Source organism: Brachypodium distachyon, chromosome 3 (assembly GCF_000005505.3).
Source record: "Brachypodium distachyon strain Bd21 chromosome 3, Brachypodium_distachyon_v3.0, whole genome shotgun sequence".
Classification (NCBI taxonomy): domain Eukaryota; kingdom Viridiplantae; phylum Streptophyta; class Magnoliopsida; order Poales; family Poaceae; genus Brachypodium; species Brachypodium distachyon.
The window spans coordinates 16101732-16154801 of record NC_016133.3 but is presented as its reverse complement, the minus strand read 5'-3'; the positions used below and the strand labels follow the sequence as shown (position 1 = coordinate 16154801).

General features: G+C 43.4%; 7 protein-coding genes across 12 annotated transcripts; 3 read left to right on the top strand and 4 right to left on the bottom strand.

The window, feature by feature from the left end:
• Positions 1 to 12659: 12659 nt before the first annotated feature.
• LOC106866366 lies at positions 12660 to 15459 on the bottom strand. Its single transcript, XM_024461374.1, has 8 exons — positions 15447 to 15459; positions 14970 to 15365; positions 14718 to 14788; positions 14601 to 14641; positions 14345 to 14447; positions 13712 to 13939; positions 13072 to 13201; positions 12660 to 12984 (listed from the first exon to the last, which is right to left on the bottom strand). The coding sequence occupies exons 1-8, from the start codon at positions 15457 to 15459 to the stop codon at positions 12875 to 12877; spliced, it is 1092 nt and encodes a 363-aa protein (XP_024317142.1). The 3' UTR covers positions 12660 to 12874.
• A 2355-nt stretch (positions 15460 to 17814) lies between these two features.
• LOC100832058 (queuine tRNA-ribosyltransferase accessory subunit 2) lies at positions 17815 to 22552 on the top strand. 5 transcript variants are annotated; one of them, XM_010236149.3, is made up of 12 exons: positions 17816 to 18047; positions 18422 to 18513; positions 18885 to 19224; positions 19372 to 19546; positions 19628 to 19786; positions 20163 to 20259; positions 20409 to 20479; positions 20860 to 20911; positions 21362 to 21410; positions 21500 to 21637; positions 21981 to 22100; positions 22189 to 22552. In XM_010236149.3, the coding sequence occupies exons 3-12, from the start codon at positions 19025 to 19027 to the stop codon at positions 22316 to 22318; spliced, it is 1191 nt and encodes a 396-aa protein (XP_010234451.1). In that variant the 5' UTR covers positions 17816 to 18047; positions 18422 to 18513; positions 18885 to 19024; the 3' UTR covers positions 22319 to 22552. The 5 variants fall into 5 exon arrangements, with proteins under 5 accessions (XP_010234452.1, XP_010234451.1, XP_003573536.1 ...); XM_010236150.3 differs by lacking the exon at positions 18422 to 18513 and having other exon boundaries at positions 17815 to 18047; positions 18986 to 19224; XM_003573488.4 differs by lacking the exon at positions 18422 to 18513.
• Positions 22553 to 24789: 2237 nt separating this feature from the next.
• On the top strand, positions 24790 to 31088 carry LOC100831754 (probable gamma-aminobutyrate transaminase 3, mitochondrial). Of its 2 annotated transcripts, none has more exons than XM_003573487.4 (19): positions 24790 to 24944; positions 25840 to 25970; positions 26099 to 26183; positions 26307 to 26379; positions 27129 to 27226; positions 27404 to 27496; positions 27851 to 27924; positions 28306 to 28344; positions 28499 to 28587; positions 28666 to 28742; positions 28833 to 28907; positions 29067 to 29114; positions 29189 to 29272; positions 29386 to 29473; positions 29553 to 29631; positions 29711 to 29801; positions 29900 to 29978; positions 30678 to 30793; positions 30890 to 31088. In XM_003573487.4, the coding sequence occupies exons 1-19, from the start codon at positions 24891 to 24893 to the stop codon at positions 30962 to 30964; spliced, it is 1548 nt and encodes a 515-aa protein (XP_003573535.1). In that variant the 5' UTR covers positions 24790 to 24890; the 3' UTR covers positions 30965 to 31088. The 2 variants fall into 2 exon arrangements, with proteins under 2 accessions (XP_003573535.1, XP_010234450.1); XM_010236148.3 differs by having other exon boundaries at positions 24830 to 24956.
• A 1770-nt stretch (positions 31089 to 32858) lies between these two features.
• Positions 32859 to 42048, top strand: LOC100824916 (probable LRR receptor-like serine/threonine-protein kinase At1g56130). Its single transcript, XM_024460684.1, has 23 exons — positions 32859 to 33079; positions 33154 to 33349; positions 33858 to 33863; positions 34420 to 34491; positions 34605 to 34676; positions 34936 to 35007; positions 35097 to 35168; positions 35255 to 35326; positions 35583 to 35654; positions 35868 to 35942; positions 36073 to 36144; positions 36217 to 36297; positions 36510 to 36575; positions 36715 to 36759; positions 36862 to 36926; positions 37014 to 37393; positions 37555 to 37756; positions 37841 to 38005; positions 38094 to 38212; positions 38505 to 38715; positions 38795 to 39026; positions 39114 to 39264; positions 41495 to 42048. Exons 1-23 carry the CDS (start codon positions 32956 to 32958, stop codon positions 41891 to 41893), a joined length of 3021 nt encoding a protein of 1006 aa, XP_024316452.1. The 5' UTR covers positions 32859 to 32955; the 3' UTR covers positions 41894 to 42048.
• A 1879-nt stretch (positions 42049 to 43927) lies between these two features.
• LOC100831453 (cysteine-rich and transmembrane domain-containing protein WIH2) lies at positions 43928 to 44850 on the bottom strand. The gene is made up of 2 exons (XM_003573486.4): positions 44486 to 44850; positions 43928 to 44391 (listed from the first exon to the last, which is right to left on the bottom strand). The coding sequence occupies exons 1-2, from the start codon at positions 44710 to 44712 to the stop codon at positions 44346 to 44348; spliced, it is 273 nt and encodes a 90-aa protein (XP_003573534.1). The 5' UTR covers positions 44713 to 44850; the 3' UTR covers positions 43928 to 44345.
• A 1723-nt stretch (positions 44851 to 46573) lies between these two features.
• On the bottom strand, positions 46574 to 47544 carry LOC100831149 (cysteine-rich and transmembrane domain-containing protein WIH2). Its single transcript, XM_003573485.4, has 3 exons — positions 47366 to 47544; positions 47049 to 47268; positions 46574 to 46946 (listed from the first exon to the last, which is right to left on the bottom strand). The coding sequence occupies exons 1-3, from the start codon at positions 47379 to 47381 to the stop codon at positions 46901 to 46903; spliced, it is 282 nt and encodes a 93-aa protein (XP_003573533.1). The 5' UTR covers positions 47382 to 47544; the 3' UTR covers positions 46574 to 46900.
• A 2802-nt stretch (positions 47545 to 50346) lies between these two features.
• Positions 50347 to 51621, bottom strand: LOC100824298 (UPF0481 protein At3g47200). The gene has a single exon (XM_003571472.2). It carries the CDS (start codon positions 51619 to 51621, stop codon positions 50347 to 50349), a length of 1275 nt encoding a protein of 424 aa, XP_003571520.1.
• Positions 51622 to 53070: the final 1449 nt, after the last annotated feature.

Below are 53070 nucleotides of genomic sequence, written 5' to 3'. Positions count from 1 at the left end.
AAGCGCGCGAACGAATTAAAAAAAATTACTCTTTGCTGGCGGCCACGAGAATAGGCCGCCGGCAAATCCCAAAGTATTTTTTTTTCGCGTCTCCCGTCCGAATTTAACCGAAGAAAATAAAAAAAGGTAATTACTCATTGCCGGCGGCTACGCGGAAAGACCGCCGGAAAAGCCCAATTTTTTTTTCTCAAAATTCCCCCGTCCGAATTGAACCGAACGAAAAAAAAGAATTTCTCTTTGCCGGCGGCCCCGATAAATAGCAGCCGGCAAAGCTTGTTATTTTTTCCTTTTTTTGTTTGGTTGTGATGTAAATCAACCATATTGTAAACACATAGAGCAATATATATTGTTGTTTAGATTGAACCCAATTTGCACTCATAAAATTTAGTTTCCCAAATCATAAATTTGCATGGCCGTGAGTTAATTGGTTACGATCGGTTCACCGACGCATGAAATGACGAAACAAATGGTTTCCCGGCTCTCCCCTTGTGCATGGTGTGCCATGTATATGTAAATGAAGGGTGTGTTAATGGTAAAATCAAATCCATAGCCCGCATGTGACACTTTCTTTGCAAACTATACTAGCGAATGGGCATGAATGTTCCACACTTGAGGGGAAAGGTCTCAAATTTAGACCGACAGAACATAATTTAGTCGTTCCATGGGGTAGATGTTTGCTTTTTCATGTTGACATGTACTAATACAACACTATGATAGAGTAAAGTAACATGAAAACCCAAGTTTTGGTGAAAAGCTTGTAACAAAACACTAAGGAACATTAAAACCCAATCCCTAGTGAGGAAAACACGCAATTCGGACCGAGGAAGAAGAATTCTGTGAGGGCTTGGGGTAGATTTTTTGTTTTACATGTACCCATGTGGTAGTAGAACACTAAGTAAGATCAAAACATCAGGAAAACCAATGTTTTGGTGAAAAGCTACCCCGTAGACGCCACGAGGCCCGCAGGAGGGGGCGATGCCTCAAATCACACGACGAGTGGTCCAGAGAACTTGAAATCTTGGATGATGTCATCAAATGGGTACATAAAAATGGTGTTAAGAGGAAAACTCAATCCAAGTATCTGAGGTTGCACTTCCTTCACAAACTAGACTAACCCGCACGGAAGTTCCGGACTTAGGGGGGAAAAGTCGCAATTCGAACGGACGAAGCAAAATTCTTTGAGGACATGAGTAGCGTTTTAGTTTTTCATGTCCCCATGTGATAGTAGAATAGAAACGTAGAGTAAAGTGACTTGAGAACACAAGTTTTCGTGAAAAGATACCCCGCAGACGCCACGAGGCCCGCAGGAGAGGGCAATGCTTCAAATCACACGACGAATGGTCCAGAGAACTTGAAATATTGGATGATGTCATAAAATGGGTATATAAATATTGTGTTAAGAGGAAAACACAATCCAAGTATCTGGGATTGCACTTCCTTCACAAACTGGACTAACCCGCACGAACGTTCTGGAATTAGAGGGGGGAAAGTCGCAATTCGGACGGACGGAGCAGAATCCTTTGAGGACATTGGTAGCTTTTTGGTTTTACATGTTGACATGTCCTAATAAAACTCTATGATAGAGTAAAGTGACATGGAAACCCAAATTTTGGTGAAAAGCTTGTAACAAAACACTAAGGAACATTAAAACCCAAGCCCTATGGAGGAAAACTTGCAATTCGGACCGAGGGAGAAGAATTCTGTGAGGGCTTGGGGTAGATTTTTGTTTTACATGTACCCATGTGGTAATAGAACACTAAGTAAGAGCAAAACATCAGGAAAACCAATGTTTTGGTGAAAAGCTACCCCGTAGACGCCACGAGGCCCGCAGGAGGGGGCGATGCCTCAAATCACACGACGAATGGTCCAGAGAACTTGAACTCTTGTATGATGTCATAAAATGGGTATATAAAGATGTTGTTAACAGGAAAACACAATCCAAGTATCTGAGGTTGCACTTCCTTCACAAAACTGGACTAACCCGCACGAATGTTCCGGACTTAGGGGGGGAAAGTCACAACTCACACGTATGGAGAAGATATCTTTGAGGACATGGGTAGCTTTTTGGTTTTTCATGTTAAAATATCCTAATAGAAAAAAAAAGAAGTCTAAATTGACATGAGAACACAAGGTTTGGTGAAAAGCTACCCCGTAGACGCCACGAGGCCCGCAGGAGGGGACGATGCCTCAAATCACATGACGAATGGTCCAGAGAACTTGAAATCTTGGATGGTGTTATAAAATGGGTATATAAAGATGGTGTTAAGATGAAATCACAATACAAGTATCTGGGGTTGCACTTCCTTCACAAACTGGACTAACCCGCACGAACGTTCTGGAATTAGAGGGGGAAACTCACAATTCACACGTATCTAGAAGATTTATGAGACGACTTGTGGTAGCCTTTTGGTTTTACATGTTCATATGTCCTAATACAACACTATGATAGAGTAAAGTGACAAGAAAACCCAAGTTTTGGTGAAAAGCTAGTAACAAAACACTAAGGAACATTGAAACCCAAGTCCTAACGAGAAAAACACGCAATTCGGACCGAGGGAGAAGAATTTTGTGAGGGCTTAGGGTAGATTTTTTATTTTACATGTACCCATGTTGTAATAGAACACTAAGTAAGAGTAAAATGTCAGGAAAACTAATGTTTTGGTGAAAAGCTACCCCGTAGACGCCACGAGGCTCGCAGGAGGAGGCGATGCCTCAAATCACACGACGAATGGTCTAGAGAACTTGAAATCTTGGACGATGTCATAAAATGGGTATATAAATATGGTGTTAAGAGTAAAACACAATCCAAGTTTCTGAGGTTGCACTTCCTTCACAAACTGGACTAACCCGCACGAACGTTTCGGACTTAGGGGGGAAAAGTCGCAAAACTCACACGTATGGAGAAGATTTCTTTGAGGACATGGGTAGCCTTTTGGTTTTTCATGTTCAAATGTCCTAATAGAACAAAAAGGAAGTCTAAAGTGACAGGGAAAAAAAACCCTGTTTTTAGTGAATAATTGAAATAAAGACAGAAAAAAGGAAGAAACGGCTTTGCCGACGGCTTTTTATTAGGGCGCTGGCAAAGATTCATGAAAAAAAATTAAAACCTCCCCCTAAACCTATCTCTCTTTCTCTCTCTCTCCCTCACTCACTCCTTCCCTCGTCTCGTGCCCGACCGCCGCCGCCCCTCCCCCACCCTGGCCGCCGTCCACCTTTCCCCCTCCTCTCCTCCCCTCCCCCACCCCCGCCGCCGGCCACCTCCCTCTCCCCTCCCCCACCCCGGCCACCTCTCCTCCCCGCTGCCCCCCTCTCCTCTCCACCCCCACAGCCGCCCCCTCCTCCCTCCTCCCCGGCCCTCCTCCCTCTTCCCCGGCCTCCTCCCCGCCGGCCCCCTCTCCTAGATCTCCTCCTCCACCGCCAGCTCCCCCTTCCCCAATTGGTGAGCATTTTTTTTCTGTATTTTTTGTGAAATTTTTGTGATGCATATCCCGAGCTTGGTAGCTTGTATGCTTGTACTAGGTTGATAAATTTGCTTGGTAGATTGGTAGCTTGAATGCATATCCCGAGCTTGGTAGCTTGGTAGCTTGTATGCTTGTACTAGGTTGATAAATTTTTTGTGAATGTGCATGTATGCTTGTACTAGGTTGATAAATTTGCTAGCTTGTATGCTTGTAAGATAAATCTTGAGCATTTATAGTTTGTAGTTATGATAGTGAGTATTTGGATATACTAGCTTTTAGTTAGGTAAATGTTGGTGATTGTTTAATTGTTGTTTAACTATATGCTTATAAAATGTTCATGCTCATGTAGGTGACATCGACCTCGACCTCGACTACTTCGTCTCCGGTTTAGCTAGGTGAGCATATCCCTCTATCTCGCCTTCCCCTTTTGCTCTGTCCCGACCATCGAGCCGACGACACTTGTAGTTTAAATGTCAAAGTCACGTAACCCTATGCGTCTCCCGTCCTAAAGGGTTACGTATATAATTATGCAAGTCTTTGCATATCTATAAGCGTAACTCTTTCGGATTGTCCACGTTTTCAGCCCGAGGGTGTGTAGATTGGGTTCGTTTCCGTGCTCTAGTCCGGTCCGAGACGGGATTTCGGCAGCATCTCCTCGTTGTTCTCCGGATGCACATTCTCTTGGCTTGTTGCCGAGACGTGTATTTGGAGAACAGCGGGGAGGTGCTGCCGAAATTTTGTCTCGGGCCGGACTGGAGCACGGAAACGGCTCAATCTACACACCGTCGGGTGGGATTAGGACCTATCCTTACCTATTAGTGGAATAGTTCAGCACATGCCCTTTTCAGTGAACAAATAAAATATGTGACGTAATTAATTTGACGAAACTAATTACTTGTGTTGCTAGTCGCATTATTAAATCGTGTATCCCTTTGGTGTCCTGTGGTATCCCAAAATAGCAGAGAATGGCTGATCGTCGGTGGATGTACAGTGGCCGCCGTAGTCGGACAGACCGGGATGATGATTGGATGAAAAACATGACAGATTTCTTGGAGGTTGCATTTGCTACAGGAGAAGAGCATGCTTGGTGCACTTGAAGTCGTTGCAATAACAAGACACGACACACAAAGGCTGACATGGGCAATCACTTGCTGCTGTACGGGTACACGCCAAACTATACCCAATGGGGCTACCATGGTGAGCAAGAGGAGAGAGGAAGAGAGGAGGTCGTGCGAAGGCGCACGGACGACTATGATATGGGGTTTCAGGACATGGTAGATGACTTGGAGCAAGCACGCGTTCCAACGGAGGAAAACCGGAGGCAACCTCTAAGGCCTAACTTGATATGCTGGTGGAGGCAAGCACAGATCTTCATGCTCACACAAAGGTCAATAAGCTGGATGCCGTTGCACGAATAATGGCTGTGAAGACCCGGTTCAACTTGAGCAGAGAATGGTTTGATGTGATGATGGCAGTTATCGGTAGTCTCCTCCCGGATGGCCACCTTTGCCTCTAAAAGCATGCACGAGGTGAACAAAATGCTTAGTGTACTTAAGTTGCCGGCTCAGTGCCTACATTCATGTAAAAATGGATGCACGGTGTTTGACAGAGAATACGCGGATGCCAAGCATTGTCCCAAGTGCAATTTCTCTAGGTATGTCGAGGTAGACCACGGGAAGGGTCCAGTGCAGTCGAAAATACCCCGTAAAGTTCTTAGGATGCTTCCATTCTCAGAAAGAATTGGTCGGATGATGCTATCCAACGTGCCTGGCAAAGTTGTGATGCATCACAAACTGGGGAAGAAATACAAAAACGACAAGGAGCATAGGCCGATATTGATACATCCGTCGAATGGCGAAGCATGGAAGGATTTTGATCGGAAGTATCCGGAGAAAGCCGCAGAGCCTCGAAATGTTCAAGTTGCCATCGCAACTAATGGGTTCAATCCATTTGGCATGACGAGTGCCCCATACAGCTGCTGGCCAATGTTTGTTATTCCGCTCAATCTCCCTCCCGGAATAATAATGCAACGGAAGTACATGTTCTTGGCGCTGATAATTCCAGGACCAGAATATCCAGGGAAGAACATTAATGTGTATATGCGGCCCCTGATGGAGGAGTTGAAAAGAGGTTGGGAGGAAGGGATCATGGTGTACGACAAAGCTACCAAGACAAACTTCAGGATGCATATCTGGTTCCAGTTCTCCATTCATGACCACCCGGGGGATCTATACTCTCCGGCAAAGGCTTGCAGGGGAAGTTCATGTGCCCACATTGCGGGACTGATCTGGAGTTCTATCGGCTCACTCATGGTCGCAAGTATTGTTGCTTCGATCTGCACAGGCGATTCCTCCCGCCTAACCATCCGTTCAAACAAGACAAGAAGAACTTCAGGAAAGGTGTGGTCGTCGAAGAGGGGCCACCCCGTTATCGCACCGGTTTTGAGCTTCTTGCTGAGCTGGACGCTCTTGTGCCCGACCCGACACAACCTGACAAGTTCCTGGGATATGGTGATACACACAACTGGACTCACAAGTCATGCTTCTGGGAGCTCCCCTACTTCAAAGACATTCTTCTAGCTTCCACATTGTACTGATGTGATGCACACCAAAAAGAATGTCGCTAAAGCCCTTTTCAACACAATTCTCAACATTATTGACAAGACGAAAGATAACCCGAAGGCTAGAAAAGATCAAGAAAAACTTTGCGATAGACCACAACTAAACATTAAAAAGGTGCCAAGCAGGTCAGACATCAGGCCAAATGCCCCGTTCACAGGGACCAAAAGATGGAAGTACTCCTGTGGTTCAAAGAGTTGAAGTTTCCTGATGGATATGCAGCGAATCTAAAGAGGGGAGTGAATCTTGGCACCATGGAATCAACGGCCTCAAGAGTCATGACTATCACATATGCCTTGAGCGTTTGCTGCCGGTGATGGTTCGAGGCTATGTGTTGGAGGATATTTGGTGGGTGTTGGCAGAGTTGAGCAATTTTTTCTGCCGGCTTTGTGCTAAAGAACTACCCCCCACCTTGCTAGAAGAAATGAAAAAACAAGCCCCCGTGTTGCTCTACAAGCTAGAGAGGATCTTTCCGCCGGGCATGTTCGTGACAAGATATGTATGAACACTTGTAATATGTTGCTACCATGTGATGAACATTTGTAATACTTTTGTCGTGAGATATGTGATGTTCTCGGACTTTCATGAGATGTTTATATGCTTGTGATGTGAATGCTATATGTGTATGCGTGTATGATTTTGTGTAGTTGTATTGCTGTGATGTGCCTGAATATATATCTATATATATGTGCTGTCAAAATATTTTTAATTGCTGCGAAAAAAAAACAAAAAAAAAGATCCCTTGCCGACGGCCACAGTCCTGGCCGCCGGCAAAGGCTAAGCGTGGGCAGCCCCAGATCCTGCTACGTGTCAAGCCTTTGCCGGCGGTATTTCTGCCGGCCGCCGGCAAAGGCCGACATGTGGGCCACCGCGCGCCACGCGTGGCCGGCTCGTGGCGTGCCACGTGCCAGCCCTTTGTCGGCGGCATTTTCGTCGGGCCGCCGGCAAAGGCCTGACATGTGGGCCACCGCGCGGACGCGTGGACGGCCCGGCAGTCGCCACGTGCTCAGCCTTTGCCGGCAGCATTTTTCCGGGCCGCCGGCAAAGGCCCGACATGTGGGCCCATAGTGGAATCGCCGTTAACGCCACCGCCGGCCGTGATCCACTTTTCTTTGCCGGAGGCCATAATTTTTGCCGCCGGCAAAGGCTTCGCCGACGGCCCCGTGCGAAAGCCGCCGGCAAAGAATCCTTTGCCGGTAGAGCTCCGTGCCGGCGGCCCTGACGGAAAGCCGGGGGCAAAGCCGGTTTCTCCCGTAGTGAGGAAACCTAATATCCCCTCTCTTCTGCTGCAACGAGTTCAACTATAACCAAGCTAGGAAATATGTATGTCACACTCCGCCTCCCAGAAAACCTAATATCCCCTCTCCTCTGCTGCAACGAGTTCAACTGTAACCAAGCTAGTACACATATTTGAACACGCCCGCTTAGAAAAATGTATGTCACACCGCCTCCCAGACTCATACACATATTCCAATACAACAACTTAGAAAATGTACTTCAAACATGTTAAGAAAATTGGATAGGTGCATTTTGAACCATAAACAATGTACTTCCTTCACAAAATACACCATTTTTGCACTTAAAAGGTGGAAAATCATTTTTCTGAGAAAGAGCATGTGATAAGTGTTCTGATCGTTCTCTAGTCGCGCTACTCCATTGGAGGTTCTCAGCGTAGGAGTGAATCAAAGTACGTCACTGTGTCAGTCGGAGACGTATGATTATAGTCATCCAATGGGCATTGTATAGCCTGATGTAAAACATGGAGAATATTGGAACCACATCTTCGACTTGTGCCGCCACAGTAGTCCATGGCAGGCACCTCTTCACGATTGCTGACTACAGTTTGCACAAGGGGTTAGGTCCAGTACCTTCAATGTTGATGGGTATCCCAGGGAAATAAGGTACTACCCTACAATGTTGGAAGCAAAAGGTACATCTCAGTTTATGTTGAGCTCAAGAGCAAAAATGCAGAGGTGAGGGCCAGGCACGGTTTTTCTTCTGATTGAATGCCCCTAGAAGCTCATCCTAGAGTTGGGTCAGTGTTCAAAAAGTATCCAGTTCTGAGGCACAGGGAAAACGCATAGCAGGCTGCGAGAAGTTCATGGAAAAATATATTCTTGAAACATCGATCAGAATATCTGAAGTCCACCTAATATCTGAAGAGCAGCTATCGCTTGATTTTAGTGGCGTCAAAGGAAAGGGCTTATGTCACCTTCTCTGTCCAAGGTGAAGCATTTCCTGCACGTAGGGTTGTGCTCGCAACACGTTCCTCAGTTGTATGGCTCAATGATGGATAAAGAAGAATCATGCATACCGGTGGAAGATACGTTGCCTGATGTTTTTAGGACTCTCATATATTTTATCAACACTGAGAAATTACCTCTTGTTTGTAAACTTGTGACGGTACTGTTTACCCCGGCCTTTCCCTGTGCCTGGCCCTTCTGACATGATTGGTCAACCAGTTCGACTGATGCGACAAGTGGTTGAATGCCAAATTAGAAGCATATGTTCCCCAGAGTTTTCTTCCTTAGGTTAACCTGCCCTGCTTAACTTCACCCCTCGATACGCCTGCTATGTCATTCCTCTGCTCACACACACACACACACATGTATATTTCACAATTTGCTCAAGAAGAAGAAGAAGGGAAACTGATTTTACATGGTATATATTGGCGCCACCCCATGGATCCATGAATCCATGCATATATGCGCGCATGAATTTCTTGGCGCATAAGCCAATTAGGCGTCTAGATCGAAACTAGTGCACGCGCCAAGTTGGATTCGATTTTTCCTTCTCGATCCATATATAGTCCATACTATCTATCTAGGGCCGGGAGAAGAGATCGAAACGAAAACAGGGGCGTCCTGCTGTGCTGATGCCTGATGCTCTACTTTCTTCTTCTTCCTCTTCTTCTTCTTCTTCTTCTTCTTCTTCTTCCTCTTCTTCTCGGCCTCCTCCTCACGCTCGTGCTCCTGGAATCCATGGGGATCCCTCGCCCGGAAGTCGCCTTCTTGCCGGGGCGCTGCTCCGGGTGCTGCTCCGTCGGAACAAGAAGTGGACTACGGCGGCGGGGCTTGCGGACGTCGGAGGCAGGAACCCTTGCGACGCGGCTGGGAAGAAGGCTGCCGGCGCCGGCGGGGTAACGGACGAGGTAGGAGGCGGCGCCGGTGGAGAGCACCGTGGCGCGGGCGTAGATCACCGGGGTCTTGGTCTTGGCGCCGGAGCCGGAGGAGATGATGGCCGCCTGCGTGAACCGGCTGCGCACCTCGACCTCCGCCCCAGGAGCGAACTCGAACAGGGGCGCGCCCGCGGCCATGGCGATCCAAGCTAAGCTGTTTCCGATCGAGGGTTTGGTGAGGGGAAGAAGAAGAAGTAGGAGCAGTGGAAATGAGTAGTGCCTCCGCCTGGATCGGTGGCCATGGCGCCGGCCTATAAATGGATTCATTTCACGGGATCGAGTTCCGACTCCGACCGAGACAGCGGCGGCGGCTCGCAGGCGGGGGAATCTCCGGTTTCCTAAATTTCGTTAATTTGTTTCGCGCGCGCACGCGCGCGCTATATATGATCTCCGACGAATCGGAAGAGGGGTTGCGTTCTGGGCTTCGATCGGGCGCAAGCCCAGCGAGTTCCCGAGCATTGGGCCGTCCGGCTGGTGCAGGACGGTCTTTATTTTCTTTGCTTTGTGGTGACATTTCTTATTTCGTCCACCGTCTATATATTGGGCTCATCTATAAATAAAGAAATAAATACTGCCTACACTGCGGGTTTTCGCACCGCACCACTGGGGATACTAGGAAGTACAATAATTTTGTACTTTCCAGAACGAGCTGAGTTTGCCAAAAGAGAACCCGTGACACTAGACGGTGGGTATTTGTCATGTTAAGGTCCTGAAGTATCAGAACACTAGAGCAACAATCATCGTCAAAGATGAGAATCATACATTGGAAGAGCCAGACCTGTAACCACGTGAACAAATATGAATGCCGACACAAACCCAAGGGAGTCACCGGAAACTCGAAAAGCCAGTCGGATCCCAAGGTATTCGACAGACACACAGCTCCAGGCGCCCTCCGCCGGCGCTAGGCGCACCGCCGGAGCGAGGACAGGACAGGGAGTATGATACAACTGGACTTTTACTTTAATTACTCTGACTGCAAAATGCCCCTGCCACTTCACCATCTTGAAAAAGACACTAAAAATATATGTAAAATAAGAAATGGAAGAACCTTCCGCCAGCAAACGACTGGGATCCGCCGCACCTCCAAGGCCAGGAGGGCCATCGGAGGCGGGGCGGCCGGTGGAGGACGTGGAAACTTAACCCTAGCCGTCGCTGGAACCTGAAGTCGCCTATGTCTCCGCCTCCGCGCAACGCTTCGGGGAAAAGATCTATTCTTGCCAAATGATTCCATGTGTCTCCAGAGATGATAATGGCGTTCGCATCTTCTGTTTTTCCAGGGTTTCAAGCTACCGGCTGGTTGCCAAAGATTGCAAAGCAAGCTCTTGGCTTGAGTTTTCCTTATGCTGTAACCCCTAGGTTTGCTGTTGACGCTCTGCAATCAGGTTGTGTGGCGAGGACGGCAGCTTTTGGCTCGTTCCGGTAATTGTAGTCGTCGCAAGATGATCCATCCTACCGTTCAATAACCTATTTGTAATTCAAATTACTTTTAGTGCTCTTTGTACTGTTGATGATGATTATTAATACCTTTTCGCAAAATGCATGTAAAAAAAACATTACCCTGTATCATGTATATGCATACCATGTTGAGCTTTTTTACGGTACCTTTATACTGTCCAGGGAGAGGGAAGAGTATAATCAAATCTGGCCGTTGAATTAGGAGGGTAATATTGACATTTTTGTCCAGAAATTTTGGCTTATCGCCCCTTCGCTCTCCCGTAGATCGTGGCTAATATGCCGCTGTTTCAGTTCATATCGGAGTGGCTTTTCCGCCGCTGCCGCTCAGTCGTCGTCCTCCCGGTTTCGGCGCTCGGTCACAGCGTGCGCCGCTCGGCCGGCGTCCTTGGTCTCCTCCACTGCCGTTCTACAACTGTTGTCCCGCCGTCCGGCGACGCTCAGGCTCGGTTGTCGCCGCCATTCGCCAATGCCGCTCAATTTGACCAAGACGTATGTAGTCCAACACCAACAGAAATCAGCACGAACGAAATTTATCATCCGTAGTGTTCCAAGCTTTCATGAAGGACCATGACCATTGATGTCGCCGAATTAAGAATTTCTTGGACTGCTAGCCCATAGCAATCATCTTTCTAGAATTTCTTCTAGTCAGGTTTTAGTTTCAGCTATGTACTGCTGGGAGATGGTTTGCTGTTTAGTTTTTGTATGAGGCTCGTAGGTTTGCTGCAGTACCCAGTAGCAAAGGTATCGTATTCGCGTGCGCTCGTCGAGATCCAGGAGTTGTCGCCGCAGCTTGGCGAACAACGTCCAGGCGCGTGGAAGATCGGATGTGCGACGCCGCGATGGATCGATCCGCGCAGCACCCACACATGCTACCTCCTACCCCATCTCCATATCCCTTATTCACATTCCTCCGAGCGGTAATTTCTGACAAAGCGTCAGGTCTCCGGCGAGAACGCCGAGGAGAACGAATCACGTAGAGGTCTATCTAGTTCATGTTTTTTTTATTTTGCCTCTCAAACGCATATACCGCCCTGGGCGCAAAAACAGTATGCATCAATTTGCGTTAGATCTATTCGTATGGACGGTTCATATTTATTAAAAGGTACCGTAAAAGAGCTCCCCCATTTTCATCCATTTGTTTCAGATTCATCACACTAAAAGCTGAGAATCCAAACCACATTCCCCCCGCACAAATATCATGATTAATCCCACACAACTCTCTTGAACGGTGGCCTATATAAATAAGCAACTCTTGGATAGGAGACCAAATCAACCATGTTCGTCTATAGGCAAGACATGACACCGTCTCTTATATTGTACTCGCTTCTTGTAAGATGTTATAGAAAATTTACTCGCTTCTTGTAAGATGTTAGAGAAAACTGAGTGTAGACTAATTTCATGCAGAGATCCGTGGAATAGAAGTCCAGTCGTATCTTGTTTCCTTCGAGAGGTAGATATTTACTCCAGTTGTATCTTCTTTCGTTCGAGGCGTGGATACTGATTTCCTTCGAGGCTTGGATACGGAAGACTGCAACTTAAGAGTGCAAAATACGTGGAGTAAGAGTCCAGTACGATACAGAAGCATGTGCAAAAACACGTGAAGTAAAAGTCCAGTTGTATCATACTGTACTAAATTTACTCAGTTCGGAGCGAGGGATAGACTTCACTATTGGTGCTCTTCGTTCCTATGGAAAATAAGCAATAATGCATATGGTTTCAGTTCAATCAGAAATAATGCATATGCTTTCAATTCAAATATCCAATGATCCTACTACGTCACTGGGTGTCATTCGTATAAGTGTCATTAGAATGATCCGGAAATCTAACCGGGGCGTATGCCTCATGAAGTCATGGAGTATTAGCATTAGTTGCTACATCCAAAAATTCAAAATCACTTCTTTCAAAAAATTACCAATTAACCATCAGTATCATGCTGAGTGAAGTTCATCTCAACCAGAGCTCCAAAACAATATATAAATTTTTATGATGTTTTCATGATATATATAATTTTTACACCGCCACTTACAATATTACATTATATAAGGGCTATCACATAAATAGGGAGTCATCCTTTTTTTTCTCTCTAGAATACACCTCTGTATCATATATTGAAGAAGAGCGCGATGCGGGTACATGTTCGTAGGCCAGTTACACCAGATTACTCACTTTACAATCCACGACAAGGCCACCAAACCAAAACTACAGTAACCACTACCCTTGAAGAGACCTGCACTGCTCCACGCCGCCCCTTCTAGGAGACTAGGCCAATCACCTGCAGGATGCAATTTGCATTCCGAGCCACAAGATCAAAGACTGCTGCATTCCTATGCTTCCAAATGCTCCAACACACAAGAGTAACCTCTGTATCCAAGTTCCGGCGCTGTTCCTTCTTGGTACCGACGACAAGAGCCGTCCACCAGTTCGCCAGTCTCCTGTGCCGCCAGCAACCACAACGGCTTACCCCAATGTCCCAAAACGACAGCCCAAACCTGCATCGCCACCACAAAACCAAGCAATAGGTGCGAGATGCGCTATTGCTTGGACCTCAACGCAGGGCCTCAACACAGTAATAGTGAGAACCATATTCTTTATGCATAAAATTGTTAGTGCTAGGATTGTGCTACGACCTACTTTGTATGGCCTACAACCTACTGGGCACCACATCTTTGGAAATACGCTACTCCAGGCCTTACCACAATTTTCTCCAACATTATAATTTGCTCATTTCGATAAACTTCCTCCTCTTTAAAAAAAACTGTGCTCACATTTCAGCAAAATGGTTACGTTTATGTTTCGAGGATATTACCTTACATAGTCTTGACACTATGTAAACCTCTTTAAATTTCAGTTTGAAACTCACAAGGCTTTTGCATATGTAACGAGCGCAGAAATACTAGAAACAACAACTATCTTGAACAAGTAATCTTAATCAGAGGTTCGCTCCATGATCGACTACTGCCTGAAAGAGGACCATGTCAGGTTTTCAACAACTTTTTTACCTCACGAGTTGTTGGCTGAAGCTGCACCGGAACCTGGAGGAGGTGGATGCTGCCAGGACGCACCAATAATAGGCAGCTCCAGAGTAGGGGGAAGCTGCCGCCACTGCTGTTGGTAGTTGACATAGCCTGTGTGTGCGCCATAGGCAAATGAGTTAGGGGCAGAAAGTTGTTGTGGATAACATGGAAGCTGGCCGGCCCATTGAAATTGTTGAAGGATGCCTGGGGTGCCTGAAATCATAGGCAACAGCTTATAGTAAGATGATGGGAAAACGGATGCCTAGGCAACATGTCAAAAGTAGTACATCACAGCATAGCAGAAATAGACAATTTCATCCTTATTACTTAGTATTATATTAGAATGACCTCAAATAATGAATTTATCATAACAGTTTAGTTGCATTTAGACATATTTTACAACTACATGCCGATAGCCTCTTTTACTTTCAAAACGCACAATGCAACAATGCACAGAACATGTCAAAGTTGGGTCCATCGGCCATGACAGCACTTGCGAGAGAACTACTACTAAGGATATATGTATATTGTGATTAACAAGTGGAGATGGTCCGTTCCAGAGCTACAGGTCATGATTGGAAAATGAATTGGAAGCAGGGCATATGGAATTCATCATACCAGATTGATTTCGATAGGACGGACCTGGGAAATACGATGATTTTGTGTAATATTCCCAGGAGAATTTTGTGCACGCTTGGTTCTCCCAGCCAGTTCCAATAGCCTGAGGAACAGAAAGTCAATTAAACAAAAGATCCCAATATGGCAATATCAGTTAAAACTAATTAGCGAATACTATCAAATTATAGAATGAACTGATCCAAATAGGACCATATAGCAGAAGAGAGTTTCCATGGAGAGAGAATAAGAAACTTGCCTTCGGATTTTGGCCCTTCGTTCGCAGGAACTCACACGGGTCTATGTACAGAAGAGAGGGCAAGTTAGTTGGTAGCAATTCCATTCTTTGAAATAAAAAGTGATGTGAAATACTAACTGAGGTTCTGCTTGGACGATTTGCAGATCTTTCAGCCTCTGTCTGCTTGCGACATGCCGAGACTTGATTGCCTACAGAAACCGCTAGATTCATAAGCAACTCCAATATATCCCGATTTTTCTAGGGAACCGGCAAATATGCAGGCGCCATCAAACACAAACAAACAAGGCAGTCACAAGAAAAAGACAAGTCATAAGAAGATAAGGATTGTAAGAAGCATTGCATAGGCGCGCAAACAATAAGAGTAGGTACCTGGAGTCATATCCAAATGGCGGGACAATGTAGAAGCACGAAAAGGATGCTCAGGGTCATAGCTCCATCTGTAATAAAAATCATCCGAAAGATAATAGTTACCAATTGCTTTCAGTGCCTTGTTTCCTATGTCAACAGCAGCCACCCATCCATCCTGATGACTGGGTTCCACCAGAGATCTGAGATAAAGAATATCGTCACCATCCTCCACGCTCAGGATGGGGAAAGCTGAGTAGAGGTCCCTGAATGTCAACTCTTGGCCCTTTATGTCAGCAACTTGAGCAGCGCATGTCTGGCGCCAATAGTTAGACGACGACGAAACTTTCCGACTCCATGTCACAGCCCTCCAGGCATCCCTAAAGGAGGACAGCTGTTCCGTGGAATTCACATCCACGGCTTTGCGACATGATCAAGTCTGAATCGTAGATTCTATTGTCCTTGTCTTCAGGAGGAGCGGGATTCTCCATCTCAACAAACTTGAGCACGCCATTGACGCAAGCGAGATCCCGAAACCAGCCCGCTGAGCGGTAGTCCCGCACTAGGTTATGTTCCGTCTTATAATGGACCATGGGATATTTTAGTTTGTACTTGTTTCCAGGCAACAGCTCGGGCAAGGGGATGAAGCTTACAGCACCAGGAGCACCAGGAACAGGGGGATCTTGATCTTGAAGAAGAAGAGGCAAGTCGCACACCAACAGGCCGTGTAACAAATCAACCCAGCCTAGTAATCCATCTTGTCCAAGCGAGATCACCTTGTCGGGCATAAAAACCTTGTCGACCCCAGGACATGGATTGCGCAGCGTCCTTGCTCCATGATTTCGTCTCGGACGAGTAGATCCGGAGCCGGTAGTCGTCCGACGATGGCGCGTCGAAGAGAGCGGCCAGGAGATAGTGGTCGCCGCCCCTGTGGCGGCCGAGGATGGCCAGGAGTAGGTCGTGAATCTGGGCTTGAGGAAAGAATTACGGGTTTGACAATAGGAATCGGATGCGGCACTGGGCAGGCAAAATCGAGGGGGGTGGAACCGTGCAAGGGCTCGAGGAAAAAATCGATTTTTATTTGGGAATTATGGTTAGAGCTTCTCTCACGAGTCACGATCCCTCTCTCTCCGGAGGGATTCTACTGGAAACACATGGAAAAGGTTCCTTTGTTAAAATGATAGCAGTACTAGTACTTCTCTTATTTTATCTTCATCTTTGCTACTCCGTATCTCTTAATTTAGAGTTTGCGTCTGCGCATTGTAAGTCGTCCGGTCACACCCCTTTTGTTGAATTCATGTGGAATTGCTGGTAAGAATTTTTGTGAACTTATTCTTTAAAAAATGCCTTCGGTGTCAATTGATTTTGGATCAAACTACTTAAGATTCATATATATGCTAGCTTTAGTATATCCTTATTTGTTTTTTCTCAACAAGGCTACTCCCTCCAACTCATTTTATTTGTCTCAAATTTGTCCAAATATAAATGTATCTATGTTTAAAAAGCGTCAAGATACATAATATTTCGACAAGTAATTCCGACTAGAGGGAGTAAGATTTTTCTTACGGTTCATTTCATCCATGTTGTTTCACATATCATCACGCACTAAACGCATCACTCTGAGAATCGAAACCACATTTCGATGCACAAATACCATGACCAATACCACACAACTCTCATGAACAGGGGGCTATAAATGAGCAATTCTTTGATAGGAGGCTGAATCAACCATGTTCTATAACCAATGACATTGTTCTTATATTATACTCATTTTCATAAGATGTTAGAGAAAACTGAACATGAACTTGTTCCATATGGATATAGATCCATCAGGGGCCTACTGGATGCGCCGCGCACGCCTGACCTATGCCCGAGACCTTGGTTCTTGTTTGCCTGTTCTGTAACCGATGTCTAAGTACATGTTTTTGTCTCATTCCGAGTGTTTCTCTTGCGGTCGTTGATCAGCAAGTTTTCCTGTCTACTTATATATTTAAGCCTTTTCCCTCTGCATTATATGCTTGTAGCTGGTACTCTCCGTTGTGCTTTGCATAATGGAAAGGGGAGAATCCTGGTTTAAAAAAAAAACTTTCATGCAGCAGCAGATATATAAATACTAAATCTACGGTGCGTATAGCACATTGCTCATTCTTTTTGAAAAGGTAATGGTGCTCTTTGAAACCTATGTAGTATGGAAAATGGATGGAAAATACGTAAGCAATTAATAAAGCATATGTTTTCAGTCCAAATATCCTGATGATTCTACCACTAGGTACTGTGAGGGGTTCATTCTATGTGTCATTAGAATGATTGTTGGGCTTTGCTTACAAAAGAAACACCAGAGGCGATTACTATGCCTGTGTTTAGCGGACCTGGATTCAGTGACGTAGCTTCACCTTACTTTGGGTGGCTGACATGTGGGTCCCACGACCCAACTTCACTGAATCCTTCTCCGTTTAGCAAGGTACAACAAGGATGGGAGAACGCATCGGGTACCCCCAGGCTTAGAGTACTCCCTGTGCACCCATTCAATTTGGCCTATTTAAAAGTTTTTTTGGGGGAACACATTTAAATACAAGTTGTTAAAATAAGGAGAGAGAGAAATTGACAACACTATTAGAACATGCATCTATTATGTTACTCCAAACTTAACTTGTAGCATGAGAAACAAAACAGAAAGAAAAAAAAATCCAGCACTAATACTGTCTTTTTAGAGGAGCACTAATACTGTTTCTTTAGTTGAGTACTGTTATTGGGCCAAATCCACAGCCCATAATCCCATATTGATTAAGGCCTGGAGCGGCCGATAGGTTACCCAGCCAGCCCACTGCTTACCAAAAGAAAGCCCAGACCATTTAGCAAAACTTAACCCCGCCCAGCCCACGCCTCCTCTCCTCCCCAGCCAGGACAGACAACGCCACCGCCGCCTCCCTCGCCGGCCAGAGCTCGCTCGCTCCCATCCTCCCCCAACGCGTCCTCCTCGTACCTTTCCTACCTCCCCTCGTTCCGCGATGAGATTCATCTCGGGCGTAGCGTGGGTACCCTAATCCTCGACCTCCAGAGCGAGCACGGCAGGCGGCGGGCAGCAGCTGGCGGACACAGAAGGTGAGATGAGGGAGGGAACCCTCTCCTTGCGGCAGTTGGCGGATGGGGATCGATTAGGGAAGCTATAAGTATGGGGAACTGCTTTGGAGCCCCTTTTTTTGTTTTTGGTGTATTGGCCAAATTTCGTGATAGGGAAGCATCTGGGGCACGGGTTGGAGTTGCTCTAACTAAACCCCCCATTCCCAACATTAGTTCTTCCCCTGCAATTGTGCACGTCCGCATGCGCAAATTTGGCCAAATGCCAAGTTGATTATTGGTTTTAGCTGCGATTTTTTTTGTAAACTGTATCTTATTGCAAAGATGATGCACTTTGCTAGTAGAAAAAACGATTTTAACTCTTGTGTACCCTGAAGCTTAGTGTATAATTTATGTAGATATCTGCTTCGAAACTCTGCCTTGTACACCATGCTTCTTGTGCCAGCCCTTGGATTTAACTAGCCACAAGCGGATGGAACCTACCAGAACTGTAAGACATCATGTAGCATGTTGGATATTAGAGGAGAACTAGACACTTTTGTTGATAGTCTGAATGAAATTTGTAAGGCAAGAAGCTGCCTGTTTGATGATAGCACTTGTGTTAAGTGATATGTATAAATAAACACCAGTAAAGGCTTGTTTGGTACAGGTGGATTTCGCGGGATTTTTAGGGTTTGTAGTTCATTTTTGAATTAGAGTCCCCAGAATCCCTCAAAATCCTGTTAACTCCACCTGTTCCAAACAAGCCATAAGTGAGAACATTTCTCTTACGCATTAGAATGTGTGCCTTCATTATTGTCACTTGCTATCCTAGAGTGGTGTTAGTGTTTCGTATTAAGTGCAGAATTTATACATGTACAGATCAATTGTCATCATCACTTCATCAGCAAAGTCTGAACAGTAGCAGAGATCAAGGAGAGTACACTTTTCCAGTTAGAACATAACTGGGCAAGGTTCTGCAGGTTGTGCAGACAGCAAAGTGAGGTGAAGGCTCTGACACGATGCGGTTTGCAGTGACAAAAGTATGCGCCGGTGGGGCAAAGGCTCGCGCTGGCATGCTCCAGATTGGAAGCACCAGTGTTGAGACGCCAGCTCTGCTTTTGTCCACACGCAAGGGGCTGCCGGCGTTTATGTCATGTGACCTCCTTTCTTCCCTCCCCCTTCCTGACTCCCTACTCCTCAATGTCTGCCCAACCCACTTGTAAGCCCCCTTTCCCAGTCATTTCTTTCCTGCGCTGGCCATGAATTCTTTTTGACAACTTGCCATCGGAAAGCTAGAACCTCTCCTGTGGCAGGATGGTTTCTTTCTTCTGAATGAGTTTGATCACCTTACTCTTTATTTTGCCAGTATAGAAGGCCCTCCAACAAAAACAATATCTAATATTGGAGGGTTGCATCGTATGCTAGGCCTGCCTGATCATATCCTTGTAGCGGCAGCTGGCGATTCAATTGAGAGTTTACCGTCAAGTGAAGCCAGCAATAAATTCGGTGCCTCCTTTGAAACACCAGCGGGACGTAAACTGGTTGGTAGCTTTCATCCTTCATTTTCCCAAGCATAAATATTTTGATATGTCATCTCAATTGAATTTCCTTTGACATTTTAGGTCAAACCATCAGATTACATGGAGTTGATTTCCTGCATGAGACCTAATTTGTGGGCAAGCTTGGCGGATGAGGTACCAGCCTGGGTTAATGAGAAACGGAATAAAACATCTGTTGAGCGAACATTACGCTGGCTTGATGCATGCCTTGCTTTGGACGTGGTATGATGTTAAGGTTTTTCCATCTAAACCTTTTTCTGAATTTTGTGTATATGTTTTCTTTTACTGTTTGAAGGTTTGCAGTTTCTCTTTGATGTTTAGCAGAGCCAAAAAAAGGGCTTGACTAAGTGACATTCCCAAATTATTTTTCAAGCTCTCTGTGTTCCAATGCTGCCTTAGTACTTGACCCATGTGATATTGTGATACTTGAAAGCACTGCTAGTTTAGAGGCCTATGTTGCAAGGCCGCCTTAGTAACTGAATCTCTTTCTGTACCTCTTTGTGTTGCTTGTTACTTTCTATTGATGGAAATCTTTCTATAGATCTTATGCAGCTTTTGTGTGCTTATTGATTTCATTTTGTGTGTCTCACGATTTCAGGCTGCTGGACAAAACACTTTAGGTGTAGTTGTGGGGGGATCCAGTATAGAAGAACGGAAACGGTGTGCCACTGAAGTATCAAAGAGGAATGTATCAGGTTGTTTTCATTATCACTTCATACTGCTAAGTAACTTTCAGTCGTTTTACTGCCTATTTGCTCATTCCCTGGAGCAAGGATAGTGCCTAAATTTTGCTCAGGTTTGCATGTTCCTTCTACTGATTTTATGATCGTGAAGTTTGATACAGGCTTTTGGATCGGAGGGTTTGGCCTGGGAGAGAATGTTGAAGAACGTTGCAATTTGCTCAATGCAGTAACAGTGAGAACCATATTCTTCATGCATAATTTGATAATGCAAGGATGGTACTATAGTGCCCTTTATGGCACTGCTTACTTGTCGAATCACATTGCTTAGAGTTGTTTAAGGGGTATGTTTAAAGTATTGCCCATCATGTGCTTTCTGAAATAAGTCTGACAACTTGTATAGTGTTGAATAGTTACATTAACCAGATCTGTGTTATCGCACCAAGACTTGAAGCAAGAATTTGCATTGGTCTAAGATTACCCCTATGTCGCTATGCTCTCTAGCCTCTAGTTGTGGTTACTATTCATACTTTCAAGAAGTATTCTTCAAATTTTGTTGAGAAGTGTTCTCTGTTTTTTGTCCATGCAACTTCAGTTATCTGGTTTTTATTTCAGGATTGCTTGCCTTCGGATAAACCTCGGCTTGTCTCTAGGCTTGGTCTTCCAGGTGCATGTGATGTATCTTTTATCTTTTCATTTCTGAGATGGCTTGTCATATATGTTGGATGCTTTAATTTATTGAAGTTTATATTCTATGGCTTTCACCCATCGGTCATTCGTTGTTTGTTGGCTTTTATGTCCAACTGAACCATGCCTGAAAGTTTTTGCTTCCTTCACTCATAGGTTTACACTTAGCCTTATCATCTCAGTTCACAAGCTAGATGCTAGAGCTGATAAAATTACCCAAATGTATAACTTATGTTTTTGGCTTTTGTTGTATTCTGCGTAACATGGTGAGTAAATAATGGTGGTTATTTATTATTAGATTGGCTCATCTTTCTCTTCGCCATGATAAGCTTTGCCTAGCCATTTCCAAATTCCTTTGTATTGGCGAACTATTGCTACATTTATTGTTTATAAGAAGTTTGACCGTTTCAGTACTTTGCATGTCTTCCAGAGGAGGTCTTGGAGGGTATAGCTTCTGGTATCGACCTTTTCGACTCCACGTATGATATTCATCATGTCCTCTAGCATTTGTGGCTCCATTAGCTTGTTGATCAAATTGTTTCTAATTCTATTACTTCGGAAACGACAGGTACATTCACCAACTTACTATGGGTGGTTTTGCACTGATCTTCCCTGTTGACATGGTTGAAAGAGAGATGCAGAATGGTATATTCAATGATAGTGCTGGAGATCTTACAAAGATTAACCTGCGTACAACGACATATCGGTAGGTGACCTGTTGTATGGAGATAGCACCTTTATGCCATTAATTATGTTTTGTGCATCTTTACTTGCTTATTGAAGTAATATTTTCAATTAATGACATTTTGAAGTATCAATGTTGACTGCTTTACCCTGTTTATAAATTACATTGAAGTATGCAAACTACTCCCTCCGTCCCGAAATAAGTGACGTGGATTAATCTATACAAGTCCACGTCACTTATTTCGGGATGGAGGGAGTATTATCAATGGCCCTGAGGTGAAGCAGAGTAGTTTGAATTGTCTTTACATCTAAATACTGAATCTGTTGATCTTTGTTAACACATATTTTTGGGTAAATTCTTTCAGGAAAGACACGTCAAGAATAGTTGATAGCTGTAGCTGCTTCACGTGCCAGAATCACACTCGTGCTTACCTCAATCATTTGCTCAATGTCCATGAGATGTTGGCTCAGATCCTACTGGAGATGTAAGCCAATTCAGAAATTCAGTTATGTGTTTCAACAGAGTGGTAATATATCCCGAGTGAATTGACATCCGTTTTACCAACTTTGCAGACATAATACCCATCATTATCTTCACTTTTTCCGGTCAATACGGGAAGCAATCAAGATAGGGGAATTTGATCTCTTCTGGAAGCAGTTTGTTGAAAATAGACGCTCCCAGATTGCTGCTGCTGTGATGTAGCTCTTATTCGTGCATTACCTTTCGAACTGTGATCTACTGGTTTTATTTGCTGTTGCAACGGAAAATTGCCCAGATGAGATCTGTTGTGAAAAGTTACATATGCCCCTGTTGTCTTGTTGAACTGCTAAACAGTTCGTTTTGTCCTCTAACAGGAAAAGACATATATGTGTATTAAACAGTTGGATCATCTTTGAGGCAAATTTCTAGAAATTGAAAATCGGATTTTGATAGGCACATTTTCTTGATTTGTATGAACTGACAGATGCATGGAATTTATCCATACATGAGATGCTTCATGGCATTTGCTGATAAACTACTTCCCAACAAATTATTTTTTGTATCTCCCCAATTCAAATTCTCATGTTAACTTAAAAAAACCCTACACACTTGCACTTCTAAAAAAAATTAAGCAGCCGTAGAAAAAAGCAAGTATTTCTGCCTTTATAACCACCAATTACATGCTGCGATGATCAGCATGGTTGGTGGGTTGAGCAGACAGCAATCTCTTCTCCGAGACAAAATTTATTTGGCAGATTCCCTCGTTGGAATCTGAAATGGCAGAAAAGCAGATGCAACTTGCATCAGTGTCTAGCCACTACTGACTCATTAGCAGGAGTCCCTATCATCTTATTTTCTGTATCAAGCTTTCGCATTCCTTAATGACCACTTTCAGATATAATTGGGTAGTATTTTTTCAGGAAGGGTGATAAATTATTGTACTCCACTGTCTTCCTTTTCTACTGATGGAGGCAATTAGTGAGCTTGAAAAGGATTAATTAATTTCCTCTTTGATAGGTTAAAAAAAAGCAAATGTTAATGTTCTTTATTCATGGTGATTTCATATACCCACGGTGTCTCAGTACGTTGTATGCTTGGACAAACTGACATGGACTTGTTGTTGCGGGGTGGATGATAAATGGTTAGCGCACACATAAGTTGTACCAATTAAAGCAGAGACAATACAGCCCATGTGACTCCCCTTGTATTGCAGTGACCTTGGAATATATCTTTTGTGCACTAATCCTAAGACATTGAGATGTCTTAAGAAATCATAACCTCGAATGTACCGTGCATGAATCGCAAATTTACAACCGATAGTTTAACATGGTAGATTGAGGTACCACCCACCAAACTTGGACTGCCCATAATACGAGTTCGCATATATGAGTTCGCATATCTTTCTCCGACATCCATTGGGGAGAGTTGTGCGTGTGATTCCACAATTGCCACACCGCAGGCGCATGTCCGTCGTGGAGCAGGGCGCTTGCACCACCGTCAATTTAGCTCCATGGCCTCTAATTTTTATATATAACTTTTTCATTTTATTATAAATTTTGGATGTCCACTCACTTTCTGAAAGTTGGTCTACACTTTATGGAAGTTCATCAATTTTTTCTAAAGGCTCGCCATGAATTTTAGAAGTATACATAAAGTTTGTTTACAATTCTGAAAGTTTGCGTACATTTTCTTGAAGTTGGTGTCGTTCATCAAAAACTCAGGAAGCAATTTTCTTTACCCAAAATCTTGTTGAAGTTGTAAAATGTAGTTGGAACTTGTTCCATCTTTGTTGGAAGTTTGGGGTTTTCCAAAATGGGAAGAGGAGAGGACAATTCTAGCCGGAAATTAATGGAGAAGTTGGGTTCTAGGAACTGACAAGAGTACTACTACCTAAAGGGTGTCATGCTTAATACAGTTTGGATATCCTTAAATAATGTCGCCGGGAATTGAAATACCAAAAGTTAAACATTTTTTGGCAACTCAAAAGTTAAACATTTAACTAGTCATATAGAAGACATATGAATGTAAATGCAACATCACCACAGTTAGAGCAACATGAACTAAATGGATGAAAGACACGTGAACACTGCACATGAAAAGACATCTTTTTTAACAATAGTGGCAACATGAAAGTCCGTCGGACTATGTTGCACACAAACTTTAGTCTAGAAATTAAACATTTAGGTATGTTTTGAGCTTCTGTTGTTGGCATCGAGTACAAATTCTTGCAACTCATAACACCCAAGGGGCTATGCACCATATTCACCTAACGCAAAGTTGCCACTATAGTTATATAGTGCCATAATTCGTACGTCCACATGCATTCTAAAAAACGCTAGTCTAAATTTTTTTTGACAATATTATTTGACTCAAATGTTCAGCTTCTCAAACGTTATTCCTTCCAATCCAAATTAATTGTCACAGATTTGTCTAAATGTGCATATATGTAGACGTGTTTTAGTGAGTAGATACATGTGTATGTTGACAAAATTGTACTACGGAGTAACAATTAATTTAAATCGAAGGAAGTGAGTAATAAATTACTGATCAAATTGATTTGATCTCGTCAAGACCTTCCAACCATGGCGATCTAGGATTAAAAGCCGCCGGAGAGGGTGCATTTCGTGGGTGGATGTATCAAAATGCCGCGCGTCCGTTTCCCGTTCCACCGGGCCGGGCTGCCTTTCCGTTTCCGCTATAAATCCCGTCACACACCCTGCCATCATTTTCCCACTCTTGTCGCTTCCTTCCAATATCCCGTCGAGCGAGTGAAGGTGGACGGAATCCCGGCGAGATGATGGCTGCCCGAGGCATCCTCCTCAGATCCAGCTCCAGCGCCGCCTCCAAGGTGACCACCGTGGTACCTCTTCCATCTACTAGCAATTCCTTATCGCCGGCTGTAGATACGGGAACAGAGAGAGGCGTTCGCTCTTGTTCTTATCACCCAGAAAATGCGGGAAGTGGAGTGGTTCTTGGTTGTTCCTTGTTCGTGATTCCAGTGGAGCGGCGGATTAAGTTCGATTTAAGTTGTTTTCGTTTTGTTTGATCGGTTCCGGACTTCCGGGACAACAGCAACAGTAGTACCGTACAGTTTACTTGAGCTCTGTTTTTATTTTCTTTCCTCTCCCTCACAATATTCAGGTTTTTATGGGATTTGGTCGATGTGTGATCGGCAGTAGTCTTTCAGGTTTTTTTGTCAAAATATTCTCTGAGTGAACATGTGGGCTACGTCAGCGTGTTATGGTGTCTGCTCTGAAGATCAGAAATTTTTCATTTGGTTTAAGATGTCAGGGGAATGGGGCAGTTTTGACAATATAAAAAGTGCAGAACTGAGCAGAGGATGCCGCGAGACATTCCATTCACCTGGGCTGAGCTCAAATCTGTGATGCCTCAGTTCTTCGAAAAGTGAATCGTGCATGCCTGATGCTTAAAAAAAGAGACAAGAAAGTATGTAATAGTCCTCTGGTTCATGAAAAAAGACAATGAAACATATCTAATCCTCTTCCTAGTTCATAGGGCATGTCATTTTGAATATTGTCATGGTCCAAAAAATGCAACTTTGACTAGTCAATTTTATCTTAAAATATATTTATAATACATGTTAAAATAAATTAAATATATCGAAAGTACATTTTCGTTCTAAAAAATCGCATCTATCATTTGCTTGTTTTGTCAACCGGAGGCAGTAATTTTGTGCGTACATAAAAGTTAATATGCCTGATTTTTTTTCTGCTGTCATGCAGGCTGAGAGTTTAGTAAAATATGCAGCAAGTACTGGTCCAAGCTTGCATGGGCTGCATAGTTTTTCAGAGGCACCAGCCAGGTATTTCAGCTCTGAACCGTCTCTTCAGCCTGACTCGACAGAAGAAATCGGGTAAGTAAAATCTCCATGTGCAGAAATATTAGTCTGTTACTCTGTTGCGCACTAGGATGCTTACAAGCTTCACATGGATTGTTATTGTTGTATATTTCTTATCACTCATGCTGCAAAAAAATTGCCAGGTTCAAGGGGCATAGTATGCTAGCTCCATTCACAGCTGGATGGCAGAGCACCGATGTGCATCCGCTGGTTATTGATAGATCTGAGGTTTTGACCTTGGCTTGTTTTAGTTTTCCTAGTGGTTTTTTTTTGGAAAATAATGCAAAGAATGTTGACTTTGTCAGGATATGATTGTATGTTTTACCTTACATTGTGCAACACACATTACAGGGTGCTTATGCTTATGATATCAATGGGAAAAAGTATATAGATGCTCTCGCGGGACTGTGGTGTACAGCTCTAGGTATGTCCACTGTGCAATCTATAGAGACAGATTTTATGATATACCTGAAATTTGTTGCATTATTTAGAGAATGTGACTTGTATCACCAATTATTTCTTCATCGTCTTAGTGCAGTAGACAGGTAGCCAAATTTAGAATTTAGATTCAAAGTCGTTTCAATCTTAAGAGCTTTGACAGGTATTTAAGTAATTAACAGGCAACGTAGGTGTTGCACACTGAACACTTCTGGATTAGTAAGAGTTAAAAAAGTGATGTGCCAAAATGAATCACTTAATAATTGTCATAAATTAAAATTAAAAGTTCAAAACCATTAAGAGCTACCTTATTGACAAATCACATTATTTTAAAGGACAGACTATTCCTACTTTAATTTCTATAGTTCACAATAGTGCCACAATGACAAGAGGTTTACTACTTTCTTGTTTAGTTTTAGCATAAATTTGAAACTACTTTCTTGTTCTGTTTTAGCATTAATATGAAATCTGGTGCTATCATTACACTATTTTCCTGTTTTGCGTGCTTGCAAGGATTTTGTTTTTAGATTTCTGCAGTTTCTGCAGCAAAGTTGCAGTTTATTTCTAGTTTCTAATGTGTATCATGCATCTAGCAAAGGTTTTCATGGAGTTATCATGTATGAGGAAAGTATATATTTGTGTCTATTACAGCTTGTGGCCACCGTGAATTTCCCAGTGCTACATTTTGCAGATGGTTTTAGACATTTTTTAGCTTACTGTTTGCATTGTTTTCAGGTGGTAACGAACCTCGACTTGTGAAAGCCGCAACAGACCAATTAAACAAATTACCCTTCTACCATTCCTTCTGGAATCGTACTACCAAACCCTCACTGGTGCATTCTTTAATCTTTCAGTATCCTCATCAGTACATGCTTGTTATTTAAATTGTAGAGTGTATTTTTCTTGTTGATGATATCCTGTTTGAAATACTTCTACTACTAGAAAGGGAAAAAATGTTTATTGGAAATTTGCTTCAATGAAATTGATGATTAACGTTCTGTTTCTTTCAGGATCTTGCAAATGATATTCTGAACATGTTCACTGCAAGGGAAATGGGAAAGGTATTCTTCACAAACAGCGGTTCAGAAGCAAATGACTCTCAGGTACAGTAAATAGCTAAACAAACCTGTCATCCTTTGGAGTTTATGCTAGTCATATATAAATACCCTGTTCAAATCTGCGCATTGTGCTCAAAACAATAAACATAGTGGTACTGAAACACTGACACTAGGATGGTTATGCATTTTATATTGGACTCAGATTATCATATTTTCTGTCAATGATTAGTTTTTCCCTTGCCTGACTAGCTTCTGGAGTAGTAATGAATTTGTTTACTACTTTACTGTAGCGTGTCTTGTTATTGCCAAACTTTCTCTGTCCCCATTAATGCTTGCCCACTATTACTATTTAGCTCTGTTCTTCCTATCCTGAATCCTGACCATGCTTGTTATTAACAGGTTAAACTAGTGTGGTATTATAACAATGCACTTGGGAGGCCAAAGAAGAAGAAATTTATTGCACGCTCTAAATCGTAACATTCCTTTTCTTTTTCTTTACTATCTTTTCTACCTAAACCCAGTAGATTTCTTGCTGCTTCATTTCTTCACATATCTTTACCTGATACTCCAATTCCATTTTGCATTGCACACTGATTGTTCGTTGGGATACCAACACCATATTAAATTGCAGACCAGTTAAAGTGTTGTGCACAATAATAATCACAAAATGCACAATTTTGTTTTGTCAAAATTTTGCTTCACAACTTCAGGTTGAACAAATAGAATAATCCAAGAATTGCATTGTAATAATTTACATGAGGGCACATGTATCCTCCAAGGATTACAATTATGATATTTTTATGCTTTATGATCTGATTTCAATATGATCTTGATTCTATGTTGTTCTTATACAGATATCATGGTTCAACATTAATAGCAGCTAGTCTATCAGGGTGAGCTAACAATCCTCCATAACGATAATAGTTTCTTTTTAATCCTTCTGTTTCTAATAAACTTATATGATGATGTTCAATTTGTCCTGAGTTGACATGCTCCTTATGTTATTATATATTTGTAACCATTTGCTAATTTATTATTTATCCATAGTCTTCCTGCTCTTCACCAAAAGTTTGATCTACCGGCACCTTTTGTTCTGCACACAGACTGCCCTCACCACTGGCGCTTCCATCTTCCTGGTACCGTTATGTTAGTTTTCTTTTCTGTACAATCAACTTGGGATATTATGTTTAATGAATTTATCTGCTCTGATATAGATGAAACAGAAGAAGAATTTTCAACTAGACTGGCAAACAACTTGGAGAATCTTATTCTCAAAGAAGGACCGGAAACGGTAAAGTTCACGTCTTCATTAACTTTTCATAACTACATACATGCTATGTTGGTAAAGTGTCGTGAAGAATTCTCCCCCTTTTGTTTTCAGATTGCTGCTTTCATTGCTGAACCTGTGATGGGCGCCGGTGGTGTCATCCCTCCTCCAAAGACTTATTTTGAGAAGGTGATCTTACAGTTACATATTACTATGGAGTACATGTCGATATAGGTAGCATTTAAATGCTATTCCTAAATGCATGTCATTCTAAATTTAGAAGGTTACTTCCACCAGCTTCTCCATTATATAATAACCCTCCCTTGTGCTGTTTTGTTCTCTCAACAGATTCAAGTGGTGCTGAAGAAGTACGACATCTTACTAATAGCAGATGAGGTAATTTAAGTTTATTTGTTAAAGAGAGAATGCAATAATCATTTGGTGGAAAAGCTATTTAATCAGCCCTGTAGGTCATTACTGCATTTGGAAGATTGGGAACCATGTTTGGATGTGATATGTACAACATCAAACCAGATCTTGTCTCCATAGCAAAGGTGAGTTACTGATGTCAATACTGGCAGAGTACTTTTTTGATAGCTGATGCGTTTATTCTTTCTCTACTAAGACACTGATAGATTTATTTTTGTTGCTATTTCCCCCCTGCCAGGCTCTTTCTTCTGCCTACATGCCTATTGGAGCTATTCTTGTTAGCCCAGAGATAACGGACGTAATTCATTCGCAGAGCAATAAACTTGGTAAAGCTAATTCTATTGCAGGAACTCATTTTTCTCTTTCCACTGTATTATTGTCAGACACTTCTATTGTTTGTTACAGGTTCTTTTGCTCATGGCTTTACATACTCGGGCCATCCAGTTTCCTGTGCTGTTGCCATAGAAGCTCTCAAGATTTATAAGTAAACCACACTTTCTATAAATAGTCCATAGTATGCTGGTACGTATGTATGATGAATCATTTCCATTATTTCTATTTAGGGAAAGAAATATCACCGAACATGTCAACAAAATTGCTCCAAGGTTCCAGGAAGGAATCAAGGCCTTCTCAGGAAGTCCAATCATCGGAGAGGTAATTATGATGTCTAGTTTCTTAAGTTTCTTTCTTTATTGTGCGAGTATTTAATTGTTTCTTCTTTAAACACATAATTTGTGTGGTCCTCTACACAGACACGTGGCTTGGGATTAATACTTGGAACTGAATTCGTCGACAACAAATCGCCAAACGATCCATTTCCCGCAGAATGGGGTTTGTACCTTTCATGCTTGCAAACTTTCATATTTCAGCAGGCTTTACTAGCAGGGAAAAGCCTAGTCTTCAACTACCAATTATCTCTCTCTGTAGTTCATGCTAGAGGAATAATATGACAATGAAATTTGGTTATTGACCACCGGTGTGTGTAACGATTTAGTTTTTACTTTTCAGGTCAACTAGGACCCATCAGGCTAAAACTCTGCAGTTTACTTATAATGAAATGCATTAAACTAATTTTACTCTAGTCTTCTTTCTAAGCCAAGATAATTTGAGTTCTTCGCTACTGTCAGTTGCTAATCTTACAATAGCCTCATATTTCTGGATGGAAGGAGTAGCTAATTATCTTACAATAGCCTTATATTTCTGGATGGAATGAGTAGCTCATTATCTTACAATAGCCTTATATTTCTGGATGGAAGGAGTAGCTCATGATAATGGGAGATTAGTAAATCACTTAGCAGTTACCAATAAAAGAAAAACCTATGAAAGAGCAAAAAAAAAGAGAAAAGAAAAACCACTCATTCTATTGGGGTTAGTACTTACAAAACTTATCTGCCAGGAGTGACTTACTAAAACAAACCATCTCCGGAGTAAAAGAAGCCTTACAAAATGGTTTTGATAACTCAACTCCTTGTCGCTGGTGATTTCAGGGGTAGTTTCGATAACTCAACTCCTTGTCGCTGGTGATTTCAGGGGTTGGTTCGATATTTGGTGCCGAGTGCGAGAAGCGTGGGATGCTCATCAGGGTTGCTGGAGATAGCATTATGCTGTCACCACCGCTGATAATGACTCCTGGTGAAGTTGAAGAAGTAAGATCCCTCGCGTATTATCCCATCTTTCATTTTGATGTCTGTTACCAACTGAACTAACACGACACTGTTCAAATCCTGCCTCTCAACTTTTAGATTGTGAGCAAATATGGTGAAGCCCTGAAGGGCACAGAGGAAAGAATCGCAGAGCTCAAATCCCAGAAGAGCTAAACAGTGTCGATCTACTGTAGGTCTGTAGCGATGAATGGTGATTGAGACGACAATGTACAGAATAACTTGGAACAGTTAGATGACATCATATTGCAATAAAAGCCTGAACCTTTTTCTCTACTTATGTGCATAATTGCATTTCTTATTTACTCTGGCCGGTCATAAAACAGTGGTAAACCCTTGATTTGTTTTTTATTCTGATGTCTCGATTTCAGAAAATAATAGTTGTGCCTGAATCCAACACAAGGTAGTCTGCAAAGTCAGCAGAATAACTTTTTTTTTATCGAACATGCCGATCGACGTGTCATTTTCATTGAGAAGAAAGTGCAAGAAGCACAAGTACAGCGAGACAACAAAATGGGACCCAACGGATCCCCAAAACAAAGAAAAGAGAAGAAAGAAAACAAAGGCCAAAGGCTACTATACAGGGGTAGAAATTATCACCGAGTCCCCACTATTAAGGGGTAGAAATCAGCACCGAGTCCGGGAGACGCGCGTGTAGGGGGAGGCGATCAAGTGCCCATGCACCGGCGGCACGCCATAAGTCCGCCTCGACAAGGATATCCTCGGCAAGCTGAGCCCCTACCGGACTAACGCCCTCGAAAATGCACACATTCCACTAGTTATTCTGCAAAGTAAGCAGAATAACTAGTGGCCAAATCAATGTACACAAGTAGTAGATATGCAGAGCGATATGTAAGTTTTACAAAATGCTAAATTTAAATCTAGTGGTTAGGATTTTAGGGAGGGGGTGGGAGTCATAAGCAGGAATTGTATGTTCTGGCATGTCAACCTTGTTGAATAATTAAGTATTTTCGATGAATATTTAATTCAAAAAATCATGGCATAAATCAAGTAGCATATTACATCATGCAAACTAGACAAACTAAACAGCAACGCACAGCGATCAAACTCGTCTAATTCTACAGCATGAGTAATATAACTACTAAATAAAATCAATAAGAAAGAACAGATTACGTACAGTACGGTGCCCTTCTCCTGAGTTGGTTGTTCCTTGTTGATGAATTTGTTGAAGTCGGTGACGAGTCTAGCGGCGTCGATGTTCAGCCAGCTGCAGCAGCCGACTTGGCAATCTCCTGGGCAGCTGCCAGCGCCTGCGCTTGCATCTGAGCAGCAGCAACCGCCTGTTGTTCAATCTGCTGCTGTTGGAGTAGAGCAGCCTGCTGCTACTGAGTTTGGAGTTGGGCAACCTGCTGCTACTGAGCTTGAGCGGAAGCCTGAGCCGCGGGATCATGGTTGTTGGGGACAATGTTGGCCATTGGTGATGGAGAAACATGGACGTGATGAAGCGAGCAGTCGCGTGAGAACGCTCTCCAAAAATCTTATTGACCGTCTTCCGGGCAGGATCACGAAGGTCGGGGTTCCGGAGGTCTGCTCTCCCGGCAAGCTGTGCACGCAGCCGACGGGATAGAGTAGAAGAAGGCGGCGAACAAAGAAAGAGATTGGATCATGGACGCGACGCCGGCAGATGTCTGTTCGGTTTAAAAAACCAACCAACATTGATTTATAAAACCAAAATCGATTCCGCAATGCCAAAAAGATAAGTACGACCCGACTCGATCCCTTGCTCACCTGAATAGGCGAGCGTAGGAGGAGCTCGTGTGGGGATATTCTCTTGCTCACCTTGTTGATAGGTGGGATACCAATATTTTTTATATATTGGTCCAACTTTCCTTAAATTAGCAAGGTGGGAATATTTCACTTTCCAACAAACCTCAGAAATTTGAGATTTTTCAGAAATTAATTTCAGATTGGATTTTGGGCCCTAGTCCCAAATTCCAACAAACTTATGGGAAATCAGAACATTATACAAGCTGCTGACATGCGAATACTGGCTAATAAAAAGTCTTCTGCCACCAGCTGTCAAAAAAAGAAGTCTTCTGCCACCAAATAGCGATAGCATTCTAGGCACCCTCTACCATTAATCTCAATCTCAATCTCAGGGAGGGAGAGAAACAGAGCAGCTAGCGATGCGGCCAAGACATGGAGGTTTGGCGTTGGTTTGGCCTTGTGGTTGCTTGAGCGGCCTTGTGCTGCTGCTCTTCGCGCTGTCTGCTCGAGCTCAGCGGCAAGCAGAGACGGATCCATCCGAAGGCACTTCCTACCTCTTCCATTCGATTCCTCTGATTAACGCGTTCAAATGATCAGCTGCATACATATATACGCAGTGGCCGCGCTCAACGCCATCTTCCGGCGGTGGGGCCTGCGCGCGCCGCTGTCGCCGCCCTTGTGGAACATCAGTGGCGAGCTCTGCAGCGGCGCCGCCGTCGATGACACCGAGTTGGATACCGCCGTCGACTTCAATCCGGGCATCAAGTGCGACTGCTCCTACAACGTCAGCACCGTCTGCCACATCACAAGACTGTGAGTTCACTCCTTTCGATCCCAAAATATTCCGAGTAAATCCTAGAGAAAAAGTCTATATTTTCAACCCCGATTCCAGGAATCAGGAGGTAAAGGTCCATCCCAAATAATCGGAGTAAATCCTAGGCAGGGGGTATCTTTTTGGTTACTCAATATTGCCACAACTGTCGTTAGATGAGCTTCTCTAAAAATCCTGCCATGAATTAGATAAACTATTGCGGCAGAAAAAGTGGGCCAAGCCAAAAGTCCAGTAGTCCACCACACCTATGACAAACTTTGGTGAATGCCAAAAGGATTGTTCTAGCAATCCATATAAGGCAATCTTCTTTGACGAACTTGTTGAGAAAAATGAAGTGACCGAATGACATTTTGGCATGGTTATCAACTTACCATACAGTTGTTTGCATAACATTGGTGTGAATAGTTGTTGAATGTTCTCATTCTAGTCGATGCACTAATTTTGAGATGTAATCCTGTTTCTTATTGAATTGTTCTTCTATTTATGCAGGAAAGTGTACGGACTAGATGTGGTTGGTCAGATTCCAGCGGAATTGCAAAATCTAACTTACCTGACAAACCTGTATGAACACTAAAGGACATCCATTTAAAGCATTACAGAAACTTACAGACGAGAGGTAGTACAGTAGACTATCTGTTCTAGTTTTACAGCTATAGGTTATGTGGAGTGAACAGAGAGCTTCCGTGTTTTATACATTGCACATAGAGTTTGTTAGTTAATTACTTGGTCAGGCTTTCAGTAGATATGTCATTTAATTGGCTGTGTTGATTTTCAAGAGGTAGAAAACAGCATCAGCAAATATGTTACTTCCTTTATTTACATTCCATTTTCAGTTAAAATGGTTTTCTCAATACAAATAAGTTCCCACTATTACGGTTCATGCCAATCGATAACCTCTATTTTACAGATCATCCTGGTAACATGTTAGTTCTAATTGCATTTAGATTGTAAGGCCTATATGAATTAAATGCTGCTGTCCGACGCCCAATAAGTGTTTCCGCAGATAAATCTAGAAACCTTAGTTGTACACTGGTTATCTGATACCTTGCAGGAATTTAGTGCAAAATTACTTAACTGGATCTTTACCAGCATTCATTGGAAAGCTGACTCGGTTGAAGTACCTGTAAGAATTACATTTCATGTTTCTTCGAAACATTTAAATATATACTAATGGTAGTACTATTATCTGGTATCTTGTGAGTCCTTAACTTGCTATGCTCTTTTCAAAATTACAAGAGCTCTGGGAATCAATGCATTAACTGGAGTTGTACCTAGGGAGCTCGGTAACCTCAAGAATCTCATAGCACTGTAAGAGAATATCTCTCATAGCACCTCAAGAATCTCATCGCAACTCAAATCCACAAGAATATATTCTAGCCATGTGGAGATTGTTGATCTGTTAGTACATTTTATTTGCGGTGCTCAGAATCTTATTGCTTATTTCTTGTAGAAGTTACTGCCACAAAGTAAAGAAAAAGTACCGCCTCCATAAATCAAACACCTGATTTTTTATGTACCAACTGTGTCATGTTTGTATTTTCTGAACCTCCATTTCCTTATGTTTCAGGGGCATCAGCACCAACAAGTTCGTCGGCCCACTTCCTGAAGTAGTAGAAAACTTGACCCAACTTGAGCAACTGTTATGTCTTGGTTATGCTTGACCTACCTTTTCTTGTAAAACACATGTACCGAAATTGAGCATAACCATTTCTCTTTTTTTTATTCCAGGTATATTGATAGTTGTGGTTTAAGTGGAGAGCTACCACCTAACTTTTCAAAACTTAAGAACCTGAAAATACTGTAAATTCTCTTATTGCACTTTCTGTTATAAAGGCACATGCAGATGTGCTACAGTCAGTGCAGTAACTTTGTTCTTATGCATTCAGATGGGCATCAGATAACGAGTTTACTGGGAAGATACCTGATTACATTGGAACTTTATCAAATTTGATAGAACTGTAAGATATCACATGGTGAATTTGTTACTTTTGCAGGCTCTAGTTCCCTTGTTAGTAAAAATAATTGTGACGAGAAATGATCCACATGTTTTCGGGGTTCATGATAGGAGTAGACTGAAGCTGCTGCTGTTTCTATCTTTCTTTTACCATTCTATATCTCCCCATGTGTCACATTTAGTGACCGGGTGACTATGCTTTCATGATTTGTAAATGAGTTGATTCTTTCTCTGCTTATTAGATGTATGTGTCAATGCAGGAGACTCCAAGGAAATTACTTTGATGGTCCCATTCCTGCAAGTTTTTCTAATCTACTCAAGTTAACAAGTTTGTAGGTTCTTCCTACTTTAAATCGGGCATATGGTTCATTAACTTTTATATTGTGAAGGCGAATAGGTGATTTAACGGGCGAGGTGTCTTCCTTGGATTTTGTGGTTAACATGACATCTTTGAGTATTTTGTACGATGATATAGTTTGTACTTAATAACTTCTTTGTGTTTTGGCATGTGGGATACCCTAAAGCTTTTTATTCTCTTACTGCAGAGTCCTGAGAAACTCCAGGATATCTGACAACCTTACTTCAGTGGACTTCTCGAAATTTGCACAACTTAATTATCTGTAAGAAAATATTGGATGTTTTTTACGAATTTAACATTACTGGGAATTGTTTTAAACCTAATTGTTTAGTTGGGACTTGGGAGGAAAGTGTTTGTGTGTAACGATCTTTATATGTTTCCGGCTGAATCAGGAACTTAAGTTTTAACAGCATCACAGGCGAAGTTTCTTCAATTCTTCTGAACCTGAGTTCTCTCACATTTCTGTAAGGATATCTGGATAGAATCTAGTTCTTCTATTAGTCCTATTTTAAGGATTTCAATTTTCAAAAACTAAGGTTCATCGAGACCAGTTTTCTTGGGAGCAATAACCTCTCTGGGAGCCTACCGGATACAAAAAGCCCTTCACTTCGTACCATGTAAGATGTTTTCTTCTATCAAGTAAAAAGATCTATTTTCTTCCTTTGTTCCAAGAGGTCTGTTGGTCTGTTTTATTCTATTTCATGCTGACAGGATGTATGCGCACCACGCCATGGAAGATGAATGATTGGTTTTTGTTTATATGTGGAGGATCTTGGTTATTCTCTTTCTTCATTGTTTTAATGAATATGCCTTAATATTTTTATTGTAGAGACCTTTCATACAATATGCTCTCTGGAAGATTTCCATCGTGGGTGAACACAAACAATTCAAAAGTGTAGGTTTTTTAATAATTACACACAAAATCAATGCATTTATGTTACATTTTCATTTCGGAGTCTGAACTGTGAAACTATAGACTTGCATGCTGAACATAGCATTTTGTGACCAAACTGTCTGCATTGGTTTTCTTTTAGGAATTTGGTGTGGAACAACTTCATAATAGATAGCTCCAACAGCAGGTATTTTTTTCTTAGATCATTTATCTTTTTTAATCTACATATGGAATACCGCAACTCGTAATTTAACTATGTCATTGAAGGTTGAGCTATCTACTTTGTCAGTATTTTGCCTCCAGGACTAAATTGCCTTCAGCGTGATACTCCATGTCTTAGTGGCTCTCCATCTTGTGAGCCCTTATCTCTTCATCCTTAGCAGCATCTTCCCTGGACAATACTAAAATCTGTATCACTTCTATGTTGATGTTAACTTGCAGATTCCTCCTTCGCGGTAGACTCTGGTGGTGAGACACCCATCAGAGCCGCAGACAACTCCATTTACGATCCTGATGATGCCAGTCTTCAGGGTGCATCATACTACGTTATGAACTCATCTAGATGGGGTGTTAGCAACACTGGGAAATTCATTGATACCAATGATGCGACTTACATAATAGACACTTCGAACCGGTTTACCAACACACTTGATTCTGAACTATTTCAGACAGCTAGAATGTCACCCTCTTCATTGAGATACTACGGCATTGGGCTTAAGAATGGCAATTACAATGTTTTACTTCAATTTTCTGAGATCTTTTTCCCAGATGATCAGACATGGAGAAGTGTGGGGAAGAGGATTTTCAATATATACATTCAGGTGGTTTATTCGTGCATATACCAGAGAATGATAACATCTTAATAGTACATAAAATCGTGGGAATGATTCCCATTTGTTTTATCAACTAAACTGATTCTACAACATTTCCTTTCTCTTCCTTGGATTTTTATATCTTTTGTTGTCTTGCCTGGTGCATGCAGGGAGAACTTAAAGAAAAGGATTTTGATATAAAGAAACAAGCAAATGGAAAATCTTACACTGTTGTTCCGAAGTTATATATTGTTCAAATTACGAATAATTTCATTGAGATTCGTCTCTTTTGGGCTGGAAAGGGCACCTGTTGTGTTCCTAAGCAGGGGCACTACGGGCCAGCTATCTCAGCATTAAGTGTATCTTCTTATGGTATTGTTACTTATGCTTATCACAATTCAATTAGTCCCATAAATCATCTTATAAACTCTATTTTCTATCTTACTCCTACTGTAGGTAGCAATAATGAAGGGGATCCTGGTCCACAGAAAAACAGCACAGCCAGTAAAACAGGTTTGGTTGTTGGAGTTGGAGTTTGTGTTGCAGTTTTAGGCCTTCTGGCACTCGTGGGGACTTTTGCCTGGAGACAGAAAAGGAGGAGGTTAGAGGTGGAAATGGAAGGTAACACAAACACTAACATTGTTGGGGTAATCATGGGGAGAAATTGACAGGTGCTTCCTTCTTGTTTTATTGATGTGGTGTTTTATAGAGCTGTTCAGTATAGTTGGGCGGCCTAACGTCTTCAGTTATGGTGAAATAAAATCAGCTACCGGAAATTTTAGTCCTAGTAACATTCTCGGAAAAGGGGGATATGGACTTGTTTACATGGTCAGTTCCAGTTCCAGTTGAATTTTTTAACTTATACTCCCTAAGAATTTTTGAACTTATACTCCCTCCGTTCCATAATTCTTGTCTCAAATTTGCCCAAAAATGGATGTATCTGTTCCTAAAAAGTGTCTAGATACATGTAAGATTTCGACAAGAATTATGGAACGGAGGGAGTATCAATTATGCTTGTTTGGTTCTAAAATTCATTGAAGATTTGTACTGTTCATGATCTACTAAATATAGTATATACTTGTTTCATGCTGAAATCACGAGCTGTATCTTTTGCGTATAGGGTGAGCTACATGATGGGAGAATGGTAGCTGTAAAACAGCTGTCTCCTACATCTCATCAAGGGAAAAAGGAGTTCATGACAGAAATTGCCACCATATCTGCAGTTCAGCACCGAAACCTTGTGAAGTTGCACGGTTGTTGCATTGGCAGTAAGGCACCACTTTTGGTGTACGAGTACCTGGAAAATGGGAGCCTCGATCGAGCAATCTTCGGTACTTCAAGTTGTCATTAGCCACCTCAACTGGCACCATTATAACTTTCCAGGTGTCTAAAGCTTCGGTGAAAATGCAGGCAAGACGGAACTGAACCTCGACTGGAGAACACGTTTTGAGATATGTGTAGGCATTGCAAGGGGTCTAGCATATCTCCATGAGGAGTCCAGCATGCGTATAGTGCACAGGGACATCAAAGCCAGCAATGTGTTGTTGGATGCTGATCTCAACCCTAAGATCTCTGACTTCGGGCTGGCTAGGCATTACAAGGACAGCATGACTCATGTTAGCACAGGAGTTGCTGGCACACTGTAAGAACATCTCCTGACCTTCTTAATTAGTCTTGTGCACCTTCATAACTAAAATTTAATCAGACACTTACCATGCTATGGTTCTAGTGGTTATCTCGCGCCTGAGTATGCCATGATGGGCCACCTGACAGAAAAGGCTGATGTTTTCGCATTTGGCATCGTGGTGTTGGAGATCATTGCTGGACGGCTGAATTTCGATGACAGTCTTGAGGAAGATGAGAAATATCTTCTTGGATGGGTGAGTTTTGCTATACGTATCTGACTTAAACAAAAATTATCTTCTACTCCCTCCGTTTCTAAATACTTGTCATGGTTTTAGTACAAATTTGCGCTAAAACCACGACAAGTATTTAGGAACGGAGGGAGTATTATTTGTGTAGTGTACTAAGGCTCAGTCTACGGTTGCTGAACTTATTTTATACTGTGAAAAAATACACATAAAGTAGGAAAAAAAATTGTTAGCCTAGGCAAAAGCTGGTTGAAAAAACTACATCATCAAATCTGTTAAGAGTATTAGAGTATTTCCTTTGTATGCATTTATGCTTTATATTTTCCTATAGTCTAGTCAGGCCCAAGGCCCATGTAATCTCTTGTATATGTTTCTAGTCAATCAATGGAGAAACTGATTTGGCCTTCAGACATGGTAGCAGAGCGTTAGGCCATCTCCGTAGCTTCCCCTTCATGTCTGCCGCCGCTGCATCCGCCGGCGAGTTGCTGGCTGCCGTCTCCCGTCACGCCGCCGACCTCGTTTCTAGTCCCGTTGGCCACCGCCATGCCGGCTGCTGTTTCCTCGACCGCTTGAGTCCAGGTCGGACTTGGTCGTCTCCGTCTCCCCTGCCTCCGATTGGTTTGCTGCTGTTTTGCTGAACCTCCGTCTCCACTGGCTTCCTCTTCCTGCTGTTGGCCTGCTCTGTTCTGTACATCCTTCCAATTCTTGTGTGGCAGATACAGGAGGGGTAGGATTTCCTGCAGTTTGATCTGTTCCTACACAAGTATAAGGTAGATTATGTGCTGCTGTTTGCCTTTGATTGCTGCAGAATTGGAGTGAGCTCGTTCCTGCAGTATGTGTGCTGGTTACGAGCAGAGAAGCAGGTCTTTACTTGTGGGCTGATTTGTTTGGATAAGAAGTTGGCTACTGGTGCTGCCGTGTCGGTCCGCATTTTTCATTACTGGCTGCACATCATGAATTCTGACGGTCTGCTTGGTCCTTGTCCTTCCTTGTGTCATAGAGCTGATGTTGTTGTTCCCATTTCAGCCCCCATCAGTTTGCAATGTTTTGCAACTCAATTGACTCAGTTTCAGAACCAACTTAGCAATCCTCAGACCCAATTGAATCAGTTGCAAGCATCGTTGAATGGATCTATTAGTAGTCATGCTTCATCATGTTCTGTGTCAAGTGTTAGCGCTCCTTGGGTGTTGGACTTTGGGACTAAATCAGAGATCCTTTGGCTTCGTTGGTTACTGGCTGATCTTGGTGTTTCATGTGATGCACCAACATCACTTCTTTGTGACAGCCATGGTTTTCAAAGCGTCGCCTAGGCGTCGAAGCGCCCAGCGACGTCAAGGCGTCGTTCTCGCCTTAGAATTCGAACTAAAGCGTCCAGGGGCGTCGCCTAGGCGCTGAAATCGCCGCTTCGCTCGTTTCTGGACGCTGTCGATAGAAGGTCGAGCGGGAAACAGAAATCGGCGGGAGAAATTGGGGGGCAAACAGAGTGGGGAGAGAGAGGGAAACACAGCAGTGGTATAAATCGAGGGAAAAGAGAGAGAGGAGCTCCCGCCAGATCCCATCCTCCTCCGCGGGCCCTTCCCCTCTCCGGCCAAGATCTTGCTCCACCGTCCCTCCCTTGAGTGCTCATGGATTTGGTGGTCTGTGGCGTGGCGGCTGCAGTGCGTGGGGAGCACGGGAGAGGGAGAAGGAAGAAAACCCTTTGTTCAGTTGGGCCAGCATGGGCCATATTCAACAGTTCCCCCAGCGCATTGCAAAAATGACTAAGGCGTCGCCTCGCCGCCCTTTGAGCGCCTAGGCGTTGAGCCCCCTCCCCGACGCCTTAGAGCGCCTGGACGCTTTAAAAACCATGGTGACAGCACTGCAGCGATTCAGATTGCTAATGATCCTGTCAAACATGAGCTAACCAAACACATCGGTCTCCAATATGTCCATCGGAGCTTCAGGTGGCAGATTTCTTCAACAAAGCTCAAACTAGAGAACAACACAAACTCCATATTCTCAAACTCAATGTTTCAGATCCACCTTGAGTTGTGTGTGTGTGTGTTATTAAGAGTATTAGAGTATTTCCTTTGTATGTATTTAGCTTTATATTTTCCTATAGTCTAGTCAGGCCCAAGGCCCATGTAAGCTCTTGTATATGTTTCTAGTCAATCAATGGAGAAACTGATTTGGCCTTCAGACAAAATCCACCTCAATACCAAACTCAGCTTAACTTTATTAACCTAACTTTGGCTTGCAGGTCTGGCGTCTACACGAGAGCAAACAGACACTTGAACTGCTAGATGCTAGACTTGCAGAATTTGATGAGCAAGAGGCAGCGCGAGTTATCAATGTTGCTCTTCTTTGCACGATGGGCATGCCACAGCAACGCCCGCAGATGTCGAAGGTCGTGTCCATGCTCACAGAAGATATCGAGATGACCGACGTGGATACAGCTATGAGGCCTAGATACGTCCCTGATTGGCAGCTCAAGATCTCGAGCACTGGCTACTCTTCTTCCGGGTATTCAGTTCAACAGTCTTCAGGAAGCCGAGTCAGTGCACCTTCGAGCTCAAGCAACAAGCCCGGGCTCCACAGGGACACCTCCCCGCTGGCTCTGTCGGCTTGTTCTAGCGGTGAGATCGGTGGGGCGAGGTGAATGCTTGTGCCCTGCTGATTCTGGTTTGAGATCACAACCCGGATCCTGTACTTCTGAACATCGTTCCTCATTTCGTTGTGATAACTGGAATGGATGTACTCATATTTTATTAATTTTTCTGCTCAGTTGAAAAAGACTGGTGTGTTTTTCTTTCATAAACATGAAGACGACTGGCCTCTTTGTTTCAAAGGATTTTTTGGAAACAAAAGGAGACTGTAATCCTTGGAACTTTTACTATGCGGGTTGTTTGGTTCTTGTTTGACTTGTACGATTGTAATTAGTATTTTTTTTCGTAAGTGTGCCTCAATATATTTTGTACTCCCTCCGTCCAATAAAAGATGTCTCAACTTTGACTAATTTTGAATGCATCTATACACTAAGTCATGTCTAGATACATTCAAATTTTAACAAACTTGAGACATCTTTTGTTGGACGGAGGGAGTAGAAAATTTTCCATTGGCACAAACAACTTGCAAAAAGGAATGGTTTTCCTATGGTGCAATGAAAGGTCTTTTGGTGATTCCGTGAAAGTTCGTGTGGTATGCAATCATATAGGATAATAAGATTAAACAAAACATGCTATTGAATCCAATTTTTACATGTTTTTCTTTTATAATAGCTTCCATGTTTCACTTTTGTGCGAAGACAAGAAATAGATTAAAAACTTTGAGAAGAATTTGGTGCTGCATTTTGCAGTATTCTTCACCATTTTGCATCAAATAACACATGTTTTGCATCGGAACGAAGGTTGAAACTTTCCATAAAAAAAAGGTTGAAACATAATGGATGGAATGGCAGTCCGCCACATATTCTTCAGAAAATTGAAGTTTCCACACATTTGCCATTAGAAAAATCAGACAGTTATTTTTTAAAACTAGGTAAATGCGCGGAATTAAAAATATAATTGTGCTTGAGTTGTTTAAATGTTCTTCAATTTTTTACTAAATAAGAATTCTCTCTGAATATTTCTTTGAAAAAGCAATTACCTCAAAACATAATCAAACATAATCAAAAAATCGTGATATGTAACACATAGAATGGGTGGCAATTAAATGATTCAGTAGCAAACAACGGAGCAATCTCGGTGGAGGAAAGACCACTAACTCAGATATCAACATGAACACGAACATGGGCGCCCCCAGTGAGATGCAACGACTCAGCGTGGCAAAGATGTAGAATTCTTTTGTATGTATTGAGTCCTGTTGGTGAGTGATGACTTCATATGATTGAGATGGAAGTACATCAAGCAGAAGAATGTCTCATCAGGGTATTGACGACGCAGCCATGCACTCTGAGGCAAGTTGAGATTTCAGACAATCAGATCCTGGTAACGGCGACATGTCAACAACTCTGAATACAAAGCGTACTATGCATGACCACTGAAGATTCAGATGGAAAATTGTGTTGGTCCTGTATCCCCTCTCATATTTGAAGTCCTGTGTTTATCTGTTGCTGGTTAGGCCAGTTAATTGGTCTCTTGCTTTTGAGTTTGATTCGGACTTTTTGGAGCTTTGGTGTGTTAGGTGGCCTGCTCTTGATAGAGAGATAGGATGGATTTCGCCATGGTGATGACTCAGCAAGTTCTTGCACTTCCATCCAGCCAGCCGGCACCTAATCTTGTCGAGCAGTGGCTGAAAATCAACCTTCCGGAGTCTCTGGAAGTGGAGGCCAAGGCAATGACCAATCCGAGCCATGAAGCTGGCGAGGGTATCATCGAAGTCAATGGCAGATCATATCATCTAACAGTCGAAACCTTAGTCTTTTGCCATGTTGGTGACCAGATCATCTAATTCTGGTGTTATGTCACAGAATGTAGTAAGATTTATGTTATGCAGTTTAATGTAGAGCTTGAATTGGGCCGGGTGCAGCGTCGCATCCAGCAACACATTCAACGGCCATATAGTATAATTCAAAATGTGATTTAACTGTCCATATATTATACGAAAATATAATCACTCTGCTTCATATTAAGTGACTTAAATTTATTCAAATATGCATGTATCTATATCCAAAAAACGTTTAGATACATACATATTTCAGCACTTAATATGGGACGGAGGGAGTACATGACGCACAAAAGATCGCGTGAAAAGTATACTCCCTCCCTCTGTTCCATATTTATTGACACGGGTTTAGCACAACTTAACATACATGACAAGGAGGAAGTACATAACATACATGCGCATACATACAAAATGTTGCTTAAGCAGCAACAAACTTTACAATACACAAGGAAGAAACCATGCAACAAGAGCAGAACACGCCACCAGAGAGGAGAAAAAAAAAGAATGATCAGGTACACGGCATGGGCATTCCAGGCTCGAAAGCAAATCAATCAACCGTGCATGATGAACACCTCCTCCCTGCTCAGCCCAGTGATCAGAGCGCGTGTATGTAATGTAATGTAAGCGCTCCATGATCACGAGACGAGCATCGGACAAGCTCGATCAAATCAGAAGCAGGCGTCGAGGAGGCAGCAGCAGCAGAGCGCCGCGCAGCTGCAGCAACAAAAAGGAAGCAATTAAACTTTGCTGTTCAAAGAATCAGAGTGCAGAGTGGAGAGAATTCAGAATAAGAAGAAGTAGAGCTTACCATCCTTTCCAGAAGCCGCCGCCGCCGCCGTGGTGGTGATGGTGATGGCCGCGGCTGGTGGTCTCGGCGCCGGCGCCGGCGCCGGCTGGGTACTGCTGCTGCTCGTCCTGCACCTGTGGGTAGCCGGGCGGCGGCGGCGGCGCCACGTAGGCTTGCTGCTGCTGCTGCTGGCGTGCAGCCGGGTATCCTGCTGCGCCTGCGGGGGAAGAACCTTGCTGGTAACTCATGGTCGATCGAGACTAATTACTCTGTGCAGAAGATCGTGCGGAACAGAACTACTGTGATGTCTTTGGATCAAGATTCTCTGAAAACGGGGATGGAGGAGCAGGACTGCGTTGAGAACTTGAGCGTCTGGTGTCTATTTTATAGTAGAGGATTTTTCTCTGTACTACACACGGACGCTACGCTGAGTCGCTGATTGCCGACGCGGCAAAAGATTGCTTATCCGCGTTGCCTTGATCCAGCCCATGGGCTCTCGTTGTCGGCGCGTGGATATATGGCTCGTGTCGTCTCTTGAGTGGACAAGTGGCAACGGGTTGCTTTTGGTTTTTTGCTTCTCTAAAGTCAACGGTCAAACCTAACATGATGATCAAGGATAACGAGGATTAACCTTAGCACAAAAGACAGGAGTCACGAAATCTCGGAATCGACACCATTACCGTCTCACAATCAATTGGTATACCCTAAGCCATCTATTTCTTCGACGTGGTTCTCATCCGCGTTGGGGTTTTCTTTTCAGACGGGCACCGATGAATTGTACTCTTTTGCGACCCCAAAAAAGAGATACTCTTTTGCGAGGTCATGGCGACGGTGGCGGCAGCATAGCGGTAAAGAAGTCGTCGTAACTTGTAAGTAATAAAGGTTTTCTGACGGACTCCATGTTTTCTTGTCTTAGTGCAGCACTAATCTAGTGGAGACTTAGTTGTCTTGATTTTTAAACAAAAGTCTTAAATCTTAATCGACGTACCAGAATAGTCAGATTAGTATCTAGATGCCATCCTTACTCCCAATTCTCCGTCGTTTGTTCTGAATATCAAAACACAAAAACCAAATCCAACGGCTGAAAAATTGACTGAGCCCTAACTAAAAATCAAACGACTTGGATGTAGCATAATTGTTCCATTCAAGGTTTTTGATACGGAGTACCAAATACCCTTTTTCCTAGAAAGGGATATGGGGGTGGATTGCGGCAACCAGGAAATCGAAAAATACCGGATATTCACTTGACGAGATATTTTAATCAAATTTTGAATTCAATTTTTTTAAGGTAATCAAAGATAGTGGACGGAGCTATATCTCCTAATTTGAGGCTTACAGGTTTATTGGGATTAACAAAATTAGAATTAAAAAGACATGATTCCTTGTCAGCTAAACCCGTTTCTCTCAGGGATGGGGAGGGGGAATACGACCGCAACAAGTATCCTCTGTGGTCGCTTTCCGACTGGGCTAGACTATTTTCCTTTTTTGGGACATACATGTTGTCCTCTTTTCCCATTTCTAGGCCTACGTCCTTCTCCCGCAAGCTTTCAGTGAGCAATTATTGTGTCGACTTAAAATCTGTCTATCAGAGAGCAAATGTTTTTTTGAAATACCAAAACTTTCAAAATTCGCAAAGAAACATATACATTTTTAAGACATTTCAATTTTTGACTTTCACTTTTTCCTGAAAGTACTGTTTGGTTTTTCAACTTCTAATTTGTTCAGTTTTCAGTGTTTGTTTTCTCAACTTCCATTTTACCCAACCTTCAAATTTTTAGAAGAAATTCAAGGCTGCAACTTTCAATTTTTTGTTTTCAAAAGAACTATCAGATTATCAGATCTACTCCCAAAAATCAAAAAGAACTTTTAGTAAATTTTTGTTGAACTTTCAAATTTGAAACCAACTTGTTGATAAAATTTCAAATTTTAAGAATCTAGAATACGTACACCCTCCGATCTAAAATAAGTGTCTCAGTTTTGAACTAAGCATAGTTCAAATTTGCGACACTTATTTTAAATCGGAGGTCAACAGGTAGTAACTTATAGAAATTCGAAAAACTTCCATTCCAACACAGATCTGGGGCTTTCAAAAATTAACAGAGAAGAACACAGAGATCTAAAGATTTCACAAATTCTGTATTCACAACAAAGGCACCATCATCTTGAATTCAACAAGGGAAGTGGCGAGCAAGGCGAATAAGCCACCGGATGAGTCGCACACGTACGTCCATTTCGAATCATACAGAACGGGAAAAAAAAAATACCACCACCACCATCACACATAACAAAATGTGCTGAGCTACTAGTATACACACTCCCTCGATACATAGAGAAGTAACCCACAAACAAATGATCAAGATAACTGCACTGCACATAGGCGCGTAGCTAAGCTACTCATCATGCATGCCAGGATCGCGATGGACGCAATCTCGGAACTCAGAAGCAGGCGTCGAGGAGGCAGCAGCAGCAGAGCGCAGCGCAGCTGCAACAAAAAAAGAAGCAAACAATGTCAGGGGATCCTGATGCCTGGAGAATACAGGGTGTGGATTCAGAATTAATGGAAAAAGAAGAATAGCTAGCTCACCATCCTCTCAGGAAGCCGCCGCCGCCTCCGCCGTTGCCGTGGTGACCGCCATGGTGGTGGTGGTGGTGGTGGTGGCCGCGGGTCGTGGTTTCGGCTCCGGCGCCGGCGGGGTACGACTGCTGCAGCTGGTCGTCCTTCTCCATTGGGTAGCCGGCCGGCGGCGGCGGCGGCGCCACGTAGGCCTCCTGCTGCTGCTGCTGGTGGCCCTGGGGCGGGTATCCTGCACAAACCAAAAGAAACATTAATTAACATCGAACTCGAAGAATTGCAGATCTTGGCGCAGCCTGCGGTTGCTTCAGAAACAGAGTAGCACGTACCCTGCTGGTAGCTCATGGCCGTCGAACCGCTGGAACTAACTCTGCAGAGAGGAATATAGCACTCTTTTTTCTTCTTCTTCTTCTTCCTGACGAATAACTGAATAAGATGTGAGGAGGAGGAGGAAGAAGCGGCTTCCTTTGCTTTGCTTGAAGTGTGTAATGTAATGAGCGTGTGACGATGTACATTTATAGGGAGGCTGAACGCGATTGCTGAAGACGCGTCAAGGAAAGAAGAGGAAGAAGGAAGAGATTGCGAAAGGAAAGGGAGCCGACAAGCTAGGCTGCTGTACGTGTGCTTGCATTTGCTTGCCAGATGCCGCATTGATTCGGTTTCGTGCCCTTTAGCTAGCGCGGGCGGCCGCCGTTGGTGGATGAGAAACAGAGGACACGGGCCAGCAAGCGCCCTCGACGCCACGGCACGGTACGGCACGTCGGCAAGATGCTACTGGTAGTATGCTGAATTGAGTTACGCGCGCCGTGTGTTGGGTTTTTCTTTGCGGGTCGGCGGTGATTGAAAAGGGTCCGTTTGGACGATTTTTTTTATGGTTAATTGGATTTATGCTACTATTTATTCCATCGGTTGAAAATACGACATTACAAAAATTTGATTTGGAGAAATGCCTCTCTAACTTTTTTATATCTCTAACTATGTCATTCTGTCCGCTTAAAACCAATTACTGTTCATAAAATACATGTATTTCAGCGTGTACAACGGCACATGCCTCCACTTTTTTTAGGGTTCGTTAGGGTCAGGATAGAGGAGCGCGTGGGGGATAATAAGAGCAAGAGAAATAGAACTGTTTGACTTGGGATGGAAAAAAAACTGTTCGTATAAAACTATGTATATACGTATTTAGACAGTATACATGATGGTATTGGACAAAATGGCATGGCTAGACGTATAAGAAAGTTAGAGTGGCATTTTTCCAAATCAAGACCGGTAAAAATTATAATGAAATAGACCCAATTAACCCTTGATAATATGTGGTGTGTCGCGGACACTTGAAACTTTCGTCCATCTACCGGCGACACTGACACAAGATGACGATAATGTCAAAAATGGGCATCGGGTTCTCGTGAGAGAGAAAAAAAACTAAAAAAAGGCATCGGTGAAACGAATGAAATCGCCTCCTGCCTATGCTCTTTCTTCCTCGGATATCCTTATTCTCTATATCTAATTTCTCCTCCTCTCCGCCGGGTTTTCAACACATATATGGTATCAGATTCGTATCGATTGGGCGGGATTTCTTTGACCTGGCGCGCAGCGGCAGGGGAGGTGCATGGTGGGTGAGAGGCTGCGCCGTTAGCTTCAATCAAGGAGAACCTTGACCTGTTGCCTCTTGTGCGGGTGGAGGGGGAAGGAAAGAATCAACGACGAGTCCATGGCACGACGGTGGTGGAGCCGACCTGCTGCGACCTTGGCTCAAACCGCTGGCCTCCGGGATGGGCATGGAGAGACACCGCGCCGCCCACCGGCCACGGACTTCCACACTTGGCCTGGGCTTCGACGCCGGCAGCAACCATGCTGATGCTGGGGCTGCAGCTTCCGCGGGTCATGTCTTGGAGTGTTCATCAAGTTTCCTCGGAGTGTACCTCGACCTTGTGAGCGCTACTTCTGCTGTCTTCGAGCTGACCATGCCGACGCCCGCCACCTGTTCGACGAAATGCTTCCATAAGGATACTGAACTGCAGAAATCTGCGTTAGTGCGGGAAGCGACTCTGGAATCTTCCTATGGATCATAGTTCTTCCCCGGCCTCTGCTTTGCTGGATAGCACTGTCAACCTTAGCCCTATGCCATCTGTCATTGCAGTTCAAATTGGCGGCGACACAAGTAAGATGTCACATGCAGTACCTCTCAAGGACACATGTACGGGATGAAGAGACTCCTAATCATGTGCTTACTCACGTCTGTGCCTTGTCAATGTTCCTGGAGCTTGATCCGGAAATGGCTTGTGGAGAAGGGCGGTGATACGGTTACACGTCAGTGGCCGACTCTACTCAGGGGTATAATCACTTGTTTTTCGCTGATGTGACGCATGACAGCACGCCATTACAATAGAATTTCAAGATGTCGCAGTTGTTCAGCAAAATACTACCATGGTGGTGAAGTGGATTTAGCCCCGGACTGGATGTAATCAATAGTACTCACAATTGTTCTTTCAGCAAATGGTTACCATGGATTAGTGGAAGGCCAGCTATACAAGGTGGTCGACTGTTTTTGCAAAGGTTCCATCATGGCAGCAAACTGAGTTCTTGGAGACTTCGGATAGAGAACTTTCATTCTGTGTTTGCCAACCTGTCCTTTGTGGAGGAGAGGTGGTTTCAGCCCTGGACAGATTGAGCAGACACACTTAGGGAGAACGCCATCATGGAGGCATGGCGGTTTCAGTCCAGGTCCTGGTGTCCGTGCCTTTGTTTTGATAATAACTGAAACTGAAACTGAAACATGAGTGTTCTACTGCAGTTCTGGATCAAGGGCTCTCTTGGGGAATTCTCGGTATTTATTGTAACATCAACAAAAGGTAAATTATAGTTCTTTGCCCACCATCCTTGCAAGGTTTAACACATGTTCAGTGAGGTTGTACAAGTGCATATTTAGTTGGGCAGAAGCCCAGAACTACAATATGCATATTATTGGGAGAATGGCGATTTTGTATGCTAGGACCTTATGTCTGGCCATTTAGATATTTCATGAGGTCAGCACAATGTTTTGGCTATCACACTGACTCTGTTAGCAGCCTGGAAAGTGCATATGTCATTACGAACAATACAGATAAATACTGGAGTAGGATTGCATATATGGAGTTTGTTCTGGACGGACACTCAATAATCAGAAAAAAATCAAAAGAGACACACGACACACCACACTCATACGCGAACTATACAAGTGCAAGAGACACAATTAATTCTGGATCATTGACAGTACAACATCACACCGGATAGCAGATCGAAAAGATGAACCAACAAAACTCCACAGAACCTATTTTGGCTGAGCTGGTTGTTTGAGACTTGCAAGGGTTTGGAAGATGCCCACGAGCACACTAACAAGAGAGATCAAGGCAACGATGGTCTTGTAGTGGTTGTAGAAGAACTTGTACACCAGGATGCGCACGCTCCTGTGACGCTTGTACACCCCAATCTTCGACAAGATGACGAAGTAGTGGTGGCCAGGGCGCAGGTGATGAGCGAGGCCCTTGAGGAAGACCAGCAGCTCCTTGTTGCTGAAGAGGCTGCGCACGATATGCTTAGCTCGCAGCTCATGCACGTCATCCTCCTTGTCGACGAGCATTCCAAGGATGCAGAGGTACGAGCAGACAACGAAGCCATCTTTAGGATAGCTGGTGGACGTGCACGTCTCGAACGCTGCCATGTTGACGAGCCAGCAAGCAGTGATGTCGTTCAGGAACAGTGGCCTCAGGGAGAGCTGACCGAAGACACGTCTTCGGTGGCTCATGTTCACCAGCCATGCCTTGTTGCTGGCGCCCGTCAGCTTGATGCCGATTTCCGCAAGCTCGATCGCACTAGTAGGCGAAGGGTATTCGTCACCAAAGTTCTCCTCCACTTTGCCAGGCTCCGGGCTGCCTACCTCATAGTGATGGAGGAGTCCAAGGAGATGTGGCGGCTTGTGCGGCCCCTCGAGGGTGACAGGAGGCTTTGTCTTCTCTGAATGCGAGCTGATGTTGAAATACGACGCCATGTCTTCAATAAATGGGGGCACTAGGGGAGCAACATAGGTAAAAAAGGTCATGAGAACGTGGAGCACCAGCCAAGGGAGCTGGTTTTCCAGAAGGAATATGTCCCTGAGAAGACATGGCCCTGTGGAGAGACACACCCGGTTTGCCAACAGAGTGCATTCCTTCTCCACATCCGTAGATATGTAGTATAGCAGGAAGCAGCCATCGAGGAACATCATTACCGCAAAGTCAGCATCGCTGAATTTTGCGACCGGGTCGTCGGTGTAGCAGCTTCGGGCCTCACCGACAAACGAGAGGATCTTGCTGTAGACTTCCTCAATTGGGTGCCCGGACTTGTTGCACAGGTAGTGGGCTGCCGCGTGCTTCACCTCCTCCATCTGTTGCAGTTGGGGTTGCCCATGGTGGTATGGACCAAGGGCAACGACACTAGGGGCGATGTATCGGTCAGCTTGGCAGCCGATGCGTAGCCCTTGTGGAAACCTATGGATCTTGGTTTCATTCTTGGAGAAATCGGCCTTGAGTCTCTCGGTCATCATTGTCACCTTCTCTTGGATAGGCATCCTTGCTGCTTATGTCTGCAAACTGCAAGTGCTACTATGCTTGTAACTTCTTCAGCTAATGCACCCAGCACAGTGCAGCTATGTACTCATATAGTTGCAGCTATTCAGAAGGAGGAGGCAGGCCTCTCAAGCCTGGGAGCTGTCTATCAAGAAATCAAAGGTCCAAGAAGCTAGCATTCCGGGGCGGAATCCTGAATAGGAGAGAGCACGCCAGGGTAGGACGTGGCATCACTGCTTTTGATTTTGATAAGCTGGACAATACGTGTGAGGTCTGGCAATCACAAGTTCCTTTGTCTTGTTCGTTTCTCATGTTGTTCAAAATGATTGTAACCCAAACATTTTGCTAGGGAGCTTTCCTGGACCGAGGGATTCTTTCCTGAACCTGACACTCAAAGCTTAGGAAGCTTGTATCGGACACAGAGAATTATTCTCGCCTTGTGCCAACATGATTCTTCCCATAAACTACATCTTCGTTACTACTACATTTATCCAACAGTATCTTCTTCAAAGCTTCCCAAATGATTGGTTGCTAGCTAACTTTATTTAAAGTGCCATCTTGTTGGACACAATTCCATCGCTTTTCCTCCTTTCTCCTGCGATGGTGAATCAGAAAGCGTGCATCTGTGCGAGAGAGGACAGAGGGTGAGCGGGTCAGATCACTTGGATGCTTAATTTAGTTTGAAAATGCGCTGGAGGTAACTTTGGTTTGAACTTTTACAGTCCAGAAGTTTGATATATAAAATTGGAGTACGTGCTATACCACGTGTATATATTATAAAGAGGTAAGTACCGCAGTATTTTCGTCGGTATGCAAGGTGTTGTATAGTCATTTGCCATTTCAAAACTACATGTGAATGGAGTGGAAATATAACACTGTCTAGTTCCTGTAGTTTCGGATCATTATTTCCCCTTGTACGTTCCAAGATTACAGCTAGTAGTAAGTGGATGTCATTTTTGCTTCAAGGTGGTTAAGGAGCTCATCCGATTAACTAACATTACATTTTGATTGCTGTAAATGCATTTGCCCGGTTTGGTTCACAGTTAGGTTCAGTCCAGTATGTTTGATTCATTATTTTGGTGATACATCCAGTGTGTAGCTACGCATGATATCCTAACGAATTAGCCGATTTGCTTCGTTATCATTCGTGAAATTTGAAGACGGGAAGGAGGCTGCCTGCTGGCTGTACAAGGCTGTTAAAGTTTGTGGGACTCAATTATCCCTGTACACTTTGAGGACCATGCTACAGGAGGAGCCACCTTCTTACAGCTTTGTCGGCAGTTTTCGGCATCTTGTTTCCATCTGTTCGCTTGAAGCACCCAAATAAACTTGTGAGTTACAAACGGAACTGAATAATACATTGGTGAAGCGCATCGTCGGCAGTACACAACACAAGTGATTGGCACTAGTTTTGTTTTCCCCATAATGAGAACCTTTATTGATATGTGACC

Coding starts and splice junctions, on each gene's coding strand:
- LOC106866366 (XM_024461374.1), bottom strand. Junction 14,789..14,969: donor CCATTTGGATATGACTCCAG/GTACCTACTCTT, acceptor CGGTTTCTGTAG/GCAATCAAGTCTCGGCATGT. Junction 12,985..13,071: donor GCCGGAACTTGGATACAGAG/GTTACTCTTGTG, acceptor TGCATCCTGCAG/GTGATTGGCCTAGTCTCCTA.
- LOC100832058 (XM_010236150.3), top strand. CDS start 19,025: ATGCGGTTTGCAGTGACAAAAGTATGCGCCGGTGGGGCAAAGGCTCGC. Junction 21,411..21,499: donor ATCGACCTTTTCGACTCCAC/GTATGATATTCA, acceptor CGGAAACGACAG/GTACATTCACCAACTTACTA. Junction 21,638..21,980: donor CTGCGTACAACGACATATCG/GTAGGTGACCTG, acceptor AAATTCTTTCAG/GAAAGACACGTCAAGAATAG.
- LOC100831754 (XM_010236148.3), top strand. CDS start 24,891: ATGATGGCTGCCCGAGGCATCCTCCTCAGATCCAGCTCCAGCGCCGCC. Junction 27,925..28,305: donor TTTATTGCACGCTCTAAATC/GTAACATTCCTT, acceptor GTTCTTATACAG/ATATCATGGTTCAACATTAA. Junction 29,474..29,552: donor TTCGCAGAGCAATAAACTTG/GTAAAGCTAATT, acceptor TGTTTGTTACAG/GTTCTTTTGCTCATGGCTTT.
- LOC100824916 (XM_024460684.1), top strand. CDS start 32,956: ATGCGGCCAAGACATGGAGGTTTGGCGTTGGTTTGGCCTTGTGGTTGC. Junction 34,492..34,604: donor CTGACTCGGTTGAAGTACCT/GTAAGAATTACA, acceptor CAAAATTACAAG/AGCTCTGGGAATCAATGCAT. Junction 38,213..38,504: donor GATATGGACTTGTTTACATG/GTCAGTTCCAGT, acceptor TTTTGCGTATAG/GGTGAGCTACATGATGGGAG.
- LOC100831453 (XM_003573486.4), bottom strand. CDS start 44,712: ATGAGTTACCAGCAAGGTTCTTCCCCCGCAGGCGCAGCAGGATACCCG. Junction 44,392..44,485: donor GGCGGCTTCTGGAAAGGATG/GTAAGCTCTACT, acceptor TTGTTGCTGCAG/CTGCGCGGCGCTCTGCTGCT.
- LOC100831149 (XM_003573485.4), bottom strand. Junction 46,947..47,048: donor GGCGGCTTCCTGAGAGGATG/GTGAGCTAGCTA, acceptor TTTTTGTTGCAG/CTGCGCTGCGCTCTGCTGCT.
- LOC100824298 (XM_003571472.2), bottom strand. CDS start 51,621: ATGCCTATCCAAGAGAAGGTGACAATGATGACCGAGAGACTCAAGGCC.